The sequence below is a fragment of the Rhinoderma darwinii genome, unplaced genomic scaffold, assembly GCF_050947455.1.
Source record: "Rhinoderma darwinii isolate aRhiDar2 unplaced genomic scaffold, aRhiDar2.hap1 Scaffold_141, whole genome shotgun sequence".
NCBI lineage: Eukaryota > Metazoa > Chordata > Amphibia > Anura > Rhinodermatidae > Rhinoderma > Rhinoderma darwinii.
The window spans coordinates 2,130-74,218 of NW_027461969.1; the positions used below are offsets into that span (position 1 = coordinate 2,130).

General features: G+C 45.0%; 11 pseudogenes; all 11 read left to right on the plus strand.

Annotated features, from left to right (window-relative positions):
• Positions 1-16,920: 16,920 nt before the first annotated feature.
• On the plus strand, positions 16,921-17,039 carry LOC142699203 (5S ribosomal RNA; annotated as a pseudogene).
• Positions 17,040-17,106: 67 nt separating this feature from the next.
• LOC142699206 (5S ribosomal RNA) lies at positions 17,107-17,225 on the plus strand (annotated as a pseudogene).
• Positions 17,226-17,479: 254 nt separating this feature from the next.
• Positions 17,480-17,598, plus strand: LOC142699208 (5S ribosomal RNA; annotated as a pseudogene).
• A 614-nt stretch (positions 17,599-18,212) lies between these two features.
• Positions 18,213-18,331, plus strand: LOC142699199 (5S ribosomal RNA; annotated as a pseudogene).
• A 9,035-nt stretch (positions 18,332-27,366) lies between these two features.
• LOC142699204 (5S ribosomal RNA) lies at positions 27,367-27,485 on the plus strand (annotated as a pseudogene).
• A 9,813-nt stretch (positions 27,486-37,298) lies between these two features.
• Positions 37,299-37,417, plus strand: LOC142699201 (5S ribosomal RNA; annotated as a pseudogene).
• A 5,762-nt stretch (positions 37,418-43,179) lies between these two features.
• LOC142699200 (5S ribosomal RNA) lies at positions 43,180-43,298 on the plus strand (annotated as a pseudogene).
• Positions 43,299-47,258: 3,960 nt separating this feature from the next.
• Positions 47,259-47,377, plus strand: LOC142699205 (5S ribosomal RNA; annotated as a pseudogene).
• A 1,985-nt stretch (positions 47,378-49,362) lies between these two features.
• On the plus strand, positions 49,363-49,481 carry LOC142699197 (5S ribosomal RNA; annotated as a pseudogene).
• A 254-nt stretch (positions 49,482-49,735) lies between these two features.
• Positions 49,736-49,854, plus strand: LOC142699198 (5S ribosomal RNA; annotated as a pseudogene).
• A 67-nt stretch (positions 49,855-49,921) lies between these two features.
• LOC142699207 (5S ribosomal RNA) lies at positions 49,922-50,040 on the plus strand (annotated as a pseudogene).
• Positions 50,041-72,089: the final 22,049 nt, after the last annotated feature.

Consider the following 72,089-nt stretch of genomic DNA (forward strand, 5'->3'; position numbering starts at 1 on the left):
AACAAATAACAATCGAACTTGCAATACAGGCAGCCTTTGTAGTAGACGTAGTACTACAACGCCCAGCATTCCCTGAGTGCACTGCAGCGTGGATGATAGAAATTCTCATTCATTGCCATTTGCCAAGCCAGTGTCAGTGTGAATATGCTTTTAGAAGGGGCTCATCCCCGGCCGTTAACATAACAAACAAATAACAATCCAACTTGCAATACAGGCAGCCTTTGTAGTAGACGTAGTACTACAATGCCCAGCATTCCCTGAGTGCACTGCAGCGTGGCTGATAGAAATTCTCATTCATTGCCATTTGCCAAGCCAGTGTCAGTGTGTGAATACGCTTTTAAAAGGGGCTCATCCCCGGCCGTTAACATAACAAACAAATAACAATCCAACTTGCAATACAGGCAGCCTTAGTAGTAGTAGTACTACAAGGCCCAGCATTCCCTGAGTGCACCGCGGCGTGGCTGATAGAAATTCTCATTCATTGCCATTTGCCAAGCCAGTGTCAGTGTGAATACGCTTTTAGAAGGGGCTCATCCCCGGCCGTTAACATAACAAACAAATAACAATCCAACTTGCAATACAGGCAGCCTTTGTAGTAGACGTAGTACTACAACGCCCAGCATTCCCTGAGTGCACTGCAGCGTAGCTGATAGAAATTCTCATTCATTGCCATTTGCCAAGCCAGTGTCAGTGTGAATACGCTTTTAGAAGGGGCTCATCCCCGGCCGTTAACATAACAAACAAAAAACAATCCAACTTGCAATACAGGCAGCCTTTGTAGTAGACGTAGTACTACAACGCCCAGCATTCCCTGAGTGCACTGCAGTGTGGCTAATAGAAATTCTCATTCATTGCCATTTGCCAAGCCAGTGTCAGTGTGTAAATACGCTTTTAGAAGGGGCTCATCCCCGGCCGTTAACATAACAAACAAATAACAATCCAACTTGCAATACAGGCAGCCTTTGTAGTAGTGGTAGTAGTACTACAACGCCCAGCATTCCCTGAGTGCACCGCGGCGTGGCTGATAGAAATTCTCATTCATTGCCATTTGCCAAGCCAGTGTCAGTGTGTGAATACGCTTTTAGAAGGGGCTCATCCCCGGCCGTTAACATAACAAACAAATAACAATCCAACTTGCAATACAGGCAGCCTTTGTAGTAGACGTAGTACTACAACGCCCAGCATTCCCTGAGTGCACTGCAGCGTGGCTGATAGAAATTCTCATTTATTGCCATTTGCCAAGCCAGTGTCAGTGTGTGAATACGCTTTTAGAAGGCGTTGATCCCCGGCCGTTAACATAACAAACAAATAACAATCCAACTTGCAATACAGGCAGCCTTTGTAGTAGACGTAGTATTACAACGCCCAGCATTCCCTGAGTGCACTGCAGCGTGGCTGATATAAATTCTCATTCATTGCCATTTGCCAAGCCAGTGTTAGTGTGTGAATACGATTTTAGAAGGGGCTCATCCCCGGCCGTTAACATAACAAACAAATAACAATCCAACTTGCAATACAGGCAGCCTTTGTAGTAGACGTAGTACTACAACGCACAGCATTCCCTGAGTGCACTGCAGCGTGGCTGATATAAATTCTCATTCATTGCCATTTGCCAAGCCAGTGTTAGTGTGTAAATACGATTTTAGAAGGGGCTCATCCCCGGCCGTTAACATAACAAACAAATAACAATCCAACTTGCAATACAGGCAGCCTTTGTAGTAGACGTAGTACTACAACGCACAGCATTCCCTGAGTGCACTGCAGCGTGGCTGATAGAAATTCTCATTCATTGCCATTTTCCAAGCCAGTGTCAGTGTGTGAATACGCTTTTAGAAGGGGCTCATTCCCGGCCGTTAACTTAACAAACAAATAACAATCCAACTTGCAATACAGGCAGCCTTTGTAGTAGTAGTACTTCAAGGCCCAGCATTCCATGAGTGCACCGCGGCATGGCTGATAGAAATTCTCATTCATTGCCATTTGCCAAGCCAGTGTCAGTGTGAATACGCTTTTAGAAGGGGCTCATCCCCGGCCGTTAACATAACAAACAAATAACAATCCAACTTGCAATACAGGCAGCCTTTGTAGTAGACGTAGTACTACATCGCCCAGCATTCCCTGAGTGCACTGCAGCGTGGCTGATAGAAATTCTCATTTATTGCCATTTGCCAAGCCAGTGTCAGTGTGTGAATATGCTTTTCGAAGGGGCTGATCCCCGGCCGTAACATAACAAACAAATAACAATAAAACTTGCAATACAGGAAGCCTTTGTAGTAGACGTAGTACTACAACGCCCAGCATTCCCTGAGTGCACTGCAGCGTGGCTGATAGCAATTATCATTCATTGCCATTTGCCAAGCCAGTGTCAGTGTGTGAATACGCTTTTAGAAGGGGCTCATCCCCGGCCGTTAACATAACAAACAAATAACAATCCAACTTGCAATACAGGCAGCCTTTGTAGTAGACGTAGTACTACAACGCCCAGCATTCCCTGAGGGCACTGCAGCGTGGCTGATAGAAATTCTCATTCATTGCCATTTTCCAAGCCAGTGTCAGTGTGTGAATACGCTTTTAGAAGGGGCTCATTCCCGGCCGTTAACTTAACAAACAAATAACAATCCAACTTGCAATACAGGCAGCCTTTGTAGTAGTAGTACTTCAAGGCCCAGCATTCCATGAGTGCACCGCGGCATGGCTGATAGAAATTCTCATTCATTGCCATTTGCCAAGCCAGTGTCAGTGTGAATACGCTTTTAGAAGGGGCTCATCCCCGGCCGTTAACATAACAAACAAATAACAATCCAACTTGCAATACAGGCAGCCTTTGTAGTAGACGTAGTACTACATCGCCCAGCATTCCCTGAGTGCACTGCAGCGTGGCTGATAGAAATTCTCATTTATTGCCATTTGCCAAGCCAGTGTCAGTGTGTGAATATGCTTTTCGAAGGGGCTGATCCCCGGCCGTAACATAACAAACAAATAACAATAAAACTTGCAATACAGGAAGCCTTTGTAGTAGACGTAGTACTACAACGCCCAGCATTCCCTGAGTGCACTGCAGCGTGGCTGATAGCAATTATCATTCATTGCCATTTGCCAAGCCAGTGTCAGTGTGTGAATACGCTTTTAGAAGGGGCTCATCCCCGGTCGTTAACATAACAAACAAATAACAATCCAACTTGCAATACAGGCAGCCTTTGTAGTAGACGTAGTACTACAACACCCAGCATTCCCTGAGTGCACTGCAGCGTGGATGATAGAAATTCTCATTCATTGCCATTTGCCAAGCCAGTGTCAGTGTGAATACGCTTTTAGAAGGGGCTCATCCCCGGCCGTTAACATAACAAACAAATAACAATCCAACTTGCAATACGGGCAGAATTTGTAGTAGACGTAGTACTACAACGCCCAGCATTCCCTGAGTGCACTGCAGCGTGGCTGATAGAAATTCTCATTCATTGCCATTTGCCAAGCCAGTGTCTGTGTGTGAATACGCTTTTAGAAGGGGCTCATCCCCGGCCGTTAACATAACAAACAAATAACAATACAACTTGCAATACAGGCAGCCTTAGTAGTAGTAGTACTACAAGGCCCAGCATTCCCTGAGTGCACAGCGGCGTGGCTGATAGAAATTCACATTCATTGCCATTTGCCAAGCCAGTGTCAGTGTGTGAATACGCTTTTAGAAGGCGCTGATCCCCGGCCGTTAACATAACAAACAAATAACAATCCAACTTGCAATACAGGCAGCCTTTGTAGTAGACGTAGTACTACAACGCCCAGCATTCCCTGAGTGCACTGCAGCGTGGCTGATAGAAATTATCATTCATTGCCATTTGCCAAGCCAGTGTAAGTGTGTGAATACGCTTTTAGAAGGGGCTCATCCCCGGCCGTTAACATAACAAACAAATAATCCAACTTGCAATACAGGCAGCCTTAGTAGTAGTAGTACTACAAGGCCCAGCATTCCCTGAGTGCACCGCGGCGTGGCTGATAGAAATTCTCATTCATTGCCATTTGCCAAGCCAGTATCAGTGTGAATACGCTTTTAGAAGGGGCTCATCCCCGGCCGTTAACATAACAAACAAATAACAATCGAACTTGCAATACAGGCAGCCTTTGTAGTAGACGTAGTACTACAACGCCCAGCATTCCCTGAGTGCACTGCAGCGTGGATGATAGAAATTCTCATTCATTGCCATTTGCCAAGCCAGTGTCAGTGTGAATACGCTTTTAGAAGGGGCTCATCCCCGGCCGTTAACATAACAAACAAATAACAATCCAACTTGCAATACAGGCAGCCTTTGTAGTAGACGTAGTACTACAATGCCCAGCATTCCCTGAGTGCACTGCAGCGTGGCTGATAGAAATTCTCATTCATTGCCATTTGCCAAGCCAGTGTCTGTGTGTGAATACGCTTTTAAAAGGGGCTCATCCCCGGCCGTTAACATAACAAACAAATAACAATCCAACTTGCAATACAGGCAACCTTAGTAGTAGTAGTACTACAAGGCCCAGCATTCCCTGAGTGCACCGCGGCGTGGCTGATAGAAATTCTCATTCATTGCCATTTGCCAAGCCAGTGTCAGTGTGAATACGCTTTTAGAAGGGGCTCATCCCCGGCCGTTAACATAACAAACAAATAACAATCCAACTTGCAATACAGGCAGCCTTTGTAGTAGACGTAGTACTACAACGCCCAGCATTCCCTGAGTGCACTGCAGCGTAGCTGATAGAAATTCTCATTCATTGCCATTTGCCAAGCCAGTGTCAGTGTGAATACGCTTTTAGAAGGGGCTCATCCCCGGCCGTTAACATAACAAACAAAAAACAATCCAACTTGCAATACAGGCAGCCTTTGTAGTAGACGTAGTACTACAACGCCCAGCATTCCCTGAGTGCACTGCAGCGTGGCTAATAGAAATTCTCATTCATTGCCATTTGCCAAGCCAGTGTCAGTGTGTGAATACGCTTTTAGAAGGGGCTCATCCCCGGCCGTTAACATAACAAACAAATAACAACCCAACTTGCAATACAGGCAGCCTTTGTAGTAGTAGTATTACAAGGCCCAGCATTCCCTGAGTGCACCGCGGCGTGGCTGATAGAAATTCTCATTCATTGCCATTTGCCAAGCCAGTGTCAGTGTGAATACGCTTTTAGAAGGGGCTCATCCCCGGCCGTTAACATAACAAACAAATAACAATCCAACTTGCAATACAGGCAGCCTTTGTAGTAGACGTAGTACTACAACGCCCAACATTCCCTGAGTGCACTGCAGCGTGGCTGATAGAAATTCTCATTCATTGCCATTTGCCAAGCCAGTGTTAGGGCGGGTTCACACATGGCGGAATTCCACTTAAATTCCGCTGCGGACACTCCGCAGCGTTAATCCGCAGCGGAGCCGTTTCTCCATTGACTTTCACTTTAATTTAGCAGTGTTCGTTTACACGATGCGTACAATTCCGCTGCGGAGCATAGGCTGCGGAGCGGAATTTGGTGTCCGCAGCATGCTCTGTCTGTTGCGGAGCAGTGGCGGACTCATGGCGGAATTTCTCCATTGACTTCAATGGAGATTCTAAGTTCCGCAATGAAGTCCGCAGCTGTCATGCACATGTCATGTGTGCTGCGGATGCGTCTTGCTTTTTTAACTTGACATTTCTTCATTCTGGCTGGACCTAGGTATTTCTAGGTCTACAGCCAGACTGAGGAAGTCAATGGGGCTCCCGTAATGACGGGAGCGTTGCTAGGAGACGTCTGTAAATAGTCACTGTCCAGGGTGCTGAAAGAGTTAAGCGATCGGCAGTAACTGTTTCTGCACCCGGGACAGTGACTACCGATCCCAATATACATGTATCTGTAAAAAAACATATAAGTTCATACTTACCGAGAACTCCCTGCTTCTGTCTCCAGTCCGGCCTCCCAGGATGACGTTTCAGTGTAAGTGACGGCTGCAGCCAATCACAGGCAAAGCACAGGCTGCAGCGGTCACATGGACTGGCGCGTCATCCAGGGAGGTCGGGCTGGATGCCGAAAGAGGGACGCGTCACCAAGACAACGGCCGGTAAGTATGAAAATCGTTTCCTTTCACTAGGGAAAGTGCTGTCCCTTCTCTCTATCCTGCACTGATAGGGAGAAGGGAAGCACTTTTCCCGCAGTCTGCAGCAGCTAGTCCGCATCAATGTACTGCACATTTTGTGCAGATCCGCTGCAGAATCTGCAACGCAGATTCTGTGCGGCATCGATGCGGACAGTTGCGGAGGAATTCCGCCATGTGTGGTCATGCCCTTAGGGTGTGAATACGATTTTAGAAGGGGCTCATCCCCGGCCGTTAACTTAACAAACAAATAACAATCCAACTTGCAATACAGGCAGCCTTTGTAGTAGACGTATTACAACAAGGCCCATTATTCCCTGAGTGCACTGCAGCGTGGCTGATAGAAATTCTCATTCATTGCCATTTGCTAAGCCAGTGTCAGTGTGAATACGCTTTTAGAAGGGGCTCATCCCCGGCCGTTAACATAACAAACAAATAACAATCCAACTTGCAATACAGGCAGCCTTTGTAGTAGACGTAGTACTACAACGCCCAACATTCCCTGAGTGCACTGCAGCGTGGCTGATAGAAATTCTCATTCATTGCCATTTGCCAAGCCAGTGTTAGGGTGTGAATACGATTTTAGAAGGGGCTCATCCCCGGCCGTTAACATAACAAACAAGTAACAATCCAACTTGCAATACAGGTAGCCTTTGTAGTAGACGTAATACTACAACGCCCAGCATTCCCTGAGGGCACTGCAGCGTGGCTGATAGAAATTCTCATTCATTGCCATTTGCCAAGCCAGTGTCAGTGTGTGAATACGCTTTTAGAAGGGGCTCATCCCCGGCCGTTAACATAACAAACAAATAACAATCCAACTTGCAATACAGGCAGCCTTTGTAGTAGACGTATTACAACAAGGCCCAGCATTCCCTGAGTGCACTGCAGCATGGCTGATAGAAATTCTCATTCATTGCCATTTGCCAAGCCAGTGTCAGTGTGTGAATACGCTTTTAGAAGGGGCTCATCCCCGGCCGTTAACATAACAAACAAATAACAACCCAACTTGCAATACAGGCAGCCTTTGTAGTAGTAGTATTACAAGGCCCAGCATTCCCTGAGTGCACCGCGGCGTGGCTGATAGAAATTCTCATTCATTGCCATTTGCCAAGCCAGTGTCAGTGTGAATACGCTTTTAGAAGGGGCTCATCCCCGGCCGTTAACATAACAAACAAATAACAATCCAACTTGCAATACAGGCAGCCTTTGTAGTAGACATAGTACTACAACGCCCAGCATTCCCTGAGTGCACTGCAGCGTGGCTGATAGAAATTCTCATTTATTGCCATTTGCCAAGCCAGTGTCAGTGTGTGAATACGCTTTTAGAAGGCGCTGATCCCCGGCCGTTAACATAACAAACAAATAACAATCCAACTTGCAATACAGGCAGCCTTTGTAGTAGACGTAGTACTACAACGCCCAGCATTCCCTGAGTGCACTGCAGCGAGGCTGATAGAAATTATCATTCATTGCCATTTGCCAAGCCAGTGTCAGTGTGTGAATACGCTTTTAGAAGGGGCTCATCCCCGGCCGTTAACATAACAAACAAATAACAATCCAACTTGCAATACAGGCAGCCTTTGTAGTAGACGTAGTACTACAACGCCCAGCATTCCCTGAGGGCACTGCAGCGTGGCTGATAGAAATTCTCATTCATTGCCATTTGCCAAGCCAGTGTCTGTGTGTGAATACGCTTTTAGAAGGGGCTCATCCCCGGCCGTTAAAATAACAAACAAATAACAATCCAACTTGCAATACAGGCAGCCTTAGTAGTAGTAGTACTACAAGGCCCAGCATTCCCTGAGTGCACCGCGGCGTGGCTGATAGAAATTCTCATTCATTGCCATTTGCCAAGCCAGTGTCAGTGTGAATACGCTTTTAGAAGGGGCTCATCCCCGGCCGTTAACATAACAAACAAATAACAATCCAACTTGCAATACAGGCAGCCTTTGTAGTAGACGTAGTACTCCAACGCCCAGCATTCCCTGAGTGCACTGCAGCGTGGCTGATAGAAATTCTCATTCATTGCCATTTGCCAAGCCAGTGTCAGTGTGTGAATACGCTTTTAGAAGGGGCTCATCCCCGGCCGTTAACTTAACAAACAAATAACAATCCAACTTGCAATACAGGCAGCCTTTGTAGTAGACGTATTACAACAAGGCCCATTATTCCCTGAGTGCACTGCAGCGTGGCTGATAGAAATTCTCATTCATTGCCATTTGCTAAGCCAGTGTCAGTGTGAATACGCTTTTAGAAGGGGCTCATCCCCGGCCGTTAACATAACAAACAAATAACAATCGAACTTGCAATACAGGCAGCCTTTGTAGTAGACGTAGTACTACAACGCCCAGCATTCCCTGAGTGCACTGCAGCGTGGATGATAGAAATTCTCATTCATTGCCATTTGCCAAGCCAGTGTCAGTGTGAATACGCTTTTAGAAGGGGCTCATCCCCGGCCGTTACCATAACAAACAAATAACAATCCAACTTGCAATACAGGCAGCCTTTGTAGTAGACGTAGTACTACAATGCCCAGCATTCCCTGAGTGCACTGCAGCGTGGCTGATAGAAATTATCATTCATTGCCATTTGCCAAGCCAGTGTCAGTGTGTGAGTACGCTTTTAGAAGGGGCTCATCGCCGGCCGTTAACATAACAAACAAATAACAATCCAACTTGCAATACAGGCAGCCTTAGTAGTAGTAGTACTACAAGGCCCAGCATTCCCTGAGCGCACCGCGGCGTGGCTGATAGAAATTCTCATTCATTGCCATTTGCCAAGCCAGTGTCAGTGTGAATACGCTTTTAGAAGGGGCTCATCCCGGCCGTTAACATAACAAACAAATAACAATCCAACTTGCAATACAGGCAGCCTTTGTAGTAGACGTAGTACTACAACGCCCAGCATTCCCTGAGTGCACTGCAGCGTGGCTGATAGAAATTCTCATTCATTGCCATTTGCCAAGCCAGTGTCAGTGTGTGAATACGCTTTTAGAAGGGGCTCATCCCCGGCCGTTAACATAACAAACAAATAACAATCCAACTTGCAATACAGGCAGCCTTTGTAGTAGTAGTACTACAAGGCCCAGCATTCCCTGAGTGCACAGCGGCATGGCTGATAGACATTCTCATTCATTGCCATTTGCCAAGCCAGTGTCAGTGTGAATACGCTTTTAGAAGGGGCTCATCCCCGGCCGTTAACATAACAAACAAATAACAATCCAACTTGCAATACAGGCAGCCTTTGTAGTAGACGTAGTACTACAACGCCCAGCATTCCCTGAGTGCACTGCAGCGTGGCTGATAGAAATTCTCATTTATTGCCATTTGCCAAGCCTGTGTCAGTGTGTGAATACGCTTTTCGAAGGTGCTGATCCCCGGCCGTTAACATAACAAACAAATAACAATCCAACTTGCAATACAGGCAGCCTTTGTAGTAGACTTAGTACTACAACGCCCAGCATTCGCTGAGTGCACCGCGGCGTGGCTGATAGAAATTCTCATTCATTGCCATTTGCCAAGCCAGTGTCAGTGTGAATACGCTTTTAGAAGGGGCTCATCCCCGGCCGTTAACATAACAAACAAATAACAATCCAACTTGCAATACAGGCAGCCTTTGTAGTAGACGTAGTACTACAACGCCCAGCATTCCCTGAGTGCACTGCAGCGTGGCTGATAGAAATTATCATTCATTGCCATTTGCCAAGCCAGTGTCAGTGTGTGAGTACGCTTTTAGAAGGGGCTCATCGCCGGCCGTTAACATAACAAACAAATAACAATCCAACTTGCAATACAGGCAGCCTTAGTAGTAGTAGTACTACAAGGCCCAGCATTCCCTGAGTGCACCGCGGCGTGGCTGATAGAAATTCTCATTCATTGCCATTTGCCAAGCCAGTGTCAGTGTGAATACGCTTTTAGAAGGGGCTCATCCCGGCCGTTAACATAACAAACAAATAACAATCCAACTTGCAATACAGGCAGCCTTTGTAGTAGACGTAGTACTACAACGCCCAGCATTCCCTGAGTGCACTGCAGCGTGGCTGATAGAAATTCTCATTCATTGCCATTTGCCAAGCCAGTGTCAGTGTGTGAATACGCTTTTAGAAGGGGCTCATCCCCGGCCGTTAACATAACAAACAAATAACAATCCAACTTGCAATACAGGCAGCCTTTGTAGTAGTAGTACTACAAGGCCCAGCATTCCCTGAGTGCACCGCGGCGTGGCTGATAGAAATTCTCATTTATTGCCATTTGCCAAGCCTGTGTCAGTGTGTGAATACGCTTTTCGAAGGGGCTGATCCCCGGCCGTTAACATAACAAACAAATAACAATCCAACTTGCAATACAGGAAGCCTTTGTAGTTGACGTAGTACTACAACGCCCAGCATTCCCTGAGTGCACTGCAGCGTGGCTGATAGAAATTATCATTCATTGCCATTTGCCAAGCCAGTGTCAGTGTGTGACTACGCTTTTAGAAGGGGCTTATCCCCGGCCGTTAACATAACAAACAAATAACAATCCAACTTGCAATACAGACAGCCTTTGTAGTAGTAGTAGTAGTACTACAAGGCCCAGCATTCCCTGAGTGCACCGCGGCGTGGCTGATAGAAATTCTTATTCATTGCCATATGCCAAGCCAGTGTCAGTGTGAATACGCTTTTAGAAGGGGCTCATCCCCGGCCGTTAACATAACAAACAAATAACAATCAAACTTGCAATACAGGCAGCCTTTGTAGTAGACGTAGTACTACAATGCCCAGCATTCCCTGAGTGCACTGCAGCGTGGCTGATAGAAATTCTTATTTATTTCCATTTCCCAAGCCAGTGTCAGTGTGTGAATACGCTTTTAGAAGGGGCTGATCCCCGGCCGTTAACATAACAAACAAATAACAATCCAACTTGCAATACAGGCAGCCTTTGTAGTAGACGTAGTACTACAACGCCCAGCATTCACTGAGTGCACTGCAGCGTGGCTGATAGAAATTATCATTCATTGCCATTTGCCAAGCCAGTGTCAGTGTGTGAATACGCTTTTAGAAGGGGCTCATCCCCGGCCGTTAACATAACAAACAAATAACAATCCAACCAGCAATACAGGCAGCCTTAGTAGTAGTAGTACTACAAGGCCCAGTATTCCCTGAGTGCACCGCGGCGTGGCTGATGGAAATTCTCATTCATTGCCATTTGCCAAGCCAGTGTCAGTGTGAATACGCTTTTAGAAGGGGCTCATCCCCGGCCGTTAACATAACAAACAAATAACAATCCAACTTGCAATACAGGCAGCCTTTGTAGTAGACGTAGTACTACAACGCCCAGCATTCCCTGAGTGCACTGCAGCGTGGCTGATAGAAATTCTCATTCATTGCCATTTGCCAAGCCAGTTTCAGTGTGTGAATACGCTTTTAGAAGGGGCTCATCCCCGGCCGTTAACATAACAAACAAATAACAATCCATCTTGCAATACAGGCAGCCTTTGTAGTAGTAGTACTACAAGGACCAGCATTCCCTGAGTGCACCGCGGCGTGGGTGATAGAAATTCTCATTCATTGCCATTTGCCAAGCCAGTGTCAGTGTGAATACGCTTTTAGAAGGTTTTGTTTCAACTTGCTGCACTCCAGCAGTGAATTGTCTGGTAAAAAAAAGATTGTGAAAGGACGGGGTAGAGGAAGAAACACCCATGCCGTGTCCTCTTCCAGACCAAATGTTGGATCTGTTGGTGCCAGACGCAGTACCAGCATTTGTGGCACAAGACATGTGCCCAGTTCCACTAGTAGCAGCAGCCATGTGCCTGCTGGTAGTAGTAGCAGTATCAGCAAGCCAGACTTGTCCATCTCCTCCGGTGGGCGGGTTACTTTAGACAATACGGCCATTGTGGACTGGTTGGCAGCCTCGTGGTCATCTCAGCAGGAAGACTCTGACGATCTGGCTTCAAGCCAGGTTTCGTTGGATTCCAGATCCTCTACAGTTCCTTGGCACAGTGACAGTAGTAATATAGGTATTTCTAGCGTTTCCATTCCATCATCTATGTCTTCGCTCCCCCTTACTAGCGGGAAGCCATCTTTCCTGAGAGCCCTAAGAGACATCTCCTCGGGTGCGAAGGAAGATACTAAACAACATAGTGATGATGATGATTTGTTTTCCGCGAGTCAGCCAACGGAGTGTGTTGCGGCGGTGGTGGAGGTGGAAGCGGTGTCCGAGACGCATAGCTGCGGTAGTGGGGGTGTTGGTGGTGGTAGCCGTGGTGGCAGACGCAGTAATGAGGGGGGGCATGGAGCCCACCATGATGTCACATCACATTCACAACACAGTGACAGAAGTGGCGGGGATGATGAGGAAGGCTATGATAATGATGTTGTTTTAGACAGGACGTGGGAACCAGGTGACGAGGTGATGACGGCGTCAGAGTAGGAGGGTGGTAGTGGCGGCACTGGCCGTGACAAACAGCCAAGCCGAGGTAGGGGCAGAAGTCAATCTGCCAAACGTTGCAGCGGTAGGGTCAGCTCAGGAGCCGGTGACGGCGACACTGATGCTGGTGTAGGCTGCCGAAAAAAGCCTGCGAGACAAGGGGCAGGCTCGGGTGGTGGTGGTGATAGTGTTGGTGGTGGACGTGGTACTACCTCTTTACGGTACTCTGCCGTGTGGCAATTTTTCTGTACCTTCCCAGAGGACGAAAACATGGCACAGTGCCGTATCTGCAAGCAGAAAGTAAGGCGTGGGCAGGGCAGCAATGTAGGAACTACCGCTCTACGTAAACACATTGAGCGGCATCGCAAGGCCATGTGGGACAATCGACATGCCCCACCATCATCATGTACATCTAATGAAGAACCCTCTGTCGCTGCTGCTGCTCTGAGTACCTGTCATCTAAGTAGTAGCCAGGCCTTATCCACTATGTCAATGTCATCATCAACATCACTGTCATCTAGTGCTCCTCCTACGTCCCGTCAGTTATCCATTACGGAATCGTTGTCCAATAAGCAACAATATATACCCAGTCATCCACTTGTCGTGCGGCTTAATTCACACCTGGTTAAGTTGTTGGTGGTGCAGTCGCTGCCGTACCACCTGGTCGACTCCGCCGGCTTCAAGCAATTGATGGCGTGCGCTCAGCCTAGGTGGCGAATACCTAGCCGACATTACTTCCCCAAAACAGCTGTCCCTGCCTTGCACAAGCATGTGGAGGAAAAGGTGTGCCAGTCCTTGCAATTATCCGTGTGCATCAGGGTACATGCCACCGTCGACACGTGGAGCAGCAACTATGGGCAGGGACAGTACATGTCTTTCACGGCCCACTGGGTCAATATTTTGCGGTCCGATGCAACACCGCAGCAATGCCAGGCATTACCACCTCCACGCTTGTATATTTCTGGTTCAACTCCGGACACCAGGCGCCCACCATCCTCCTCCTCCTACTCCTCCTCCTCCTTGCCTTCCTCCTTGGAGGTCTTCCCATCCCCGACAGGACACAGCGTATCTTCCACTCCTCCTCCCTCCTCTTTTCATTGGTGCAAGGTGAAGCGCCACAACGCTGTCTTACACCTGCTGAGCCTGGGCGAGAAAAGCCACACAGGGCAGGAGCTGCTGCTGTGCATCAAGGAGGAAATCGCACGCTGGCTGTCTCCTCTGAAACTCACACTGGGCAATGTTGTCTTTGATAACGGGAAGAACGTTATGGCTGCACTGCGTCTAGGTCACCTGACACACGCTCCTTGCATGGCACATGTGATCAATCTGGTCATAACACGCTTCTTAAAGTCATATGTTGGTTTGAAGGGTGTGCTGGCCTTGTCCAGGAGGGTTTGCGTTCGCTTTAGACGTTCGTATGCATTTAAGCACGCCCTCCTGGACTTGCAGCGTCAAAACAATCTCCCAGAACACAGCCTGATTTGCGACGTTCCAACACGCTGGAATTCCACCCTGCACATGTTGGACCGTCTGTACGAACAGCGGAAAGCCGTGAATGATTTCCTGATGCAGCAGACGGACAGCGTTTGGAGCCAGTGTAATTTCGAGCTCAGGCACTGGCAGCTGGTTAGAGACGCATGTCGCGTTTTGAGGCCCTTTGAAGAGGCCACACGATTTGTGAGCCGTAGCGCTAGCGGAATGAACGATGTTATGCCGCTGATATTCATTATGGAGCAAACGCTCACAGCGATGATTCAGCAAAGGATGGAGGAAGGATCACATCTGGCTATGGATGTTGAGGAGGAGCAGGAGGATGAGGATGAGGAAACAGGACCTGAAGAGGAGCTGGATTTGGAGATGGAATCACAGGAAGGGATAGGTGACGAGGCAGCTGCACAACATGACAGTGATGGTGGTGATGACGAGTCTGACGACGACCTTGATGATGGACAACCATGGCAGTATGGGGCGGAGATGGAACCAACCGGGCCCTCTGAAACGCTGGCCAGGATGGCGAGCTGTATGCTTCTTTACTTGCGCGCTGACTGTCATAAGCAAAGAGATGAGTACTGGATAGCCACACTTTTAGACCCTCGGTATAAAGCCAGAATGGGGAAGTTTTTTGCGCCTTCCGAGAGGGAGGCAAAATTGGCTTATTATCGAGAGAAGCTATGCAGCCAGCTTGTCACGGCTTTCAAACGGCAAACACCTGCTGCAAGCATGTCTGTCCGGGGGGCCACTCTCCGCTCCCCACTGTCTCATCGTTCCACCGCCTCTGGCAGAGCTACCTCTGCAATAGGCGGCAGCAGCGGCATCGGCAGCATCAGCAGCAGCCAATTCAGTTTGGAAAATATGATGACAACATTTTTACATCCAATACCCCGACCTGACACACATCGTAGTCACCAAAGGGATGTTCACCATCACCAGGTGTAACACCTAAACAACCAGGTTCACTCGTACCTGGACTGTGCCCTTTCTCCGTCATAAATGCTGATCCCAGACCCCATGGACTTCTGCGTCAGCAGATTGGATCATTGGCAAGAACTGGCCCAGTTTGCCATGGGTGTACTGTCTTGTCCACCCTCCAGTGTAGCGTCAGAGAGGGTATTCAGCACGGCAGGGGGCTTCGTCACCCCTAAGCGAACAAGATTGTCCTCCAACAGCTTGGAAGATCTCACGTTTCTGAAAATGAATCAAGCGTGGATCGGTGAGGATTTTAAAACCCCTGTGCCTGTTGCCACTGATTAGATCTGACATTGCGGCTGCAGCTGCCGCCTGCTACTGCCGCCTGCTACTACGGGATTCTGTCCTGTCCACTCTTTTTTTAATGTGCCGCTGTTGGTGCTGCTACTACTTCTATCACCAATCCACCCCCAGTGCCGTCTGCTACAAGCAGGCCTGCCCCACCACAGGGCTTTGTCCTTTGACTGTCGTCCAGTCTCTTTTTTTAATGTGCTGCTACTACTACTACCACCCTTGCTGTCTGTGTTGGCTACCTCTACTACCACCAAAAGGGCTCAGCACTGGATTCAATTTTTGCCTTTCTTCTATGTTCATACGTGTGCCAACACGAGGACCCGTGCGCGATTGATACTACACATCTGTGATAAGGTGAGCTGGAGGAACCCTCCCATTGTTTCTACTACTACCACCCTTGCTGTCTGTGTTGGCTACCTCTACTACCACCAATACACCTCCACTGCCGTCTGCTACAAGCAGGACTGGAGGGCTTGTGAAAATCCATTGCTTGTTGCATTTACATCCATGTATGTATGAACCCCGGCAGGCATCTGCCAATAAAAAGGGTAAATTTTTGGAGGGCTTGTCAAAAGCCATTGCTTTTTGATTTTACATTACATCCATGTATGGATGAACCCCGGCAGGTATCTGCCAATAAAAAGGGTACATTTTTGGAGGGCTTGTCAAAAGAAATTGCTTGTTTCTTTTACATTACATCCATGTATGGATGAACCCCGGAAGGCATCTGCCAATAAAAAGGGTAAATTTTTGGAGGGCTTGTCAAAAGCCATTGCTTGTTGCTTTTACATTACATTCATGTATGGATGAACCCCGGCAGGCATCTGCCAATAAAAAGGGTAAATTTTTGGAAGGCTTGTGAAAAGCCATTGCTTGTTGATTTTACATCCATGTATGGATAAACCCCGGCAGGCATCTGCCAATAAAAAGGGTCAATTTTTGGAGGGCTTGTCAAAAGCCATTGCTTGTTGTGATCCATGTATGGATGAACCCCGGCAGGCATCTGCCAATAAAAAGGGTACATTTCTGGAGGGCTTGTGGAAAGCCATTGCTTGTTGCTTTTACATCCATATTTGGATGAACCCCGGCAGGCATCTGCCAATAAAAAGGGTACATTTTTGGAGGGCTTGTGAAAAGCCATTGCTTGTTGCTTTTACATCCATGTATGGATGAACCCCGGCAGGCATCTGCCACCTTAAAGGGTCAATTTTTTGAGGGCTTGTCAAAAGCCATTGCTTCTTCTTTTACCACCTTATATGTATGAACCCTGGCAGGCATCAGCCGCCTAAAATGGTTAATTTGTGTACCTTTTTTAACAATGCATTAAGCATGCAACATGCACAAGTGCAGTGGTTTCTGTTAGTTATCACCGTGTCCCATAGCCATACATGTTGGCGGAACTTTGACACGAACTTTGCCTTAAAGACAGCTCAAAAGTACTTGGATACACTCATGGGTGACCTAAGAGTGTTATACAGGGCTTCTAGGGCTTTTAAACAGTGTTATACACGATTTTTAGGGGCTTTCTTGTAATACAGGTTAGGTCAGAACTAGTTCGGTCCGAATCAAACTTTTTCATGAAATTTGGCGAACCTGCCGAACCGAACTTTTCATAAGTTCGCTCATTCCTAAAAAGGACTATGGATTAATGCAGTTAATGTCAATGGCCATTCTAAGCTGAATGTGCCTGCTCTCATCAGATCGCAGATGAATAACAGTTTTAGGCCTCATTAGTACCAGTGTGGGAGACTGTATGGGAATCCGTGGTGCGGTTGACTTTTTATTATGTCGTTTAGATTTTGTTTTACAATCGATTAAAAAGGACTATGGATTAGAGCATTTAAAGTCAATGGCCATTCTAAGCTGAATATCCCTGCTCTCGTCAGATCGCAGAAGTTACACAGCTTAAGGCCTTGCTAGTACCAGTGTGGGAGACTGTCTGGGAATCCGTGGTGCGGTTGACTTTTTATTATGTCGTTTAGATTTTGTTTCACAATCGATTAAAAAGGACTATGGATTAAAGCTTTAAATGTCAATGGACATTCTAAGCTGAATGTTCCTGCTCTCGTCAGATCGCCGAAGTTACACAGCTTAAGGCCTCGCTAACACCAGTGTGGGAGACTGTCTGGGAATCCGTGGTGCGGGTGAATTTTTTATTATGTCGTTTAGATTTTGTTTCACAATCGATTAAAAAGGACTATGGATTAAAGCATTTAATGTCAATGGCCATTCTAAGCTGAATGTGCCTGCTCTCGTCAGATCGCAGAAATTACAAAGCTTAAGGCCTCGTTAGTACCAGTGTGGGAGACTGTCTGGGAATCTGTGGTGCGGTTGACTTTTTATTATGTCGTTTAGATTTTGTTTTACAATCGATTAAAAAGGACTATGGATTAGAGCATTTAAAGTCAATGGCCATTCTAAGCTGAATATCCCTGCTCTCGTCAGATCGCAGAAGTTACACAGCTTAAGGCCTCGCTAACACCAGTGTGGGAGACTGTCTGTGAGTCCGTGGTGCGGTAGCCTTTTTATTATGTCGTTTAGATTTTGTTTCGCAATCGATTAAAAAGTACTATGGATTAAAGCATTTAATGTTAATGGCCATTCTAAGCTGAATGTGCATGCTCTCGTCAGATCGCAGAAGTTACACAACTTAAGGCCTCGCTAGTACCAGTGTGGGAGACTGTCATTGTATCTGCGGTGCGGTTGGCTTTTTATTATGTCGTTTAGATTTTGTTTCACAATCGATTAAAAATAAAAATAGACCAAAGCTTTAAAAGTTAATGGCCATTCTAAGCTGAAATGTGCCCTTTCTTGTCAAATCGCAGATGAATAACACTTTAAGACCTCGCTAGTACCAGTGTGGGAATCCGTAGTGCGGTTCACTTTTTATTATGAGGTTTACATTTTGTTTCACAATCGATTAAAAAGGTCTATGGATTAAAGCATTTAATGTCAATGGCCATTCTAAGCTGAATGTGCCTGCTCTCATCAGATTGCAGAAATTACACAGCTTAAGTCCTCGTTAGTACCAGTGTGGGAGACTGTCTCGGAATCCGTGGTGCGGTTGACTTTTTATTATGTCGTTTAGATTTTGTTTCACAATCGATTAAAAAGAACTATGGATTAAAGCATTTAATGTCAATGGCCATTCTAAGCTGAATATCCCTGATCTCGTCAGATCGCAAAAGTTACACAGCTTAAGGCCTTGCTAATACCAGTGTGGGAGACTGTCTGGGAATCTGTGGTGCAGTTGACTTTTTATTATGTCGTTTAGATTTTGTTTCACAATCGATTAAAAAGGATTATGGATTAAAGCATTTAATAACAATGGTCATTCTAAGCTGAATGTTCCTGCTCTCGTCACTTCATAGATGAATAACAGTTTAAGGCTATGCTAGTACCAGCGTGGGAGACTGTCTGGGAATCCGTGGTGCAGTTGACTTTTATTATGTCGTTTAGATTTTGTTTCACAATCGATTAAAAAGGACTATGGATTAAAGCATTTAATGTCAATGGCCATTCTAAGCTGAATGTGCCTACTCTCATCAGATCGCAGAAATTACACAGCTAAGGCCTCGCTAGTACTAGTGTGGGAGACTGTCAGGGAATCCGTGGTGCGGTTGGCTTTGTATTATGTCATTTAGATTTTGTTTCACAATCGATTAAAAAGGACTATAGATTAAAGCATTTGATGTCAATAGCTAGAGATGAGCGAACCGGGACACCCGATCCCGGTTTTGGTCCGAACACCGTGAATAGTTCGGTTCGCTGCGGGTTCGGCCGAACCCGGCTACATTTTGGCACCTGCCACATGTTAGATGTAAAATGGAGGATTTCACAATATAACCTGACATCAGGCTACCCCATAATGCCTTGCAAACGGCTCTCCCAGCCAATCGGCATGCAGCATAGGGGCGGGCTCAAGCCTGCAATAAAAGTCTATGCACGGAGCTCAGCAGCCATTTTACAGACAGGAGCTGTAGGGATAGCATCTCTGTGCAGTAAGGGAAAGCTTTAGTAATCTTAGAGGCAGGAATCCAGCAATCCAAGGGACTCATCCACTACTCACTACTCAGCCAGTGTGTTAATACGCTTTTATATGGGGCTCATCCCCGTTGCATCCAACTTGCAATACAGGCAGCCTTTGTAGTAGTACTACAACGCCCAGCATTCCCTGAGTGCACCGCGGCGTGCCTGATAGAAATGCTCATTCATTGCCATTTGCCAAGCCAGTGTGTGAATACGCTTTTAGAAGGGGCTCATCCCGGCCGTTAACATAACGAAATAACAATCCAACTTGCAATACAGGCAGCCTTTGTAGTAGTACTACAACGCCCAGCATTCCCTGAGTGCACCACGGCGAGGCTGATAGAAATTCTCATTCATTGCCATTTGCCAAGCCAGTGTGTGAATACGCTTTTAGAAGGGGCTCATCCCCGGCCGTTAACATAACGAAATAACAATCCAACTTGCAATACAGGCAGCTTAGTAGTACTACAACTCCCAGCATTCCCTGAGTGCACCGCGGCGTGCCTGATAGAAATTCTCATTCATTGCCATTTGCCAAGCCATTGTGTGAATACGCTTTTAGAAGGGGCTCATCCCCGGCCGTTAACATAACGAAATAACAATCCAACTTGCAATACAGGCAGCCTAGTAGTACTACAACACTCAGCATTCCCTGAGTGCACCGCGGCGTGCCTGATAGAAATTCTCATTCATTGCCATTTGCCAAGCCAGTGTGTGAATACGCTTTTAGAAGGGGCTCATCCCCGGCCGTTAACATAACGAAATAACAATCCAACTTGCAATACAGGCAGCCTTTGTAGTAGTACTACAACGCCCAGCATTCCCTGAGTGCACCGTGGAGTGCCTGATAGAAATTCTCATTCATTGCCCTTTGCCAAGCCAGTGTGTGAATACGCTTTTAGAAGGGGCTCATTCCCGGCCGTTAACATAACGAAATAACAATCCAACTTGCAATACAGGCAGCCTAGTAGTACTACAAGGCCCAGCATTCCCTGAGTGCACCGCGGCGTGCCTGATAGAAATTCTCATTCATTGCCATTTGCCAAGCCAGTGTGTGTGTTAAGAATCTGCCAGGCACAGCGTCTGTATCCACGCCCATAGGTTATTCAGCCTGCACCTGCTTCTATGTCTGTGAGACTGACTCCATCTTCCACCACTCAGGATGGCAGGCTTAGGAGAGGGAGAGCCTATCACAGCCTGGCCAGACGGAGCTAGCTCCCACCCTCTGTCTATTTATACCTGCCTTTCCTGTTCCTCCTTGCTTGTGAATCTTGTTTTGTTTCCTGGCCCTGCTGCAGCTTCTTTAACCATTTGACCCTGCTTCATATCGACCCTGGCTTACTGACTACTCTCCTGCTCTGCGTTTGGTACCTCGTACACTCCTGGTTTGACTCGGCTTGTTCACTACTCTCCTGCTCTGCGTTTGGTACCTCGTACACTCCTGGTTTGACTCGGCTCGTTCACCACTCTTGTTGCTCGCGGTGTTGCCGTGGGCAACTGCCCCTTTTCTCTTGCTTCTGTGTACCCTTGTCTGTTTGTCTGTCGGGCACTTATTGAGCGCAGGGACAGTCGCCCAGTTGTACCCCGTCGCCTAGGGCGGGTCGTTGCAAGTAGGCAGGGACTGAGTGGCGGGTAGATTAGGGCTCACTTGTCTGTTTCCTTACCCCGTCATTACAGTGTGAATACACTTTTAGAAGGGGCTCATCCCCGGCCGTTAACATAATGAAATAACAATCCAACTTGCAATACATGCAGCCTTTGTAGTAGTACTACAACGCCCAGCATTCCCTGAGTGCACCGCGGCGTGCCTGATAGAAATTCTCATTCATTGCCATTTGCCAAGCCAGTGTGTGAATACGCTTTTAGAAGGGGCTCATCCCCCGGGTTTTGATTCAACTTGCTGCACTCCAGCAGTGAAAAGTCTGGTAAAAAAAAAGTTGTGAAAAGACGGGGTAGAGGAAGAAACACCCATGCCGTGTCCTCTTCCAGTCCAAATGTTGGATCTGTTGGTGCCAGAACCAGTACCAGCATTTGTGGCACAAGACATGTTCCCAGTTCCACTAGTAGCAGCAGCCATGTGCCTGCTGGTAGTAGTAGCAGTATCAGCAAGCCAGACTTGTCCATCTCCTCCGGTGGGCGGGTTACTTTAGACAATACGGCCATTGTGGACTGGTTGGCTGGCTCGCGGTCATCTCAGCAGGAAGACTCTGACAATCTGGCTTCAAGCCAGGTTTCGTTGGATTCCAGATCCTCTACAGTTCCTTGGCACAGTGACAGTAGTAATATAGGTATTTCTAGCGTTTCCATTCCATCATCTATGTCTTCACTCCCCATTCCTAGCGGGAAGCCATCTTTCCTGAGAGTCCTAAGAGACATTTCCTCGGGTGCGAAGGAAGATACTGAACAACATAGTGATGATGATTTGTTTTCCGCGAGTCAGCCAACGGAGTTTGTTGCGGCGGTGGTGGAGGTGGAAGCGGTGTCCAAGAAGCATAGCTGTGGTAGTGGGGGTGTTGGTGGTGGTAGCCATGGTGGCAGACGCAGTAATGAGGGGGGGCATGAAGCCCGCCATGATGTCGCATTCACAACACAGTGACAGAAGTGGCGGGGATGATGAGGAGGGCTATGATGATGATGTTGTTTTAGACACGACGTGGGAACCAGGTGACGAGGTGATGACGGCGTCAGAGGAGGAGGGTAGTAGTGGCGGCACTGGCAGTGATAAACAGCCAAGTCGAGATAGGGGGAGAAGTCAATCTGCAAAACGTTGCAGCGGTAGGGTCAGCTCAGGAGCCGGTGACGGCGACACTGATGCTGGTGTAGGCTACCGAAAAAAGCCTGCCAGACAAGGGGCAATCTCGGGTGGTGGTGGTGGTGTTGGTGGACGTGGTACTACCTCTTTACGGTACTCTGCCGTGTGGCAATTTTTCTGTACCTTCCCGGAGGACGAAAACATGGCACAGTGCCGTATCTGCAAGCAGAAAGTAAGGTGTGGGCAGGGCAGCAATGTAGGAACTACCGCTCTACGTAAACACATGGAGCGGCATCACAAGGCCATGTGGGACAATCGACATGCCCCACCATCATCATTTACGCTGCTGCTGCTCCTAGTCCCTGTCATCTAAGTAGTAGCCAGGCCTATTCTACCATGTCGTTGTCATCATCATCATCACTGTCATCTAGTGCTCCTCCTACGTCCCGTCAGTTATCCATTACGGAATCGTTGTCCAATAAGCAACAATAATACCCAGTCATCCACTTGTCGTGCGGCTTAATTCACACCTGGCTAAGTTGTTGGTGGTGCAGTCGCCTCCGTACCACCTGGTCGACTCCGCCGGCTTCAAGCAATTGATGGCGTGCGCTCAGCCTAGGTGGCGAATACCTAGCCGACATTACTTCTCCAAAACAGCAGTCCCTGCCTTGCACAAGCACGTGGAGGAAAAGGTGTGCCAGTCCTTGCAATTATCCATGTGCAGCAGGGTACATGCCACCGTCGACACGTGGAGCAGCAACTATGGCCAGGGACAGTACATGTCTTTCACGGCCCACTGGGTCAATATTTTGCAGTCTGATGCACCACCGCAGCAATGCCAGGCATTACCACCTCCACGCTTGTATCTTTCTGGTTCAACTCCGGACACCAGGCGCCTACCATCCTCCTCCTCCTACTCCTCCCCCTCCTCCTTGCCCTCCTCAATGGAGGTCTTCCCGTCCCCGACAGGACACAGCGTATCTTCCACTCCTCCTCCCTCCTCTTTTCATAGGTGCAAGGTGAAGCGCCACAACGCTGTCTTACACCTGCTGAGCCTGGGCGAGAAAAGCCACACAGGGCAGGAGCTGCTGCTGTGCATCAAGGAGGAAATCGCACGCTGGCTGTCTCCTCTGAAACTCACACTGGGCAATGTTGTCTTTGATAACGGGAAGAACGTTGTGGCTGCACTGCGTCTAGGTCACCTGACATATGCTCATTGCATGGCACATGTGATCAATCTGGTCATAACACGCTTCTTAAAGTCATATGTTGGTTTGAAGGGTGTGCTGGCCATGTCCAGGAGGGTTTGCGTTCGCTTTAGACGTTCGTATGCATTTAAGCACGCCCTCCTGGACTTGCAGCGTCAAAACAATCTCCCAGAACACAGCCTGATTTGCGACGTTCCAACACGCTGGAATTCCACACTGCACATGTTGGACCGTCTGTACGAACAGCGAAAAGCCGTGAATGATTTCCTGATGCAGCAGATGGGCAGCGTTTGGAGCCAGTGTAATTTCGAGCTCAGGCACTGGCAGCTGGTTAGAGACGCATGTCGCGTTTTGAGGCCGTTTGAAGAGGCCACACGATTTGTGAGCCGTGACGCTAGCGGAATGAACGATGTTATGCAGCTGATATTCATTATGGAGCAAACGCTCACAGCGATGATTTAGCAAAGGATGGAGGAAGGATCACATCTGGCTATGGATGTTGAGGAGGAGGAGGAGGAGGATGAGGATGAGGAAACAGGACCTGAAGAGGAGCTGGATTTGGAGATGGAATCACAGGAAGGGATAGGGGACGAGGCAGCCGCACAACATGACAGTGATGGTGATGACGAGTCTGACGACGACCTTGATGATGGACAACCATGGCAGTATGGGGCGGAGATGGAACCAACCAGGCCCTCTGAAACGCTGGCCAAGATGGCGAGCTGTATGCTTCGTTACTTGCGCGCTGACTGTCGTATTGTTAGGATGAAGCAAAGAGATGAATACTGGATAGCCACACTTTTAGACCCTCGGTATAAAGCCAGAATGGGGGAGTTTTTTGCGCCTTCCGAGAGGGAGGCAAAATTGGCTTATTATCGAGAGAAGCTATGCAGCCAACTTGTCACGGCTTTCAAACGGCAAACACCTGCTGCAAGCATGTCTGACCGGGGGGCCACTCTCCGCTCCCCACTGTCTCATCGTTCCACCGCCTCTGGCAGAGCTACCTCTGCAATAGGCGGCAGCAGCGGCATCGGCAGCAGCAGCAGCCAATTCAGTTTGGAAAATATGATGACAACATTTTTACATCCAATACCCCGACCTGACACACATCGTAGTCACCAAAGGGATATTCACCATCACCAGGTGCAGCACCTAAACAACCAGGTTCACTCGTACCTGTACTGTGCCCTTTCTCCGTCAGAAATGCTGACCCAGACCACATCGACTTCTGGGTGAGCAGATTGGATCATTGGCAAGAACTGGCCCAGTTTGCCATGGGTGTACTGTCTTGTCCACCCTCCAGTGTAGCGTCAGAGAGGGTATTCAGCGCGGCAGGGGGCTTCGTCACCCCTAAGCGAACAAGATTGTCCGCCAACAGCTTGGAAAATCTCACGTTTCTGAAAATGAATCAAGCGTGGATCGGTGAGGATTTTAAAACCCCTGTGCCTGATGCCACTGATTAGATCTGACATTGCTAATGCTGCTGCCGCTGCCGCCTGCTACTACGGGATTCTGTCCTGTCCACTCTTTTTTTAATGTGCCGCTGTTGGTGCTGCTACTACTTCTACCACCAATCCACCCCCAGTGCCGTCTGCTACAAGCAGGCCTGCCCCACCACAGGGCTTTGTTCTGTGACTGTCCAGTCTCTTTTAATGTGCTGCTACTACTACTACCACCCTTGCTGTCTGTGTTGGCTACCTCTACTACCACCAATACACCTCCACTGCCGTCTGCTACAAGCAGGCCTGAGGCCTGCCCACCACAGGGCTTTGTCCTCCTGTGACTGCCCAGTCTCTTTTAATGTGCTGCTGCTACTACTACTACCACCCTTGCTATCCGTTGGCTACCTCTACTACCACCAATACACCTCCACTGCCGTCTGCTACAAGCAGGCCTGCCCCACCACAGGGCTTTGTCCTGTGACTGTCCAGTCTCTTTTAATGTGCTGCTGCTACTACTACTACCACCCTTGCTGTCTGTTGGCTACCTCTACTACCCCCAATACACCTCCACTGCCGTCTACTACAAGCAGGCCTGAGGCCTGCCCACCACAGGGCTTTGTCCTCCTGTGACTGTCCAGTCTCTTTTAATGTGCTGCTACTACTACTACCACCCTTGCTGTCTGTTGGCTACCTCTACTACCACCAATACACCTCCACTGCCGTCTGCTACAAGCAGGCCTGAGGCCTGCCCACCACAGGGCTTTGTCCTCCTGTGACTGTCCAGTCTGTTTTAATGTGCTGTTACTACTACTACTACCACCCTTGCTGTCTGTTGGCTACCTCTACTACCACCAATACACCTCCACTGCCGCCTGCTACAAGCAGGCCTAAGGCCTGCCCCACCACAGGGCTTTGTGCTGTGACTGTCCAGTCTCTTTTAATGTGCTGCTGCTACTACTACCACCCTTGCTGTCCGTTGGCTACCTCTACTTCCACCAATACACCTCCACTGCCGTCTGCTACAAGCAGGCCTGCCCCACCACAGGGCTTTGTCCTGTGACTGTCCAGTCTCTTTTAATGTGCTGCTACTACTACTACTACCACCCTTGCTGTCCGTTGGCTACCTCTACTACCACCAATAGACCTCCACTGCCGTCTGTTACAAGCAGGCTTGAGGCCTGCCCCACCACATGGCTTTGTCCTGTGACTGTCCAGTCTCTTTTAATGTGCTGCTACTACTACTACCACCCATGCTGTCTGTTGGCTACCTCTACTACCACCAATACACCTCCACTGCCGTCTGCTACAAGCAGGCCTGGAGGGCTTGTCAAACGCCATTGCTTGTTGCTTTTACATCCATGTATGGAAGAACCCCGGCAGGCATCTGCCAATAAAAAGGGTAAATTTTTTGAGGGCTTGTCAAAAGCCATTGCTTGTTGCTTTTACATCCATGTATGGATGAACCCCGGCAGGCATCTGCCAATAAAAAGGGTAAATTTTAGGAGGGCTTGTGAAAAGCCATTGCTTGTTGCTTTTACATCCATGTATGGATAAACCCCGGCAGGCATCTGCCAATAAAAAGGGTACATTTTTGGAGGGCTTGTGAAAAGCCATTGCTTGTTGCTTTTACATCCATGTATGGATGAACCCCGGCAGGCTTCTGCCACCATAAAGGGTAAATTTTTTGAGGGCTTGTCAATAGCCATTGCTTCTTCTTTTACCACCTTATATGTATGAACCCTGGCAGGCATCTGCCGCCAAAAATTGTACATTTTTGTACCTTTTTTAACAATGCATTAAGCATACAACATGCACAAGTGCAGTGGTTTTTGTTAGTTATCAACGTGTCCCATCCGTTTTCATATAGCCATATATGTTGGCGTAACTTTGACACTAACTTTGCCTTAAAGACAGCTCAAAAGTACTTGGATGCACTCATGGGTGACCTAAGAGTGTTATACAGGGCTTCTAGGGCTTTTAAACAGTGTTATACATGATTTTTAGGGGCTTTCTTGTATTACAGGTTCGGTCAGAACTAGTTCGGTCCGAATCGAACTTTTTCATGAAATTCGGCGAACCAGCAGAACCGAACTTTTCATAAGTTCGCTCATCTCTGTCAATAGCCGTTCTAAGCTGAATGTGCCTGCTCTCGTCAGATCGCAGAAGTTGCACAGCTTAAGCCCTCGCTATTATTAGTGTGGGAGACTGTCTGTGAATCCGTGGTGCGGTTGACTTTTTATTATGTCGTTTAGATTTTGTTTCATAATCGATTAAAAAAGGCATATGGATTAAAGCATTTAATGTCAATGGCCATTCTAAGTTGAATGTGCCTGCTCTCGTCAGATTGCGGAAGTTACACAGCTTAAGGCCTCACTAGTACCAGTGTGGGAGACTGTCTTGGAATCCGTGGTGTGGTTAACTTTTTATTATGTCGTTTATATTTTGTTACACAATCGATTAAGAAGGACTATGGATTAAAGCATTTAATGTCAATGGCCATTCAAAGCTGAATGTTCCTGCTCTTGTCAGATCGCAGAAGTTACACTGCTTAAGTCCTCGCTAGTACCAGTGTGGGAGACTGTCTGGGAATCCCTGGTGTGGTTAACTTTTTATTATGTCGTTTATATTTTGTTACACAATCGATTAAGAAGGACTATGGATTAAAGCATTTAATGTCAATGGCCAGTCTAAGCTGAATGTGCCTGCTCTCATCAGATCGTAGAAGTTACACAGCTTAAGGCCTCGCTAGTACCAATGTGGGAGACTGTATGGGAATCTGTGGTGCGGTTGCCTTTTTATTATATCATTTCGATTTTGTTTCACAATGGATTCAAAAGGACTATGGATTACAGCATTTAATGTCAGTGGCCATTCTAAGCTGAATGTGCTTGCTTTCGTCAGATCGCAGAAGTTACTCAGCTTAAAGGGGTTTTCCGGAAGTAAAAATTTACATTCATTTAAATTAAACAATGAAAAATATACAACTTTACAATGTACTTACGTTTCATCAGATGGCTGTAGCGTCGTATATACTCTTCCGTCACCGCCCCCTTAGTAAAGCAAAATCTGCACTTCCTGTGCAGACCCGTCCATTTGGTCTGCTACCTTACTTCCGTTTTCCGGCGTTCACACTGATTAGAGCATGCGTGGTTAACACACTCCACCGCGCATGCTCTGTGACATTAGCAATGGACTATGAAGTTGCGGAAATAACGGCCGTTTCGGCCGTCTTCCCGACAGATGCAGGAGCTGTGACAGCTGCTGTCTCGTACAGCAGCTGCCGCAGCTCCTACAGCGGGGACCGATCGCTGTGTCCCCGCTGTTTAACCCCTTAAAAGCCGTGTTCAATAGAGATCGCGGCTTTTTAGGGGTTAAGTTACCATCGCCGGCCTGCTACACGATAGCGGCCGGCGATGGTTACTTTGGCAACCGGACACCAAACAATGGCGTCCGGCTATGCCATAGACGGAAGCCTAGTGGGTCCTGACAACGTCAGGACCCACTATGCTTGCTGTCAGTGAGTAGCTGACAGTTCTAATACAATGTAGTGCAGTGTATTAGAATAGCGATCAGGGCCTCCTGCCCTCAAGTCCCCTACATAATTGGTATCGCCGTGTCCGTAACGGCCTGAACTACAAAATTGTTTCGTTTTTTATCCCGCGCGGTGAACGCCGTAAAAGAAAATAATAATAAACCGTACCAAAATCACAATTGTTTGGTCACTTCACGGCCCCAAAAATTTATTAAAAATAGATCAAAAAGTCGCATCTACCTAAAAATGGTAATGATGGAAACTACAGTTCGTTACGCAAAAAATAAGTCCTCGCACGGCTTTATTGATGGAAAAATAATAAAGTTCTGGCTCTTAGAATAAGGTAAAACAAAAAGTAAATTATTTTTTACAAAACGTATTTTATTGTGCAAACGCCATAAGACATAAAAAAAAACTATAAACATCTGGTGTCACCGTAAGGCCGGGTTTACACGAGCGTGTGCGTTTTGCGCAAGCAAAAAACGCGGCGTTTTGCGTGCGCAAAAGGCACTTAACAGCTCCGTGTGTCAGCCCTTTATGATTCATCATTATTAGAGATGAGCGAACTTATCAAAAGTTCGGTTCGGCTAGTTCGCCGAATTTCACAAAAAAGTTTGGTTCGGACCGAACTAGTTCTGACCGAACCTGTCACTTACGTGCGCCGAGCATGCTACTGGTCCGGGGTGCTGATAGAGTTAATGGGCTGCACTAACTCTTTCAGCAACCTTCACAGTACATGCTCGGCCCGCGGAAAATACAATTTAAATGTAATAAAAAAATAAAAATTATACGTTCGTACTTACTTTCCTCCTGTCCGGCCTCCAGCGATGATGTTTCATCCCTTTCGCCGCTGCAGCCAATCACAGGCTGTAGTGGCGGTCACGCACGTCAGGATGACGCTTCATCCCACGTGACCGCCTCTGCAGCCAATCACAGGCTGCAGCGGCGACATGGATGAAACGTCATCGCTGGAGGCCGGACAGGAGGAAAGTAAGTATGAACGTATTATTATTTTTTTTTGGCATGTATGTATGTTGGCATGTATGTATGTATGTATGTTGGCATGTATGTATGTGGTCATGTATGTATGTATGTATATATGTGCATGTTTGTATGTATATTTGCATGTATATATTTGCATGTATGTATGTATGTTTGCATGTGTGTATGTTTGCATGTATGTATTTTTGCATGTATGTTGTCATATATGTATGTATGTTGTCATGTATGTATGTATGTATGTATGTGCATGTGTGTATGTATATTTGTATGTATGTATGTTTGCATGAATGTATGTATGTTTGCATGTATGTGTGTTTGCATGTATGTATGTATGCATGTTTGTATGTATATTTGCATGTGTGTATATATATATGTATGTATGTATGTTGTCATGTATGTATGTTGTCATGTATGTATATATGTGCATGTGTGTATGTATGTATATTTGCATGTATATATTTGCATGTATGTATGTTGTCATGTATGTATGTATATATGTGCATGTATGTTTGCATGTATGTTGGCATGTATGTATACATGTGCATGTTTGTATGTATATTTGCATGTATATATGTTTGCATGTGTGTATGTATGTTTGCATGTATGTATGTATGTTTGCATGTATGTATATATGTGCATGTATGTATGTTTTTATTTTTGCATGTATGTTTGCATGTATGTTTATATATATATGTGCATGTATGTAATTATGTTTGCATGTATTTATGTTTGCATGTATATTTGTGCATGCTTGTATATATGTATGTATGTATCTTTGCATGTTTGTATGTATGTATGTTTTCATGTGTGTGTGTATGCATGTATGTATGATAGTTTGCATGTATATATGTGTGTATGTTTGCATGCATGTATATATGTGCATGCTTGTATGTATGTTTGTATATATGTATGTATGGCCATGTATGATACTGTCTGCTGGCGCCCTGTATCTAAGTCAACTTCACGGCAGGCTTCTATACATGGTATAACAGTCAGTATCACACATTAAACTGAATCTAAGCCTACGACATGTTTTATTTCATTTTTTTTTTTTTACAGGTTTGGTGTTTGGACTACGTCGGTTTCGAGGACTACTTAGATGACGTTTTTTTTTCTACAATAAAATTGTTAATGAGGGTTGTGTTGGGGGTGCTTTATTTCAATAAAATATTTTATCTATATCTTTGTCTTTTTCTTTTCAAATTTTATTACTACCACTTTAGTAATGGCCGCTGTCTGAGTGACAACATCCATTACTAAGGCGAGGCTTAGTGTTAGCCGGTGCAGAGGCTAACACTAACCACCATTATTACCCCGGTACCCACCACCACCAGGGGTGCCGGGAAGAGCCAGGTACGATCCAGTACCCGACCATCTGTTGTGATGGTCGGGCTCTGGGGCGGCCGCAGGCTGGTATTATGAGGCTGGGAAGGGCCAAAAACAGTGGACCTTCCCACCCTTGTAATGCTAGGCTGCTGCTGCTGTGTTGTATCTGGCTGGTTATAAAAGTGGGGGGGACCCCACGTCATTTTTTTAAATTATTTATTTATTTTTTTATTTTTTTTTAAAAAAAGACATGGGGTTCCACCCAATTTATCATAACCAGCCACCTACAACACAGTGTTATTAGCCTGGGAATGGACAAAACCAGTGGCCCTTCCCACCAATGTAATGCCAGACTGCTGCGGCCTTGTATATGGCTGGTTATTAAAAATTTGGGGGACCCGTCTATTGCTAAATTTGTTAAATTAAAAAAAAAAAACGACGTGGGGGTCCCCCCATTTTTATAACCAGCCCGATACAACACAGCAGCAGCAGCCTAGCATTACAAGGGTGGGAAAGTCCACTGATTTTGGCCCTTCCCAGCCTCATAATACCAGCCTACGGCCGCCCCAGTACCCGACCATCACAACAGATGGTCGGGTACTGGATCGTACCAAGCTCTTCCCGGCACCCCTGGTGGTGGTGGGTACCGGGGTAATAATGGGTGGTTAGTGCTAGCCTCTGCACCGGCTAACACTAAGTACCGCCTTAATAATGGACGCTGTCAATCAGCCAACTGCCATTATCTAGGCACTAATAAAGTTTTAAAAAAAACACAAAGACAATTCTTTTTTATTGAAATAAGAAATCCCCAACAAAACCCTCGTTAACCATTTTATTAAAATTTGAAAAAACGTAGATCTACGCAGTAGTCCAACGAATCGAAGATGTAGTCCAATCGGTACATCAAAATCTGCAACAACATAAAAAAACAGTTATCAATGTGAACAATACCAATACTTCTACTCACCTACACACATATATACACGCACACACAAACAAACAACCATACACAGACACACACATATATACACAAACACAACAAGATATACACACACACACACAGACAAACACACACACATATACACAAACTCACACATATACAAACAAAAACACACATATCCAAACACACACACACACAGTTATACACACACACATACACGAACACATATACACAAACACATATACAAACAAAAACACACATATACACAAATACATATACACAAACACACCCATATATATACACACAAACACACACCCATATACACACATATACACAAACACACACATATACAAAAACACACACAAACATCTACACACAAACATATACACAAATACACCCATATATACACAAACATATACACAAACACATATACACAAACACACCCATATATACACACACACACACACACACACACACATATACACAAACACACATATAAAAACAAAAACAGACAAAGTCACATACCCAAACACACATATATACACAAACACACACATACACAAACACGGTTTCTTTTAAATGCTGCTGGGGAACCCGCTCGATCCACTATATAAGGCTGCGCTACAGTGCAGCATTTAAAAGAAACAGGATCCTGACCTGTCCATAGAGTTTAAGGCAGCACAGAGTATTTCAGGAGATGAGCGTGCAGATTCAGTGCTGCTGTGAACTCTGCTCTTACCATTACGTAGCTCTCAGTCTGTTACCTCTCCTCCACTCCTGTCCTCCAGAACACCTTCACATGATTGGCAAGTCACCACGTAATGGTAAGAGCAGAGTTCACAGCAGCACAGAGTATTTCAGGAGATGAGCGTGCAGATCTTGTGCGGGGTGGTGACTTGCCAATCATGTGAAGGTGTTATTGAGGACAGGAGTGGAGGAGAGGTAACAGACTGAGCTACGTAATGGTAAGAGCAGAGTTCACAGCAGCACAGAATCTGCACGCTCCTCTCCTGAAATACTCTGTGCTGCTGTGAACTCTGTTCTTACCATTACGTAGCTCAGTCTGTTACATCTCCTCCACTCCTGTCCTCTATAACACGTTCACATGATTGGCAAGTCACCACCACGCACAGGATCCGCACGCTCATCTCCTGAAATACTCTGTGCTGTTGTGAACTCTGCTCTTACCATTACGTGGTGACTTGCCAATCATGTGAAGGTGTTCTTGAGGACAGTAGTGGAGGAGAGGTAACAGACTGAGAGCTACGTAATGGTAAGAGCAGAGTTCACAGCAGCACTGAATCTGCACGCTCATCTCCTGAAATACTGCTGCCTTAAACTCTGTGGACAGGTCAGGATCCTGTTTCTTTTAAATGCTGCACTGTAGCGTAGCCTTATATAGTGGATCGAGCGGGTTCCCTAGCAGCATTTAAAAGAAACAGGATCCTGACCTGTCCACAGAGTTTAAGGCAGCACAGAGTATTTCAGGAGATGAGCACGGGCAGCCGTTCGTTTTTCCGAGCCGTGCTCCCATTATGCACACGACCGTAAAAACACCCGTTATTGCGGGTCGTAATTACGACCCGCAATAACGGGCTCATAGACTTCTGTTACCCACGGGTACCGTTCCGTTTTCTCACGGGAAGGTGCCCGTGCCGTTAAAAAGATAGAAAATGTTCTATTTTTCTATTTTACGGGCCGTGCTGCTATAATTATAATGACAGCACGGTTCGCAAAAGCGGCCGGCTGCCCGTGGCCGGCCGTGCTCGTAATTACGAGTCGTAATTACGAGCACGGCCCGTAAAATAAAAAAATAGAACATTTTCTATCTTTTTAACGGCACGGGCACCTTCCCGTGAGAAAACGGGAAGGTACCCGTGGCTAACAGAAGTCTATGGGCCCGCTATTTCGGGTCGTAATTACGACCCGTGATAACGGGTGTTTTTATGGTCGTGTGCATGAGGCCCCGTAATGACGGGTGGCTACATGTGTGCACCCGTCATTACGGCAGCGTTGCTAGGCGACGTCAGTAAGGGTATGTGCACACACACTAATTACGTCCGTAATTGACGGACGTATTTCGGCCGCAAGTACCGGACCGAACACAGTGCAGGGAGCCGGGCTCCTAGCATCATATTTATGTATGATGCTAGGAGTCCCTGCCTCTCCGTGGAACTACTGTCCCTTACTGAAAACATGATTACAGTACGGGACAGTTGTCCTGCAGAGAGGCAGGGACTCCTAGCATCGTACATAACTATGATGCTAGGAGCCCGGCTCCTTGCACTGTGTTCGGTCCGGCACTTGCGGCCGAAATACGTCCGTCAATTACGGACGTAATTAGTGTGTGTGCACATACCCTAAATAGTCACTGTCCAGGGTGCTGAAAGAGTTAACTGATCGGCAGTAACTGTTTCAGTACCCTGGACAGTGACTACCGATCACAGTACCTGTAAAAAAAAAGACGTTCATACTTACCGGGAACTCCCTGCTTCCTCCAGTCCGGTCTCCTGGCCGTTGCCTTGGTGACGCGTCCCTCTCGACATCCGGCCCGACATTCCTTGATGACGATGCAGCCCATGTGAGCGCTGCAGCCAATCACAGGCTGCCGCGGCCTCTGCAGCCAATCACAGGCTGCCGCGTCAGAAAAGGTCGGACTGGAGGAAGAAGAGGGACTCGTCACCAAGACAACGACCGGGTACGTATGAAATGCTTTTTATTTTATTTTTAATCAGCAGCCTCTTTTCTCTATCAGTGATTGATAGAGACAAGTGGCTGCCGATTTGTATAATGTTTTTGACCGGGTTCGGTCAAAACGGGTTCGGCCGAACCCGGTGAAGTTCGGATTCGCTGCGAACCGAACTTTTCCAGAAGTTCGGACCGAAACTGGGTTCGGTTGTCCCGGTTCGCTCATCTCTAATCATTATGAAACTCTGTTTGGATGTTTGTAAACAGAAAAGAACGTGGTGCTTTTCTGTTTTCATTCATCCTTTACAGTGCTGTTGCGCGAATCACGCTTGTCCCATGGAATTGCTTCCGTGCGACATGCGTGGTTTTCACACACCCATTGACTTTAATGGTGCGTGATGCGCGAACAGCGCACAAATATAGGACGTCGTGCGTTTCACGGAGCGGACATACGCTGCGTGAAAATCACGCACCTGTCTGCACGGCCCCATAGACTAACATAGGTCCCTGCGACGTGCGTTGCACGGACGTATAACACGCTCGTGTAAATGAGCCCTAATCGTATCGCCCCATAGAATAAAGTGAATATGTCATTTATAGCGCACGGTGAACGCTGTAACAAAAATAGAATAAAAAAACAATAGTAGAATTGCTGTTTTTTAGTCACCACGCCACTTAAAAATAGAATAAAAACTGATCAAAAAGCCGCATGCAAACTACAATGGATTCCTCAAGGGGTCTAGTTTCCAAAATGGGGTCACCTTTTGGGGGTTTCCACTGTTTTGGTACCACAAGACCTCTTCAAACCGTTTAACCCCTTAATGACCAGGCCATTTGCGCGTTAATGACCTTTGGATTATTTTTTGTTTCTTCACGGTCGCATTCCAAGAGTCGTAACTTTTTTTTTATTCCGTCGACATAGCCGTATAAGGGCTTGTTTTTTGCGGGACGAGTTGTATTTTGTAATTGTACCATTTTTAGATGCTTATAATATATTGATTAACTTTTATTAACTTTATTTTCGGAGAGTATTGAAAATAAGCAGCTATTCCAGCATTGATTTTCACTTTATAAGTTTACGCCGTTTACTATGCAGCGTAAATAACATGTTAACTTTATTCTATGGGTCAGCACGATTACGGGGATACCAAATATGTAAAGGTTTTATGTTTTCCTACGTTTGCACAATAAAAAGCCATTTAGAAAAAAAATTACTTGTTTTTGCATCGCCACAATTCAAGAGCCGTAACGTTTTTATTTTTCCGTCGATGTGGCCGTATGTGAGCTTGATTTTTGCGGGACAATGTGTAGTTTTCATTAGTACTATTTTGGGGGACATAGGACTTATAGATTAATTTTTATTTAATTTTTTATGGGGGGAATGGGAGAAAAGAGCGAATTTTGCCGTTGTTTTTTTGCGTTTTTTTTTGGCGCCGTTCATTCGGCGGTTTAATTAATGTGTTAATTTTATTGTCCAAGTTGTTACGATCGCGGGGATACCATATATGTGTATGTGTGATTTGTTTTGACACTTTTACTAAATAAAACCACTTTTTATTTGATTTTCACTGTAATTTTTATTTATTTTTTTCACCAACTTTATTTAACGGATTGACATTTTTTTTTTTAGTCCCACCAGGGGACTTCACTATGCGATGTGCTGATCGCATATATAATGCTTTTGTATACTTAGTATACCAAAGCATTATTGCCTGTCAGTGTAAAACTGACAGGCAATCTGTTAGGTCATGCCTCCGGCATCGCCTAACAGGCAGATGCTGAAGACAGACCTGGGGGTCTTTGTTAGACCCCCGCTGCCATGGAAACCCTCTGTCAAACACATTAGATGCCGCTGTCACTATTGACAGCGGCATTTAATGGGTTAAACTGCCGGAATCGGAGCGCGCTTCGATTCCGGCAGTTGCAGCAGGAGCCAGGCTGTGTATAACAGCCGTGCTCCTGCCGCTGATCGCGTGGGTACAGTGACAGTACCCACACGATTACAGGACGGATATATCCGTCCTCCTGCGTGAACTAGCAGCTGCTGAGGACGGATATATATGCCCTTCGGCGTTAAGAGGTTAAAAACGCAGATATCCAGTGATTTCAGCTTGTGCTATCAGTAATAGAATGAGAGCACCAAAATGAAGACTGAGATTGCAGAATTTAGTAGAGCTGGGTGTAGTAGGCGGAGCAAGTGCACTGCTGCATGCACATTGCATGCTGGGACTAGAGCAGTGCATGCAGGGAGGAGAAACACAGGAAGAGAAGAGGAATGAACTTACTGAGCAAAACAAACCTCTCAAGGTAAACAATAGGGAGTAGTGTTACTAAAACCATTTATTATCAAGAAAAAGATAGTCAGAGTGCACTAATATATTAATAGAGGAACATTGCATTGATTTAAAAAAAAAAAAGGATTGGAAAACCCCTTTAAGGCCTCGCTAGTACCAGTGTGGGAGACTGTCTGGGAATCCGTGGTGCGGTTGACCTACAGTTATGCTGTTTAGAATTTGTTTCACAATCGATTAAATATAAAAATAGACTAAAGCTTTAAAAGTTAATGGCCATTTAAAGCTGAATGTGCCTGCTCTCGTCAGATTGCAGAAGTTACACAGCTTAAGTTCTTGCTAGTACCAGTGTGGGAGACTGTCTGGGTATCCGTGGTGCGGTTGACTTTTTATTATGTCGTTTAGATTTTGTTTCACAATCGATTAAAAAGGACTATGGATTAAAGCATTTAATGTCAATGGCCATTCTACGCTGAATGTGCCCTCTCTCGTCAGATTGCAGAAGTTACACAGCTTAAGCCCTCGCTAGTACCAGTGAGGGAGACTGTCTGGGAATCCGTGGTGCGGCTGACTTTTTATTATGTCGTTTAGATATTGTTTTACAATCGATTAAAAAGTACTATGGATTAAAGCATAAAATGTGAATGGCCATTCAAAGCTGAATGTGCCTGCTCTCATCGGATCGCAGAAGTTACACAGCTTAAGGCCTTAGCTAGTGACGGTGTGGGAGACTGTCTGGGAATCCGTGATGTCGTTGACTTTGTATTATGTTGTTTAGGTTTTGTTTCACAATCGATTAAAAAGGACTATGGATTAAATCATTTAATGTCAATTGCCATTCTAAGCTTAATGTGGCTGCTCTCGTCAGATCGCAGAAGTTACACAGCTTAAGGCCTCGCTAGTACTAGTGTTGGAGACTGTCTGGGAGTCCGTGGTGCGGTTGACATTTTATTATGTTGTTTAGATTTTGTTTCACAATCGATTAAAAAGGACTATGGATTAAAGAATTTATTGTCAATGGGCATTCTAAGCTGAATGTGCCTGTTCTCGTCAGATTGCAGAAGTTACACAGCTCAAGGCCTCGCTAGTACCAGTGTGGGAGACTTTCTGCGAATCCGTGGTGCGGTTGACTTTTTATTATGTCGTTTAGATTTTGTTTCACAATCGATTAAAAAGGACTATGGATTAAAGCATTTAATGTCAATGGCCATGAATTAAACCTTTTAATGGCAATGGCCATTCTAAGCTGAATGTGCCCTCTCTGGTCAGATCGAAGAAGTTACACAGCTTAAGGCCTCGGTAGTACCAGTGTGGGGCACTGTCTGGGAATCCGTGGTGCGGATGACTTTTTATTATGTCGTTTCGATTTTGTTTCACAATCGATTAAAAAGGACTATGGATTAAAGCATTTAATGTCAATGGCCATTCTAAGCTGAATGTGCCTGCTCTCGTCAGATCGCAGAAGTTACCCAGCTTAAGGCCTCAGCTAGTACCAGTGTGGGAGACTGTCTTGGAATCCGTGGTGTTGTAGCCTTTTTATTATGTCGTTTAGATTTTGTTTCACAATCGATTAAATATAAAAATAGACTAAAGCTTTAAACATTAACCCCTTCCCGACATCCGCCCTATATGTACGGCGCTGTCGGGAGGTGCTTCCCGCAAAGCGCCGTATATGTACGGCGCAGTGATGGTGCGGGCTCAGAAGCAGCTGGCACCCTCCTGTAACTGCCAGGACCGGAGCTATTCTCCGATCCGGCAGATTAACCCCTCAGATGCTGCGCTCAATAGCGACCGGCAACCCAGTGATGCAATCGCTGGGCTGCTGTGGCAATCGGACGCCAGAAAATGGCGTCCGAGTCTGCCTTGTACGGGAGCCGATGAGGACCCGCCTGCGGCGTGTCCTCATAGGCTTGCTGTCAGTGAATAACTGACAGCGCTAATACACTGCACTACGTATGTAGTGCAGTGTATTAGAGTAGCGATCGGGGCATCAGGCCCTCATGTCCCCTAGTGGGACAAGTAAAAAAAGTAAAAAAAAGTTAATAAAAATGTGATAAAACAATAAAAACACACACATTTCAAATAAAAATAAAGCTAAACTGACTTTTTTCCCATAGTAAGTCTTTTATTATGGGAAAAAACGTAAAAATAAAAACGATACATAATTGGTATCGCCGCGTCCATAACGACCCAAACTACAAAATTATTATGTAATTTATCCCGCACGGTGAACGCGGTAAAAAAAAAACATGAAAAACAGCGCCAGAATCTTTGTTTTTAGGTCACATCTCCTTCCAAAAAATGCTATAAAAAGTGATCAAAAAGTCACATTTACTCCAAAATAGTACTAATAAAAACGGCATTCCGTTCCGCAAAAAATAATCCCTGACACAGTTTCGTGCACGCAAAAATAAAAAAGTTATGGGTCTTAGAACATGGCGACACAGAAAACAAATGATTTTATAAAAAAAAAGTGATTTTATTGTGCAATAGCCGCAATACATAAAAAAACTATACATAATTGGTATCGCCGCGTACGTAACGACCCAAACTACAAAACAATTATGTAATTTATCCCGCACAGTGAACGCCGTAAAAAAAAAACATGAGAAACAACGGCAGAATCTTTTTTTTTAGGTCATATCTCCTTCCAAAAAATGCTATAAAAAGTGATCAAAAAGTCACATTTACTCCAAAATAGTACTAATAAAAAACGACAATCCGTTGCGCAAAAAATAATCCCTGACACCGCTTTGTGTACGCAAAAATAATAAAGTTATGGGTCTTAGAATATGGCGACACAGAAAACAAATGATTTTATAAAAAAAGTGATTTTATTGTGCAAAAGCTGCAATACATAAAAAAAACTATATAAATTTGGTATCGCCGTAATCGTATGGACCCGCAGAATAAAGCTAACATGTAATATAGGGCGCACTGTGGATGCCGATAAAAAACCCAATAAAAAACTATTCCAGAATTGCTTGTTTTTGGTAATTTCCTTTACCAAAAAATGAAATAAAAAGCGATCAAAAAGTCGTATGTGTTCTAAAATGGTACCAATAAAATCTACAGCCCATCTTGCAAAAAACAAGCCCGCACACCGCTCAATCAACTGAAAAACAAAAAAGTTACGGCACTAGTAATGCGGTGATGAAATAACATCTCAATGCGCAGGCCGGCGGGGAACATTCCTTCAGTTTCAGGGCCCTAGTAGGAACTAGGAAAGGGAATGGACATAGCACATCCGTTGGAAGCGAGGGCGCCCGTATTATACCAGCGCAAAACTTTCCCAGTAATATTTCCCAAACTACGAAGGAGAAAAAGTCCCCAAAAGGTGCAGAGTGTTACAAAAGGGGGATAAGAAAGAAAACCGTTTATCAGTGTGACACCGGCCTGCGCATAACGGATCGCTTCACAGCGTACAACACTTCTATGGATAATTGTATTATTTACCCCATTATTATACCCTCTTATTATGCCCTGATGTACTCCGCACAGATTACATATACTCTGATGTACTCCGCACAGATTACATTTGCCACCACATTATAAACGGAAATACCAGCAAAACCCCAAACAGAACTATTACCAAGCAAAATCCATGCTCAAAATGGCGGTCTTTCCCTTCTTAGCCCTACAGTGTGCCCAAACAGCAATTTATGGCCACAAGTAAGGTATTACCATACCCGGGAGAACCCGCTTAACAATTTATGGGGTAAGATTCTCTAGGGGCACAACATCTTGTGTGGAGAATGGGCAGATCAGTGGAGAAATTGCAATTTTCACTTTGCACAATCCACTGCGTATTCATTTCTGAAAAACACCTGTGGAGTCTAAATTCTCACTGCACCCCTTGATAAATGCCTTTAGGGGTGTAGTTTCTAAAACGGGGTCACTTTTGTTTGGTACATCAGGGGTTTTGCAAATGCAGCATGGCGTCCGCACACCATTCCAGCAAAATCTACGCTCCAAAAGATAAATACCGCTCCTATTCTTCTGAATGCTCCCATATACGTAAACAGCTGATTATAACCACATATGGGGTGTTACCGTACTCGGGAGAAATTACTTTACAAATGTTGGGGTGCTTTTTCTTCTCTATTCCTTGTAAAAATGAAAAATGTGTATCTAAAACTACATCTTGTTGGAAAAAAAAATTATTATTCATTTTCATGGCTTAATTCTAATTAATTCAGCAAAAAAACGTTTGGGATCAAAATTTTCACTATAACCCTAGATGATTCCTTAGGGGGTGCAGTTTCCCAAATGGAGTCACTTTTGGGGTGTTTCCACTGTACTAGTACTACAGGGGCTCAGCAAATGTGATATGGCGCCCAGAAACCATTCCAAAATCCAAATTGTGATAGTTCCATTCTGAGCCCTACCGTGTGTCCAAACAGATGTTTGTGACCACATGTGGGGTATTGTTTTACTCGGGAGAAGATGCCTTACAAATTTTACGTGCTTTTTCTCCTTCAGTCCTTGTGGAAATTAAAAGAAAATACCTAAACCTACATTTTCTTTGAAAAAATGTAGATTTTCATTTTTACGGCATACTTACAATAAGTTCTGTAAAACACCTGTGGGGTCAAACTGCTCACTGTACCCCTAGATAATTTCATCATGGGGTGTAGTTTCCAAAATGGGGTCACTTGTTGGGGGTTTCCACTGTTTTGTCACCTCAGGGGCTTTGCAAATGTGACATGGCCTCCGCAAACCATTCCTGCTAAATTTGAGCTCCAAGAGCCAAATGGCGCTCTTTCCATTCTAAGCCCTGCCGTGTGTCCAAACAACCGTTTATTACCACATGTGGGGTATTGTTTTACTCAGGAAAAATTGCTCTACAAATGTTGTGGTGCTTTTTCTACTTTAGTTCTTTTGGAAATGAAAAAAAATTAGCTAAACCTACATTTTATTTGAAAAAAATGTAGATTTTCATTTTCATGGCCTAAATCCAAAACTTTTTGCAAAAAAACTGGCTGGTCAAAATGCTTGCTACACCCCTAGATAAATTCCTCGAGGGGTATAGTTTCCAAAATGGGGTCACTTGTTGGGGGTTTGCACTGTTTTGTCACCTCAGGGGCTTTTGCAAATGTGACATGGCCTCCGCAAACCATTCCTGCTAAATTTGAGCTCCAAGAGCCAAATGGCGCTCTTTCCCTTCTAAGCCCTGCCGTGTGTCCAAACAACCGTTTATTACCACATGTGGGGTATTGTTTTACTCGGGAGAAATTGCTCTACAAATGTTGTGGTGCTTTTTTTACTTTACTTCTTTTGGAAATGAAAAAAAATTAGCTAAACCTACATTTTATTTGAAAAAATTTAGATTTTCATTTTCATGGCCTAGTTCCAAAAATTTTTGCAAAGAAACTGGCCCGTCAAAATGCTTGCAATACCCCTAGATAAATTCCTCGAGGGGTGTAGTTTCCCAAATGGGGCCACTTTTGGGGGGTTTCCACTGTTTTAGTTCCACTAGACCTGTTCAAAGCTGACATGGTGCCTAAAATATATTCTAATAAAAAGGAGGCCCAAAATCCACCAGGTGCTCCTTTGCTTCTGAGGCCGGTGCTTCAGTCCAGTAGCACAATAAAGCCACATGTGGGATATTTCCTAAAACTGCACAACCTGGGCAATAAATATTGAGTTGCATTTCTTGGGTAAAACATTCGGTGGTACAAAAAAAACTGGATTCAAAATGAATTTCTGGAAAAAAATAATGAACTTTGTAAATTTCACCTATACTTTTCCTTAATTCCTGCGCAATGTCTAAAGGGTTAAGAAACTTTCTAAATGCTGTCTTGAATACTTTGAGGGATGCAGTTTTTAAAATGGGGTGACTTATTGGGGGTTTCTAATATCTAAGGACCTCAAAGCCACTTCACAACTGAACTGGCCCCTGTAAAAATAGCATTTTGAAATTTTCTTGAAAATGTGAGAAATTGCTGCTAAAGTTCTAAGCCTTGTAACGCCCTAGAAAAATAAAATGATGTTCAAAAAACGATGCCAATCTAAAGTAGACATATGGGGGATGTTAGTTAGCAATATTTTTGTGTGGTATAACTGCCTGTCTTACAAGCAGATACATTTAAATTGAGAAAAATGCTAATTTTTGCAATTTTTCGCTAAATTTTGGTGTTTTTCACAATTAAATACTGAATGTATCGGGCAAATTTTGCCAGTAACATAAAGTCCAATGTGTCACGAGAAAACAATCTCAGAATCGTTTGGATAGGTAAAAGCATTCCGGAGTTATTACCACATAAAGTGAAACATGTCAGATTTGAAAATTGAAGCTCTGTCAGGAAGGTCAAAAGTGGCCAAAGAGGGAAGGGGTTAAAGGCCATTCTAAGCTGAAATGTGCCTTTTCTCTTCAAATCGCAGATGAATAACATTTTAAGACCTCGCTAGTACCAGTGTGGGAGACTGTCTGGGAATCCGTGGTGCGGTAGACTTTTTATTATGTCGTTTCGATTTTGTTTCACATTCGATTAAAAAGGACTATGGATTAAAGCATTTAATGTAAATGGCCATTCTAAACTGAATATGCCTTCTCTCGTCAGATCGCTGAAGTTTCACAGCTTAAGGCCTCGCTAGTACCAGTGTGGGAGACTGTATGGGAAGCCGTTGTGCGGTTGGCTTTTTATTATGTCGTTTAGATTTTGTTTCATAATCGATTAAAAAGGACTATGGATAAAAGCATTTAATGTCAATGGCCATTCTAAGCTGAATGTGCCTGCTCTCATCAGATCTCAGAAGTTACACAGCTTAAGGCCTCGCTAGTACCAGTGTGGGAGACTGTATGGGAAGCCGTTGTGCGGTTGGCTTTTTATTATGTCGTTTAGATTTTGTTTCACAATCGATTAAAAAGGACTATCGATTAAAGCATTTAATGTCAATGGCCATTCTAAGCTGAATGTGCCTTCTCTCGTCAGATCGCAGAAATTACACAGCTTAAAGGGGTTTTCCAATCCTTTTTTTTTTTTTTAAATCAATGCAATGTTCCTCTATTAATATATTAGTGCATTCTGACTAGCTTTTTCTTGATAATAAATGGTTTTAGTAACACTACTCCCTATTGTTTACCTTGAGAGATCTGTTTTGCTCAGTAAGTTCATTCCTCTTCTCTTCCTGTGTTTCTCCTCCCTGCATGCACTGCTCTAGTCCCAGCATGCAATGTGCATGCAGCAGTGCACTTGCTCCGCCTACTACACCCAGCTCTACTAACTTCTGCAATCTCAGTCTTCATTTTGGTGCTCTCATTCATTTACTGATAGCACAAGCTGAAATCACTGGATATCTGCGTTTTTAACCTCTTAACGCCGAAGGACGGATATATCCGTCCTCAGCAGCAGCTAGTTTGCGCAGGAGGATGGATATATCCGTCCTGTAATCGTGCGGGTACTGTCACTGTACCCACGCGATCAGCGGCAGGAGCACGGCTGTTATACACAGCCTGGCTCCTGCTGCAACTGCCGGAATCGAAGCGCGCTCCGATTCCGGCAGTTTAACCCGTTAAATGCCGCTGTCAATAGTGACAGCGGCATCTAATGTGTTTGACAGAGGAAGGGAGCTCCCTCTGTCCCCCCATCGGCGCCCCCGCAAAGAAATCGCGCGTCGCCGTCGGGTTTCCATGGCAGCGGGGGTCTAACAAAGACCCCCAGGTCTGTCTTCAGCATCTGCCTGTTAGGCGATGCCGGAGGCATGATCTAACATATTGCCTGTCAGTTTTACACTGACAGGCAATAATGCTTCGGTATACTAAGTATACCAAAGCATTGTATATGCGATCAGCAGAACGCATAGTGAAGTCCCCTGGTGGGACAAAAAAAATAAATGTCAATCAGTTAAATAAAGTTGGTGAAAAAAAAATAAAAAATTACAGTGAAAATCAAATAAAACTACTTTTTTTGCCAAAAAAGTGGTTTTATTTAGTAAAAGTGTCAAAACAAATCACACATACACATATATGGTATCCCCGCCATCGTAACAACTTGAACAATAAAATGAACACATTAATTAAACCGCCGGATGAACGACGTCCAAAAAAAACGCAAAAGAACAACGGCAAAATTCGCTCTTTTCTCCCATTCCCCCCATAAAAAATTAAATAAAAATTAATCTATAAGTCCTATGTACCCCAAAATAGTACTAATGCACACTACACATTGTCCCGCAAAAATCAAGCCCACGTACGGCCACATCGACGGAAAAATAAAAACTTTACGGCTCTTGGAATGCGGCGATGCAAAAACAAGTAATTTTTTTCTAAAAGGCTTTTTATTGTGCAAACGTAGAAAAAACATATAAAACCTTTACATATTTGGTGTCCCCGTAATCGTGCCGACCCATAGAATAAAGTTAACATGTTATAAACGCTGCATAGTAAACGGCGTAAATTTATAACGTGAAAATCAATGCTGGAATAGCTGCTTATTTTCAATACTCTCCTAAAATAAAGTTAATAAAAGTTAATCAATATATTCTAAGCATCTAAAAATTGTACAATTACAAAATACAACTCGTCCCGCAAAAAAAAAGCCCTTATACGGCTATGTCGACGGAATAAAAAAAAAGTTACGACTCTTGGAATGCGACCGTGAAAAAACAAAAAATAATCCTTGGTCATTAACGTGCAAAATGGCCTGGTCATTAAGGGGTTAAACGGTTTGAAGAGGTCTTCTGGTACCAAAACAGTGGAAACCCCCAAAAGGTGACCCCATTTTGGAAACTAGACCCCTTGAGGAATTCATTGTAGTTTTCATGGGGTGAATGCGGCTTTTTGATCAGTTTTTATTCTATTTTTAAGTGGCGTGGTGACTAAAAAACAGCAATTCTACTATTGTTTTTTTATTCTATTTTTGTTACAACGTTCACCGTGCGCTATAAATGACATATTCACTTTATTCTATGGGGCGATAAGATTAGGGCTCATTTACACGAGCGTGTTATACGTCCGTGCAACGCGCGTCGCAGGGACCTATGTTAGTCTATGGGGCCGTGCAGACAGGTGCGTGATTTTCACGCAGCGTATGTCCGCTGCGTGAAACGCACGACGTCCTATATTTGTGCGCTGTTCGCACATCACGCACCCATTGAAGTCAATGGGTTTGTGAAAACCACGCATGTCGCACGGAAGCAATTCCGTGGGACGCGCGTGATTCGCGCAACAGCACTGTAAAGGACGAATGAAAACAGAAAAGCACCACGTGCTTTTCTGTTTACAAACATCCAAACGGAGTGTCATAATGATGGCGGCTGCGCGAAAACCACGCAGCCGCGCATCATAAAGGGCTGACACACGGAGCTGTTAAGTGCCTTTTGCGCACGCAAAACGCAGCGTTTTTTGCTTGCGCAAAACGCACACGCTCGTGTAAACCCGGCCTTACGGTGACACCAGATGTTTATAGTTCTTTTATGTCTTATGGCATTTGCACAATAAAATACGTTTTGTAAAAAATCATTCACTTTTTGTGTTACCATATTCTAAGAGCCAGAACTTTATTATTTTTCCATCAATAAAGCCGTGCGAGGACTTATTTTTTGCGTAACGAACTGTAGTTTTGATCAGGACCATTTTTAGGTACATGCGACTTTTTGATCTATATTTAATACATTTTTTGGGAGGTGAAGTGACCAAACAATTGTGATTTTGGTACGGTTTATTATTATTTTCTTTTAGGGCGTTCACCGCGCGGGATAAATAACGAAATAATTTTGTAGTTCATGCCGTTACGGACGCGGCAAAACCAAATATGTATAGTTTATTTATTTATATATTTTTATTAATAATAAAGGACTGATAAGGGAAAAAAAGGGGATTTTTTCACTTTTAAAACTTATTTTTACACATCTTTTTTTAACTTTATTACTTTGTCCCACTAGGGGACTTGAGGGCAGGAGGCCCTGATCGCTATTCTAATACACTGCACTACATGAGTAGTGCAGTGTATTAGAGCTGTCAGCTACTCACTGACAGCAAGCATAGTGGGTCCTGGACCCACTAGGCTTCCGTCGATGGCATAGCCGGACGCCATTGTTTGGTGTCTGGTTGCCATAGTAACCATCGCCGGCCGCTATCGTGTAGCAGGCCGACGATGGTAACTTAACCCCTAAAAAGCTGCGATCTCTATTGAACGCGGCTTTTAAGGGGTTAAACAGCGGGGACACAGCGATCGGTCCCCGCTGTAGGAGCTGCGGCAGCTGCTGTACAAGACAGCAGCTGTCACAGCTCCTGCATCTGTCGGGAAGACGGCCGAAACGGGAGTCTCTAGGACACTAACGCTACACACCGACTTCAAACCTGCGCATGCGCAGTGTAATATACATGGCCGCTGAAGACGCAGCCACATAATTTCACAGAGCATGCGCAGTGGAGTGTGTTAACCACGCATGCTCTAATCAGATAAAGAAGCACGTGGTACGGTTACGTCATTTGTGACGTAACCGTACAGTGTGAAAGCCGGATACCGGAAGTAAGGTAGCAGACCAAATGGACGGGTGTGCACAGGAAGTGCAGATTTTGCTTTACTAAGGGGGCGGTGACGGAAGAGGATATACGACGCTACAGCCATCTGATGAAACGTAAGTACATTGTAAAGTTATATATTTTTCATTGTTTAATTTAAATGAATGTAATTTTTTACTTCCGGAAAACCCCTTTAAGTCATCGCTAGTACCAGTGTGGGAGACTGTTTGGGAATCCGTGGTGCGGTTGACTTTTTATTATGTCGTTTAGATTTTGTTTCACAATCGATTAAAAAGGACTATGGATGAAAGCATTTAATGTCAATGGCCATTCTAAGCTGAATGTGCCTGCTCTCGTCAGATCGCAGACGTTACGCAGCTTAAGGCCCCGCTAGTACCAGTGTGGGAGACTGTCTGGGAATCCGTGGTGCGGTTGGCTTTTTATTATGTCGTTTATTTTTTGTTTTACAATAGATTAAAAAGGACTATGGATTAAAACCTTTAATGTCAATGGCCATTCTAAGCTCAATGCGCCTGCACTCGTCAGATCGCAGAAGTTAAACGTCTAAAGGCCTCGTTAGTACCAGTGTGGGAGACTGTCTGGCAATCTGTGGTGTGGTTGACCTTTTATTATGTCGTTTAGATTTTGTTTCACAATCGATTAAAAAGGACTATGGATTAAAGCATTTAAAGTCAATGGCCATTCTAAGCTGAATGTGCCTGCTCTCGTCAGAGTGCTGGAGTTATGCAGCTTAAGGCCTTGCTAGTATCAGTGTTGGAGACTGTCTGGGAATGCGTGGTGCTGTTGACCAATTGTTATGCTGTTCAAAATCGATTAAAAATAGACTAAGGCTGGATTCACACGAGCGTGGCGTTTTTGCGGATGTAAAAAGGCAGCGCTTTGCGCGCGCAAAAACCACTTGACAGTTCCGTGTGTCATCCGTGTATGATGCGCGGCTGCGTGATTTTCGCGCAGCCGCCATCATAGAGATGAGGCTAGTCGACGTCAGTCACTATCCAGGGTGCTGAAAGAGTTAACTGATCGGCAGTAACTCTTTCAGCACCCTCGACAGTGAATTCCGATTACCATATCGAGCAACCTGTTAACAAAAAAAAAAAAAGAGGTTCGTACTTACCAAGAACTTCCCGGCCGTTGCCTTGGTGACTCGTCCTTGGTGACGCGCCTCTCTTGACATCTGGCCCCACCTCCCTGGATGACGCGGCAGTCCATGTGACCGCTGCAGCTGTCACTTGGACTGAATTGTCATCCCGGGAGGTCAGACTGGAGGAAGAAGCCGGGAGTTATCGGTAAGTCAGAACTTTTTTTACACGTTCATGTATATTGGGATCGGAAGTCACTGTCCAGGGTACTGAAACAGTTTAACTCTTTCAGCACCCTGGACGGTGACTATCTCCTGACGTCGCGTACCGGCAATTTTTTTGCCGGGTTTGGCCAAAACGAGTTCGGCCGAACCCGGTGAAGTTCGGTTCGGTTGTCCGGGTTCGCTCTTCTCAAAGACACTACGTTTGGATGTTTGTAAACAGAAAAGCACGTGGTGCTTTTCTGTTTACATTCATCCTTTTGACAGCTCTTGCGCGAATCACACAGTTCGCACGTAAGTGCTTCCGTGCGGCATGCGTGGTTTTCACGCACCCATTGACTTCAATGGGTGCGTGATGCGTGCAAAACGCCGAAAGAACGGACATGTCGTGACTTTTTTTCAGCGGACTCACGCTGAGGAAAAATCACGGACATGTCTGCACGGCCCCATAGACACATATAGGTCCGTGCAACGCGCGTGCAAATCACGCGCGTTGCACGGACGTTTTTCCTGTTCGTCTGAATAAAGCCTAAAGCTTTAAAAGTTAATGGCCATTCTAAGCTGAAATGTGCCTTTTCTCGTCAAATTGCAGATGAATAACATTTTAGGACCTCGCTAGTACCAGTGTGGGAGACTGTCTGGGAATCCGTGGTGCGGGTGACTTTTTATTATGTCGTTTAGATTTTGCTTCACAATCGATTAAAAAGGACTATGGATTAAATCATTTAATGTCAATGGCCATTCTGAGCTGAATGTGCCTGATCTCATCAGATCGCAGAAGTTACACAGCTTAAGGCCTCTCTAGTAACAGTGTGGGAGACTGTCTGGGAATCCTTGGTGCGGTTGCCTTTGTATTATGTTGTTTAGATTTTGTTTCACAATCGATATAAAAGGACTATGGATTAAAGCATTTAATGTCAATGGCCATTCTAAGCTGAATGTGCCTGTTTTCGTCAGATCGCAGAAGTTACACAGCTTACGGCCTCGCTAGTACCAGTGTGGGAGACTGTCTGGGAATCCGTGGTGCGGGTGACTTTTTATTATGTCGTTTAGATTTTGTTTCACAATCGATTAAAAAGGACTATGGATTAAATCATTTAATGTCAATCGCCATTCTAAGCTGAATGTGCCTGATCTCATCAGATCGCAGAAGTTACACAGCTTAAGGCCTCGCTAGTACCAGTGTGGGAGACTGTCTGGGAATCCGTGGTGCGGTTGCCTTTTTCATTATGTTGTTTAGATTTTGTTTCACAATCGATAAAAAAGGACTATGGATTAAAGCATTTAATGTCAATGGCCATTCTAAGCTGAATGTGCCTGCTCTCGTCAGATCGCAGAAGTTACACAGCTTACGGCCTCGCTAGTACCAGTGAGGGAGACTGTCTGGGAATCCGTGGTGCGGGTGACTTTTTATTATGTCGTTTAGATTTTGTTTCACAATCGATTAAAAAGGACTATGGATTAAATCATTTAATGTCAATGGCCATTCTAAGCTGAATGTGCCTGATCTCATCAGATCGCAGAAGTTACACAGCTTAAGGCCTCGCTAGTACCAGTGTGGGAGACTGTCTGGGAATCCGTGGTGCGATTGCCTTTTTATTATGTCGTTTAGATTTTGTTTCACAATCGATTAAAAAGGACTATGGATCAAAGCATTTAATGTCAATGGCCATTCTAAGCTGTATGTGCCTGCTCTCATCAGATCGCAGAAGTTACACAGCTTAAGGCCTCGCTAGTACCAGTGTGGGAGACTGGCTGGGAATCCGTGGTGCGGTTGCCTTTTTATTATGTCGTTTAGATTTTGTTTCACAATCGATTAAAAAGGACTATGGACTAAAGCTAAAGATGTGAATAGCCATTCTAAGCTGATTGTGCCTTCTCTCATCAGATTGCAGTAGTTACACAGCTTAAACCCTCGCTAGTACCAATGTTGGAGACTGTCTGAGAATCCATGGTGCTGTTGACCTATTGTTATGCTGTTTAGATTTTGTTTCACAATCGATTAAAAAGAAAAATAGACTAAAGCTTTAAACGATAACGGCCATTCTAAGCTGAAATGTGCCTTTTCTCGTCAAATGGCAGATGAATAACACGTTAAGACCTCGCTAGGACTTCCAAAAGTGAAGGCTTGTCTCAAACCTGGTGAAGAATCCAAATACTCCTCCCCAGACAAAGAGGTCAGATCTAGGAATGATGATACCTGGGGGTTATAATTTTTGGATTGGTGGGAGGAAGGTATGATCCAAGTAAGATATGGGATCCCGCAGATAACTTTAATTCTGGAACTACAGGTCACTGGAAATGGAGCGTAGTTAGCCTTAACTTTAGTATAGGACGAACAGCTATGTTTTAAGTTTTAAGTTGATTTTTGTGACCCGATCAAAACAAAGTGTAATCAAAATAAAGAAGAAGCATCCAAATTAACATGGTCAGACAAATACATCTGAGCCATACATATAAACACATATGGAGCTAGGATGTGCAGTTCATGGGCCCAAGCTATATGAACCACACGAATGGCTAGAATGGCTTAGATATACTGCCAAAAGTCTAAAAAAATGGGAGTTGTATAGCCTGCGCTACAGCTAGGCCGCAAGTAGGAACAGTCCCCTTTCCCTTAAGTAACGAGGAAGATCCGGAAGGACTTCAATGTATCATAAAACCGTACAATAAAGCATACAAACCAACCACGAAAGAGGGAAAATGTAAAACGTTGACCCTCCTGTTCTCGCCAATCCAGAAGCCAGACATCCCACCTCAGGTTATTTGCTTATCCTGGTAACTATACTTGTTTTGCACTCCCAGGGAAAGGCCATAACAAATATTTCTATATGACAGGAAACCGACAAACTGTCTTCAGCCAGTCTGAGCCACAATACGCTCTAATATGTGTATATAAACCAGGGCTTGTGTGATGAAACTCAGACAACTGCTTGACAACTATATGTTGTGTGTTTTGTTGTCTCCTTACCGGCAAGAAATAAAGGAACCTACTTCTAATTCAGATGACTTCGTGCCTCGCTTGATAGATCTAGAAAATTCTCCTGTCACAAAGAGAACCGGGTGTGTATCGATATAAAGATGCAAAAATTGGCAGGTACTGTATGTAGGTATAGGTTCATCTGCTGCACACTTGTGCTTTGAGGGTCAGTTGACACATTGCTAAATACTGAGTTTTTTCCACAATGGAATTGGTTGTGCAGCAAATACAGTAGCAGCAAAGTGGATGAGATCAAACAAATTTCATCCACACTCTATGTAAATACTGAGCGGAAAAAACACTCAGGAATTGACCTGCGATGCAGAGTTTATTCTGCAGCATGTCAATTGTATTTGCGTAAATGCGGCTTATTTGTTGTGGGTTTTACCCCATTGAACTCAAAGGGGAGGTAATACCCGCAACAAATAACAGTTGTTGCATTTTTGGCGACCGCTATGCTGCGATTCTGATGCAAAAAACGCAATTCTGGAAATACCAAAAAAATTGTATACTTACCCAGAAGTCTGTGTTCCTCCCTGCAGCACAGCCTCCTGGGATGACGTTTCATCCCATGTGACTGCTGCAACCAAACAGAGCCTGTAGAAGGTGATCACATGAGATAAAACAGTTTGGTGCGGCTTTTCGGACAGAATTTCCAGCGGCACACAGGGTGGATACACTGCGTGCTTTTGCGCTGAGTATCCGTCCCATGTGAGCTCAGCCTGAATATTATTGGTCAAATTGAAAAACAAACTCACCGCATGGTGATGAGCAGCCTTTCCTCTGCAGAGATCGCCTTCCTCATCACTGTATTTGAATAGGTCAGATAAGGACGGAGGATCGACAGCAAACGATCAAAGCAATGAATGGGTAACCAACAAAACAAAATGAATTTGCCTGGATACCTGAAATGTAAAAATTATATTGTTTGTTTTTTAAAATTGGAAAACATTTTCTAAAATAGATACACAAACAAAATTTTACTCCGTAAATCACAATATAAGTTAGTGAAGAGTCCCTTCTGTGGCCGCTCCAATAATAGGGGGTGTACCCACATTCGGCGTCTTCTTCTAGCTTGCTCCTGGGGAATTTTTTTTTTTTTAAAAAGCTAAGATTAACCAAACTTGACTTGCTCTATAATGATAATCCTAAACTACATTCTCTATGTGGAGCTATTTCATTAAACGAAACGGAAAAGTAACATACATTACATATCACATTACATATTGAATTTGACTGACGTGTCTTAAACAACAATGCTGATGATTATTAGTAGTAATAACTTCATGTAAGGCCTTCTTAGTTTCAATGGCCGATTAGCACGTTCCATGGTAGCAGAAAACACGCTTGTATGTAAAATGATGAACATGAATGCTGTAACAGGATACATGTCATAGAAGGTGACCTAAATTTATTTATTTATTTATTTTATTTATTGTATTGTCACTATTTAAAAAAACGCACCGATAACCGCAACTAATTCTGCAGCAAAAACGCATATAAAGATGAGAATTTTACGCAACGGATTGTCTGCTAGTTTGTGTGTGTGTATATATATATATGTGTGTATGTGTATATACAGTAATATAGCTCTCTATCTATCTATCTATCTATCTATCTACAAATTGGAAAATGAGCAGCAACTCCAAGGTTCAAGTGAAATAATGGGTACTTTATTGCCCGTGCGACGTTTCAGCTCCGTCCACTGGAGCCTTTCTCAAGCCTTGTTGCACCCACACGCTGCCAGTGCTGCCTGACTTTGTATGTATCTATCTATCTATCTATCTATCTATCTATCTATCTATCTATCTATCTATCTATCTATCTATCTATCTATCTATCTATCGTGTTGCTTGGGTTTTAAAAGTTCAGGGGTACAAGCCCCAAGATGTGTGTTTATCCCCTACTACCTGAATTTTAAATATTAGTATATATGTGTATATATGTATGTTTGTATGTATGTATATACAGTGTATATATATATATATATATATATATATATATATATTTATTTATGTTTGTATATATGTATATATATGTGTATATATACGTACGTATTTATGTATATATACATATATATATATATATATATATATATATATATATATATATATATGTGTGTGTGTGTGTATGTATATACATATGCATATATATATATATATCCAAGAACGAGACTGGAAGCAGCACTCAGCAAAAAATGTGAATTTATTCACCCAACACAGCAACGTTTCACTTCCTCCATGGAAGCATTTTCAAGCAAGAAAATGCTTGAAAATGCTTCCATGGAGGAAGTGAAACGTTGCTGTGTTGGGTGAATAAATTCACATTTTTTGCTGAGTGCTGCTTCCAGTCTCGTTTTTGGATATATGCATGAGGAGCACGTCACTCCTTATTTTTGAAGCTAGCACCAACCGTTTTCTTGGCTATTTACACAGTGCTGCTCCTATCCCCTGTTCTACTGTGCATATATATATATATATATATATATATATATACATATATATATTTACAAAAATTAAAATCAAGAGCAGCACAATGCAGGAATGAATAATAAATGTGGGTGCCAGCCTCAGGGTAAAGGCTATATCTAGAGATGAGCGAACCGGGACAACCGAACCCGGTTTCGGTCCGAACATCGGGAAAAGTTTGGTTCGCAGCGAACCCGTTTTGACCGAACCCGGCTACATTTTGGCGCCTCCGGCATGTTAGATGTAAAATGGAGGATTTCACAATATCACCTGACATCAGGCTACCCCATAATGCCTTGCAAACGGCTCTCCCAGTCAATCGGGAGGCAGCATAGGGGCGGGCTCAAGCCTGCAATAAAAGTCTATGCACGGAGCTCAGCGGCAATTTTAGAGACAGGAGCTGTAGGGATAGTATCTCTGTACAGTAAGGGAAAGCTTTAGGAATCTAAAAGCCAGGAATCCAGCAATCGAAGGGGCTCATCCACTACTCACTACTCAGCCTGTGTGTGAATACGCTTTTATAAGGGGCTCATCCCCGTTGCATCCAACTTGCAATACAGGCAGCCTTTGTAGTAGTACTAGAAGGCCCAGCATTCCCTGAGTGCACCGCGGCGTGGCTGATAGAAATTCTCATTCATTGCCATTTGCCAAGCCAGTGTCAGTGTGTGAATACGCTTTTAGAAGGGGCTCATCCCCCGGGTTTTGATTCAACTTGCTGCACTCCAGCAGTGAAATGTCTGGTAAAAAAAAGGTTGTGAAAGGACGGGGTAGAGGAAAAAACACCCATGCCGTGTCCTCTTCCAGTCCAAATGTTGGATCTGTTGGTGCCAGACCCAGTACCAGCATTTGTGGCACAAGACATGTGCCCAGTTCCACTAGTAGCAGCAGCCATGTGCCTGCTGGTAGTAGTAGCAGTATCAGCAAGCCAGACTTGTCCATCTCCTCCGGTGGGCGGGCTACTTTAGACAATACGGCCATTGTGGACTTGTTGGCTGGCTCGCGGTCATCTCAGCAGGAAGACGCTGATGATCTGGCTTCAAGCCAGGTTTCGTTGGATTCCAGATCCTCTACAGTTCCTTGGCACAGTGACAGTAGTAATATAAGTATTTCTAGCGTTTCCATTCCATCATCTATGTCTTCACTCCCCCTTCCTAGCGGGAAGCCATCTTTCCTGAGAGTCCTAAGAGACATCTCCTCGGGTGCGAAGGAAGATACTGAACAACACAGTGATGATTTGTTTTCCGCGAGTCAGCCAACGGAGTGTGTTGCGGCGGTGGTGGAGGTGGAAGCGGTGTCCGAGACGCATAGCTGTGGTAGTGGGGGTGTTGGTGGTGGTAGCCGTGGTGGCAGACGCAGTAATGAGGGGGGGCATGGAGCCCGCCATGATGTCACATCACATTCACAACACAGTGACAGAAGTGGCGGGCATGATGAGGAGGGCTATGATGGTGATGTTGTTTTAGACAGGACGTGGGAACCAGGTGACGAGGTGATGACGGCGTCAGAGGAGGAGGGTAGTAGTGGCGGCACTGGCCGTGATAAACAGCCAAGCCGAGGTAGGGGCAGAAGTCAATCTGCAAAACGTTGCAGCGGTAGGGTCAGCTCAGGAGCCGGTGACGGCGACACTGATGCTTGTGTAGGCTCCCAAAAAAAGCCTGCCAGACAAGGGGCAAGCTCGGGTGGTGGTGGTGGTAGTGTTGGTTGTGGACGTGGTACTACCTCTTTACGGTACTGTGCCGTGTGGCAATTTTTCTGTACCTTCCCGGAGGACGAAAACATGGCACAGTGCCGTATCTGCAAGCAGAAAGTAAGGCGTGGGCAGGGCAGCAATGTAGGAACTACCGCTCTACGTAAACACATGGAGCGGCATCACAAGGCCATGTGGGACAATCGACATGCCCCACCATCATCATGTACATCTAATGAAGACCCCTATGCCGCTGCTGCTCCGAGTCCCTGTCATCTAAGTAGTAGCCAGGCCTTATCCACCATGTCGTTGTCATCATCATCATCACTGTCATCTAGTGCTCCTCCTACGTCTCGTCAGTTATCCATTACGGAATCGTTGTCCAATAAGCAACAATATATACCCAGTCATCAACTTGTCGTGCGGTTTAATTCACACCTGGCTAAGTTGTTGGTGGTGCAGTCGCTGCCGTACCACCTGGTCGACTCCGCCGGCTTCAAGCAATTGATGGTGTGCGCTCAGCCTAGGTGGCGAATACCTAGCCGACATTACTTCTCCAAAACAGCTGTCCCTGCCTTGCACAAGCACGTGGAGGAAAAAGTGTGCTAGTCCTTGCAATTATCCGTGTGCAGCAGGGTACATGCCACCGTCGACACGTGGAGCAGCAACTATGGGCAGGGACAGTACATGTCTTTCACGGCCCACTGGGTCAATAGTTTGCAGTCCGATGCACCACCGCAGCAATGCCAGGCATTACCACCTCCACACTTGTATCTTTCTGGTTCAACTCCGGACACCAGGCGCCTACCTTCCTCCTCCTCCTACTCCTCCCCCTCCTCCTTGCCCTCCTCAATGGAGGTCTTCCCGTCCCCGACAGGACACAGCGTATCTTCCACTCCTCCTCCCTCCTCTTTTCATAGGTGCAAGGTGAAGCGCCACAACGCTGTCTTACACCTGCTGAGCCTGGGCGAGAAAAGCCACACAGGGCAGGAGCTGCTGCTGTGCATCAAGGAGGAAATCGCACGCTGGCTGTCTCCTCTGAAACTCACACTGGGTAATGTTGTCTCTGATAACGGCAAGAACGTTGTGGCTGCACTGCGTCTAGGTCACCTGACACACGCTCCTTGCATGGCACATGTGATCAATCTGGTCATAACACGCTTCTTAAAGTCATATGTTGGTTTGAAGGGTGTGCTGGCCATGTCCAGGAGGGTTTGCGTTCGCTTTAGACGTTCGTATGCATTTAAGCACGCCCTCCTGGACTTACAGTGTCAAAACAATCTCCCAGAACACAGCCTGATTTGCGACGTTCCAACACGCTGGAATTCCACCCTGCACATGTTGGACCGTCTGTACGAACAGCGGAAAGCCGTGAATGATTTCCTGATGCAGCAGACGGGCAGCGTTTGGAGCCAGTGTAATTTCGAGCTCAGGCACTGGCAGCTGGTTAGAGACGCATGTCGCTTTTTGAGACCCTTTGAAGAGGCCACACGATTTGTGAGCCGTGACGCTAGCGGAATGAACGATGTTATGCCGCTGATATTCATTATGGAGCAAACGCTCACAGCGATGATTCAGCAAAGGATGGAGGAAGGATCACATCTGGCTATGGATGTTGAGGAGGAGGAGGAGGATGAGGATGAGGAAACAGGACCTGAAGAGGAGCTGGATTTGGAGATGGAATCACAGGAAGGGATAGGGGACGAGGCAGCCGCACAACATGACAGTGATGGTGATGACGAGTCTGACGACGACCTTGATGATGGACAACCATGGCAGTATGGGGCGGAGATGGAACAAACCGGGCCCTCTGAAACGCTGGCCAGGATGGCGAGCTGTATGCTTCGTTACTTGCGCTGTTGACTGTCGCATGAAGCAAAGAGATGAGTACTGGATAGTCACACTTTTAGACCCTCGGTATAAAGCCAGAATGGGGGAGTTTTTTGCGCCTTCCGAGAGGGAGGCAAAATTGGCTTATTATCGAGAGAAGCTATGCAGCCAGCTTGTCACGGCTTTCAAACGGCAAACACCTGCTGCAAGCATGTCTGACCGGGGGGCCACTCTCCGCTCCCCACTGTCTCATCGTTCCACCGCCACTGGCAGAGCTACCTCTGCAATAGGCGTCAACAGCGGCAGCAGCAGCCAATTCAGTTTGGAAAATATGATGACAACATTTTTACATCCAATACCCCGACCTGACACACATCGTAGTCACCAAAGGGATGTTCACCATCACCAGGTGCAGCACCTAAACAACCAGGTTCACTCGTACCTGGACTGTGCCCTTTCTCCGTCAGAAATGCTGATCCCAGACCCCATGGACTTCTGGGTCAACAGCTTGGAAAATCTCACGTTTCTGAAAATGAATCAAGTGTGGATCGGTGTGGATTTTAAAACCCCTGTGCCTTATGCCACTGATTAGATCTGACATTGCTGCTGCCGCTGCCACCTGCTACTGCCGGATTTTGTCCTGTCCACTCTTTTTTAATGTGCCGCTGTTGGTGCTGCTACTACTTCTACCACCAATCCACCCCCAGTGCCGTCTGCTACAAGCAGGCCTGCCCCACCACAGGGCTTTGTCCTGTGACTGTCCAGTCTCTTTTAATGTGCTGCTACTACTACTACTACTACCACCACCACCCTTGCTGTCCGTTGGCTACCTCTGCTACCACCAATACACCTCCACTGCCGTCTGCTACAAGCAGGCCTGCCCCACCACAGGGCTTTGTCCTGTGACTGTCCAGTCTCTTTTAATGTGCTGCTACTACTACTACCACCCTTGCTGTCCGTTGGCTACCTCTACTACCACCAATACACCTCCACTGCCGTCTGCTACAAGCAGGCCTGGAGGACTTGTGAAAAGCCATTGCTTGTTGCTTTTACATCCATGGATGGATGAACCTCGGCAAGCATCTGCCAATAAAAAGAGTAAATTTTTGGAGGGCTTGTGAAAAGCCATTGCTTGTTGCTTTTACATCCATGTATAGATGAACTGCGGCAGGCATCTGCCAATAAAAAGGGTACATTTTTGGAGGGCTTGTGAAAAGCCATTGCTTATTGCTTTTACATCCATGTATGGATAAACCCCGGCAGGCATCTGCCCATAAAAAGGGTACATTTTTGGAGGGCTTGTGAAAAGCCATTGCTTGTTGCTTTTACATCCATGTATGGATGAACCCCGGCAGGCATCTGCTAATAAAAAGGGTAAATTTTTGGAGGGCTTGTGAAAAGCCATTGCTTGTTGCTTTTACATCCATGTATGGATGAACCCCGGCAGGCATCTGCCCATAAAAAGGGTTCATTTTTGGAGGGCTTGTCAAAAGCCATTGCTTGTTGCTTTTACATCCATGTATGGATGAACCCCGGCAGGCATCTGCCAATAAAAAGGGTCAATTTTTGGAGGGCTAGTGAAAAGCCATTGCTGTTGCTTTTACATCCATGTATGGATGATTCCCGGCAGGCATCTGCCACCATAAAGGGTAAATTTTTTGAGGGCTTGTCAAAAGCCATTGCTTCTTCTTTTACCACCTTATATGAATGAACCCTGGCAGGCATCTGCCGCCAAAAATTGTTAATTTTTGTACCTTTTTTAACAATGCATTAAGCATACAACATGCACAAGTGCAGTGGTTTCTGTTAGTTATCACCGTGTCCCATCCGTTGTTCTATAGCCATACATGTTGGCGTAACTTTGACACTAACTTTGCCTTAAGGACAGCTCAAAAGTACTTGGATACACTCATGGGTGACCTAAGAGTGTTATACAGGGGTTCTAGGGCTTTTAAACAGTGTTATACACGATTTTTAGGGGCTTTCTTGTATTACAGGCTCGGTCAGAACTAGTTCGGTCCGAATCGAACTTTTTCATGAAATTCGGCGAACCAGCCGAACCGAACTTTTCATAAGTTCGCTCATCTCTAGCTATATCCTTCGTAATAGTCTACAAAAAAATAGGCAGCACTCCTGGATCTCCAAGTGAAAAAATCAAGTGATGAACTTTATTCCATAAGCAACATTTCGGCAGATGCAGCTGCTTTTCTCAAGCATACAAAAATTGTGTCAGACCCAATTTTATATGGGTTGTAACAACCAGAGTAATTACAATATAATCAAAGCAAAATATAGCAAAAAAACCAGTGGATTACAAATGTGGAGGAATCATATAATAAACATCAATAAATGTGCTATGTCATACAAAATGTAACATATCATATTGCACCAAAAAATCCCAGCATGTACAATGGGTTTTCAAGCTTATACATTAATGTGTTAGTTGAGTGTTTAAAACAAAGCACAGGTGACTCACCAATTAGAAAGATCACAGGAGAGTTTCCATAGAATAATATACGCTGCAGCATGAACTTGGCGTCCTATACGCCTTACTGCACAAATGCAGCAGTGTAGGGCGGGCCTACCTGTGTTCGGTCAATCCACAGCACTGCACATGCGCGCGCATGCGCATGCGCACAACATGATGTATTATTACAATCACCATTGCAAATAAGGGCAAGCTCCAGGTTCAAAGTATAAAAAATACAGAGTACAATACAAAGTATTGGCAAACAGCCCAAAAGAGCCATGTCTCAAAAAGGCAGCCAGTAAGTAGAACAAGGGTATTAAGCTGTCATCCAATTCGGGACACTGTGACACTGTCATCCAATTCGAGACGCAGTGCCCACAGCCAGGTGGCGGTTCGGAGGTGATATCCTGTGAGTGAGCCCAGGCAATCACCAAAATGAACTGTTCAAAGTCCCGAAAGTTTTAAAAAAACAGCAATGGCATGCCAGAGAAACTGCATGCAGAGTGAACGCAGCCCAAAGCAAAATGATGTATCATGACTGATTGTAGGGACCTGGGACAAATATACAATACATTTTATAGTTATATATTAATAGGGAATAAAGACAACAGAATAACGAATATATATAAATATTTACTGGAACTTTATAAGATAATTCTACTAAGGTTAAGGAAACATATTCTCCATCGTTCACTGGTGAGCCAAGAATTTTGTGGTGACTTCAAATGCGTGTATCTAAAAACAATTAAAAAAATAATTTGTAAATATTATAAATTGGGTATATATTTATATACATCAAAAAATATACATGGAGGCAAAAGGACACGTAAAGACAAGATAATATAAAGAGCAAACGGCATTAGAAGACCAACATAGTTAGAATACACCGCTGATTTTGTTATCCACATGCATGCCATTGGGTTTGAGTGTCCCCAGCCTGTGGATCCATTGTAACTCTTTCCTTTTCAATAGTTGTGACCTATTACCGCCACGTCTCTGTGAAGGGACATGGTCTATGACCCTAAACCTCAATTACCATTCTGTATGCTTAAACTCAGAAAAATGCTTTGAAACTTGTAGATCTTGTCTGTGAATGTGGATTGTGTACCTACGTTGGTTTAATCGTGTTTTCAGATCTAACGTTGTTTCACCAACTTACCACATGTTGCAAGGGCACTGAAGTAAATGCACAACATGCTCACTATTGCACGTCAAAAAATGTCTAATATTATAGGTTTTATCCTTGGACACATCTGTAAATGTATCTCCTTTCAATATAGCTACGGTACGGTACAGTTCACAAGGGGAGTTTTCCGTGTTTAAGCTGTGGCTGGCTCAGGAACGAAAAACAGCACGGGATACAGGAGATAGGAAGCAGGGCACGGGAACACTGGGAGCAATAAAACTCTAAGGGACCATTTGCAATACAGACATGGGAAAACTACAACAATGCTCCGGCAAGGAGTGGAAGGGCAGAACCTTTTTATAGTCCTAGGTGCACTGGGAATAGGATGGGGAAGTTTTAAGGAGTGCGTGCTCTGGCCCATTTGTGCTGGGGGCAAGCACGCGCACCATGTCACACAATCCAGGAAGGGGAGGCCGTGCCAGATGACATCTCCGGTGAGGAAGACGCTGGCAGACAGACAGGAAGTTGCGGCCATTCACCGAGGGTGAGCAGCAGCGGTCCGCGACCGCAGTGATAACAGTACCCCCCTTACGCCCCTCTTCTTGGGTCGGGTGTGTAAGAGAAATTGTTAATGAGGGTAGGTTCACTAGGGTTCTCTTCTGGCTCCCAACACCTCTCCTCAGGGCCAAACCCTCTCCAGTCCACCAGATAGAAAGTCCTCCCTCCTACTCTCTTGCAGTCCAGAATCTCCCTCACCTCAAATACATCAGAAGAACCACTGGGAGAAACTGCAGAACGGCTTTACTGTAGAGGTTCAGGACCACAGTTTTAAGGAGGGACACGTGGTACGAGTTGCGAATCTTGAGAGCAGGAGGCGACTGAAGTTTATAGGATACAGGGTTAATCCGTTGTAGAACTTCGAAAGGGCCAAAGAACCCGGGAGCGTATTTGTGGGAAGGCATCTTGAGTCGAATGTTTCTAGAGGACAGCCAGACTTTAACTCCAGGAGAGAATTGAGGAGGGACTTTCTTCTTTTATCGGCATGCCTTTTCATGTGGTCCACTGCTTGGAGAATCGCAGCCTTAGTTTGCTGCCAGTGGTGAATAAAAGAGGCAAAGGAAGAGTTAGCTCCCAGCACTTGAGTCATGGCTGGCACAGGAAAAGGAACTCGAGGATGCTGTCTGTACACAATGTAGAAAGGAGGCAGAAGACTCACTTGTGCGATTGTTGTACGAGAATTCCGCCCAAGGCAGGAGTTGTTCCCAATTGTTGTGTTGGGTGGAAACAAAATGATGAAGGTAATTCTCAAAAATTTGGTTGATCCCCTCCACCTGACCATTGGACGGAGGGTGATAGGCAGTAGAGAAGTCCAGTTTAACGTCTAGCAGGTTGCACAGGGCTCTCCAAAACTTAGATGTAAACTTTACAAACCCCGTCTGAGACAATATGTAGAGGAAGTCCGTGTAGCCGGAAGATGTGCGAAATAAACAGGCTTGCCAGGCGAGGAGCAGACGGGAGGCCAATCAGTGGAATAAGATGTGCCAATATAGAGAAACGATCCACTACTACCCTGATCGTAGTACACCCAGCTGAACGAGGAAGGTTAGCGATAAAGTCCATAGCGATATGCTGCCAAGGGGCATCAGGAACGGGCAGGGGTCGGAGCAGACCAGTTGGTTTGGAGCGGGAAGACTTTGAGTGTTCGAGGCACAATTCGTACATGAAGAGACATAGTCTGCAATATCTTGAGCTTAGAAAATGCCAATTCTGCCTCTGGAGACCAAACCTTGGAGTTCACCCCATTATTGGTGAGGGCCGAGATTGGAGCAGTCAGAGATGAGAAGTTCGGGATGAGTTGCTGATAGAAGTTCCGGAATCCCAGAAATCTTTGTATGGACCGAAGGCCCTGTGGGAGTGGCCACTCTAAGACGATCTCACCTTCTCTGGATCCATCTTGAGACCACGGTCAGATACAATGTCGCCCAGGAAGGGCAGGGAAGTTTTTTCGTACACTTTTCTCAATTTTAGTATATAGGCGATTCTCCCGTAACCGCGACAGAACTTGGCGAACGTGCTTCCGATGTGTCATCAAATTCGGTGAGTAAATCAAGATGTCGTTTAGATAGACCACCACACAGACATACAGCAGATCCCGGAAAATGTCCTTTACAAGTTCCTTGAACATAGAGTTACACAGTCCAAAGGGCATCACAAGGTATTTGTAATGGCCGTCACTGGTGTTAAATGCGGTTTTCCATTCATCTCCTCTGCAGTTACGGATTAGGTCATATGCTCCGCGAAGATCCAGCTTTGTGAATTCCTTGGCCCCGCGAATTCTATCAAAAAGTTCTGAGATGAACGGCAGGGGATACTTATTTTTAACCGTAATTTGGTTCAGACCCCGGTAGTCGATACATGGACGAAGAGATCTGTCCTTCTTTTTCACGAAGAAGCATCTGGCTCCGGCCGGGGAGGAAGATTTCCGGATGAAACCTCTCTCGAGGTTCTCCTTGACATAGGCGGACATGGCTAGGGTTTCTGGCAGGGAAAGAGGATAAACGCGCCCTTGAGGTGGTGAAGCATTAGGTGGTAAGTCAACAGGGCAGTTGTAGATGCGCCGAGAAGGAAGAGCCTCTGCTTCCCTCTTACTGAAGATGTCCGTAAAACTAGTATAATGAGACAGTAGGTCGGAGAGTGACTGCGGCAGTGGAGGCAAAACAGGATGAACCTATGGCAGGCAGCGGCTAAGGCATCTGGGCCCCCATTGGAGGATCTCTCCAGAATTTAAGTCAAGGACCACGGTGTGTAGACGAAGCCAAGGCAGGCCCAACAGGACAGGGTTGATGGCTTTAGGCAGGACGAGGAAGGTGATCTGTTCCGAGTGAAGGACTCCGATTTGTAACGTTAGTGGTTTAGTGATAGACACAATAGGATAGAGCAATGGTAGTCCATTTACAGAAACAACAGCCAGGGGTCTCTCTAGAAGAACTGTGGGTAGACGTAGGCGATTCACTAAATACTGCTGGATGAAATTTGCAGCTGCTCCCGAATCCAGATAGGCAGACGAGGAGTGTGATGTCCCTCCAGAGATGATGGTCACAGGAATAGATAATTTGGGAGAGATTTTGACGTTTGGCATCGACCCATCTAGAGTTTCCTCTCCAACCATCCCTAGGTGCTGGAGTTTCCTTGCTTTTGGGGACTTTGGCGCACAAAATGGCCTTTAAGGCCGCAATACAGACACAGACCTAAAGAGTGTCTGCGCTGTTTCTCCTGCTCGGACAACTTGACTTTGTCTACCTGCATCGGTTCCTCGCGTAGAGCAACAGGAGGAGGCAATAGTGGTCCCTGGAACGAGGGTGCCAATCTGTGAAAACGTCCCTCCCGCCGAACCTCCTGAGCGCGTTCCTGGATCCTCAAGAGCACCCAATGTAGAAGGGAGGTCGCGGGCTGCTAGCCCATCCTTGAAGTGCGAGGAGAGTCCCTGCCAAAAGGTTGCCACCAAAGTCTCATTGTTCCATGCCAACTCTGCTACCAGGGTACGAAAGGAGATGGCATACTCTCCTACCATGGTCCCTCCTTGCTCGAGGGTTAGCAGAGTGGCTGCTGCAGAGGATGTTTGGCCTGGCTCCTTGAACACGGCATGAAAAGTCTGTAAGAACAAGGCTAGGTCTGAGAATTCAGGTCCCTGTCGTTGTAGGGTGGGGTTCGCCCATGCAAGGGCCTTTCCAGCGAGGAGTGAGATAATGAACACTACCTTGGCCTCATCAGAGGGGAAGAGATGAGCTCGTAGTCTAAAATTAGTCTCAAATTAATAATACATTGATTGATGAACCCTCTACAGGCTCTAGGTTCACAGTCATAGCGAGGAAGAAGGGGCAGCAAAACTATGGATCCGGAACAGACAGGAGGAGTAACGGGCAGTAGAATTGCAGCAGCATCCGGAAGAGGAGCAGGGAGTTGATCAAGTCGGGTGATGACGGAATTTACAGCCATGAGGAGTTGATCCTGGCATGCACATAGGTCACGCTTATCCGTTGGTATGACCTGAACTGCGGTCTTGGATTGGCCAGGGGGTTCCATGGCCTGAGCATACTGTCATGGTCCAGGAGTATGTGGACCCACTAGGCCGCTCTGCTGTAGCGAAGAGGCAGCTGGCCAACTTCCAGTCTATGCAAAGTCTTATGGAAGAGGTTTGTAGCACAAGGGTACCTGAGATAGTCCAGACAGCGGCAGGGCTCTGGCACAGATGGGGCTAGATGTGGCAGGTTGCACCAGACGAGGCGGATGGCACCAAGAGTAGTAGATAACACCAGACGTGGTGTATTCCAGCAGGTGTAGCGGGTTGCACCAGATGTGGCGGATGGTACCAGGGATGGCAGATGACAACACCAAACATGGTGTATCCAGCAGGCGACACAACACGACTCCAATACTAGGCAGGCTCAGGAACTAAACACAGCACAGGATACAGCAGATAGGAAGCAGGGCACGAGACCACTGGGAGCAGGAAAACACTAATGGACCATTTGCAATACAGACGTGGGAAAGCTACAACAACCCTCAGGCAAGGAGTGGAAGGGCGGAGCCATTTTTATAGTCCAGGATGCACTGGGGATAGGATGGGGTACAGTCCAGAAAGGGGAGGCCGCGCCAGCCGGTATTTCCGGGGAGGAAGACACTGGCAGATGGCCAGGAAGTTGCAGTTGCGGCCGTTCGCTGAGGGTGAGCGGCATCAGTCCTCGACCGCAGTCATAACACTCAGTATATAAATACAGCAGCTGAACCAAGCTCAGTACATAAATACTAAACCAGAATCAAGCTCAGTACATATTTACAGTACCATAACAAACTATGTACATATGTACAACACCAAATCCAAGCTCAGTACATAACTACAGCACCAGAACAAAGCTCAGTACATAACTACAGCACCAGAACAAAGCTCAGTACATAAATACAAAACCAGAATCAAGCTCAGTACATATATACAGCACCATAACCAAGCTTAGTACATAAATACAGCACCACAATCAAGCTCAGTACATAAATACCTAGCTCATAATATAAATACATCACCAGAACAAAGCATAGTACGTAAACACAGCAAATTATCAGTCAAGATAAACTTGGCTACATCTGTACATATATGCAGTACCAAAAACACACACACACACACACACACATATATATACATATATATATATATATATATATATATATATATATATATATATATATATATATTTAGTAGCAAAACCAAGCTCAGTACATAAATGCATGACCAGAACCAAGCTCAGTACATAAATGGAGCACCACCCCAAATACAGTTCAGTACAGAGATCATTTGCAAAGATGAATAGCTCCTGCTATATAAATTTGTATGGAGCACTCCTATAATGGCCTGACCAGTGGTAAGAATATGCTGAGAGTAGCTTTTTCACAAAAATAGTATGTATTACCCAACATCTTACGACCATACAGTGAACACAGTACTAATCTGTCAAATGCAGAATTAACATTTACATTTAGTGACCTCTTAACAGATTGGAATAGTTCTCTTTTCTTTTTCATTTGGTCCAGACATCTATGATGACATTTCCTGGACACGACTCCTCTGTGCAAAGTTTACCACCCAGATGAATTTGGCTCCACACTTTCCCACATATCCGCACCTATAAGCTAGAACAAAATCATCATGGTGCCACAAACTACACCCCTGAATATTATAGTACCATACACTGTGAAATCACTGAAAAATGCCATACTTACTCATACGAGGGCAGGTTATACACCAGGTCTGTCTCTCACAGTGCCTTTTGCAGAGAGTGTCACAGACAGTGCCCCTTTTAGAGTGCCACATACATTATCCCCTGTAGATAATGCCACAGACAGTACCTCCTGTAGCGTGCCACATACAGTGCCCACTGTAACTCACAGTGCCCATCTAAACTAAATAAACATACTTCCCTTTCCCCATTCCTAAGCTGTTCAGCCACAAAAGGCAGTCTTTCTCCTGAGAAATTATGCAGTCAGTGCGATGATGTGAGCCCGCAGTCTGCATCATAAAAAAGCGCTCTATGGCAGGCAGGGAACTGAACACTATTCAATTGCATATGGGTTCTATAGATGCAGATACAATTGGAGCACAGGGGGGACCATCAGCGGTGGCTGTTAGATGAGCTTGTCTGTGCCGCCAGTCCCTCTTACACCCTGTAGGCTGCATTTTGAGGCGAGATGATGATCTCGCCTCATGGCAAAGGCAGCACTGTGCACAATACATGATTATAAATTGTAATCTCCATATTCTGATACATATTTAGTTGTCAAAGGGAACTTGTCACTAGATTTTATTATGCTGGGGAATAATGTCCTAAACATGCCCCTCCCAAAACTGTCAGTTTTAGCATTTTGTCCAAGAAGAAGTACACTGTTTATAAGTTACTAGAGAAGAATCCTGAGATGAGTCCAACAACATCCTGCGCATGTTCAGACGAAGCCGAGGCCAGTACACATAGATTTATCTTAGGACTCTTCTTTTGCAATATACATACAGCGCTCACTGTACTGTATTGTAACTTATTTTTGAACAAAATGAGAGGGGCATGTATCGGACACAAGACTCCAGCAGTACAACAACATGCCTGTGAAGGGGTGACACAGGCCCCTACAAGTCGTGGACTAGCTCTTTAATTGAAATTAACATGTTTTTTTCCCCTGTATGAAGTGAGAATGAGTGTCTTCTGTGATCCCCAGTCCCTTTTGACTAGTGTGAGAGGACTTTCCTTGTTGTCTTACAGTTCTTGTTGGTGTTTCCTGCCATCTTCAATGGCAGCTGAGGAGGGTCGCGGTGCTGGGAAAGTAGGAAGCAGGAACTCCCGAGTTGGCAGGGCCACTGGTTGCTATGTAGAGGAGGAATCACGTAGAGGAGGAAGAGACCTTTTCCCTGTGACATATAGGGGAGGAAGGAGACACACAAAGCGGTGTGTGCCTGCTCTGCAACGCGGGGAGGACAGTGAGAAAACAAATAAATAGAGGTGTAGAGGAGCGTGTGTCACACATGTTGGATAGGTTCCTACCATCTGTCAGTGACTAGGACTATGCTTTTGATCGGTGCCTTCATTTGGCACACTTAACCAGTGCTAAAGGAAAGGGACTAGCAAACCAAGGGATCCTTGGCTGTCCAGCTGGTTTATAATGAAGTCCAGAAAGCCACCTATGGCCCTAGCTCTGTGTACTGCACCCAGGGCCGCCATCAGGAATTTCTGGGCCCCATACAGCCATGATGTCTGGGCCCCCCCCTCCATTACCGGGGTTGGGCAACGGAAAGTGTGGCGCTCACGTTTGTACGTTATACGCATTAAATGATTTTGGTGCTGATGTCAATTACAGTGAAGGAAACCATGGAGCCGGAGGTGACCGGTTCATGCTCCGGATTTTGATCTATTTAGCTAAAACGTATCCGACTGTATGGCATACAGTGGGATACGTCGCCTGGGGAATGGTCCAGGGGAAACTGCTGAAGTCACTGTCCATGAACAGGGCTGGAGCCTTCTACTAGCGCTCTGCCCAGGGACTATGGCGCTTTTCCTGATGTCCATATACATAAAGTGACGTCCGAAGCTGCACAACGCCTGAGTACACGGCCGGAGCGTCGGCAACATTCTGGCCAGGGATTCCGGCCCTGGAGAATCCCCTGATGTCAATTTACATATATGGACAGTGATGTCAGGAGCTCCCAGGGACAAAATCCACGGGTAGAGCACTTGTGATGCTGCCTGGGGACTCCGGAATAACAAAGTTTACTACACCATTTCATCCTTCAAAAAGAAGGTAAACCGACGTCCACCAGCCCGACGGAGGTTAAAAGAACATAATGGAGCCCTGTGAATTATCGTCTACGTTGTTTATACTGTAAGGTAGGAGATTTCCTGACTACACGATAAACTTAGGGCAACAATACGATGTGAAGGGGCCTTAAGGGAGGGGGAAGCGCTTGTGAGGATGTAAGGAGCACTAATGCTCCGCACTTATGTTGCCATTAAAGTTCAATGTGTTTTTCCACAGCAAAAATCGGAGGCTTTCCCTTTGATTCCTGGCGCAGATGCTACAAGCGTGTAGCAGATCCGCGCGAGAATAAGGCCCTGTTCACACAGAGTTTTTTTGCCACATCTTTTTCAGCGGAAACCGCGGCAAAAAACGTCCGAAATCGCCTCCTATTGATTTCAATGGGAGGCAAAGGCGTTTTTTTCCCGCGAGATAGAAGCGACATGCGACATGCCCAGGTATTTCCGTCTCTGACCTCCCATTGACATCAATGGGAGGCAGAGAAAACCTGAAGGAATTTCAAGGCAGATTTTTCTGCCTGCAAAAAGCTGTGTGAACAAGGCCTAAGTCCCAGTGTCATTCAAAGTTGCTCATCCTCGGCTTTTCCATGTAATATAAGTCGCATGCTACTTATTGCTGTGGTGGATTTCTTTTCATGGTGCGGACAAAAATACAAGTGTAAAATTTTTCACAGCATGGGATACAGAATCATCGGCATATCATCGGAATCCGTATCAAATCCAACATGTGTGAACGGGGCCTTAGGGGGAGTTAAAAAAGACTCTGTTAGGCCAAATGCACACGATACTTATTACGTGCAAATTTGTCGCAAGTATTTTCGTGCGGCAAATCCGGTGTAATACAGGACCAGCAAAGTAAATGAGATCAAGAAATCTCATGTACATGTCGCATTTTCTGCACAAAAATTTACCTGCGGTGCGTATTTGAAAATATCCTACATGTCACTTTATCTTGCGTTTCCGCTTGCGAATTGTTTGACTAGTTTAAAAAATAATAAAAAAATCTGCAGCATAAAACCTGCAAATATTTCCGCATCAAAAAGTAAAAACCGCACCTAAAAACTTATCAAAAAACTCACTATTAGGTGCAGATTTTACCTGCGGAATTACCTGTGGTTTTGATGCGTATTTTGTGCACCAAATTCCTCAATGTGGCGTTACAGAATTTGCTGGGGATTTACAGCAAATTAAGACACGGCTGTGTCTGCACTGCCAGAAGCTGGGCGTTCTGAAGAGAAGTGGATGATACTTCTCGTCAGAACGCCCAGCTAGTAAAAGTAGTAAAAATGCCCTGATGTACGCACATAATACACGCCCACTTGGACTTTGACTTTAAACACGCCCACTTGGACTTTTGCAAGCCTCATTTGCATAAATACAAAAATGGTCATAACTTGGCCAAAAATGCTCGTTTTTTTTAAATAAAAACGTTACTGTAATCTACATTGCAGCGCCTATCTGCTGCAATAGCAGATAGGGGTTGCAAAATCTGGTGACAGAGCCTCTTTAACACGGCTTAGAACTTTAGCAGCAATTTCTCACATTTTCAAGAAAATTTCAAAAGGCTATTTTTTTCAGAGAAAAGTTCAGTTGTGAAGTGGCTTTGAGTGCCTTATATATTAGAAAGTCCCCATTTTAAAAACTGCACCCCTCAAAGTATTCAAAACAGCATTCAGAAAGTATTTTAACCCTTTAGGTCTTTCAAAGGAATTAAAGCTAAGTAGAGGTGAAATTTACAAATTAAAATTACATTTTGCCCTTTTGTGCTAATGGACTGAAACACAGGCCTCAGATACAAAGGAGCAGCTAGTGGATTTTGGTTTCTCCTTTTTTTAGGAATATGTTTTAGGCACCATGTTAGGTTTGAAGAGGTCTTGCGGTGCCTAAACAGTTGTAACCCCCAAAAAGTGTTCCCATTTTGGAAACTAAACCCCTCAAGGCATTTTTCTAGGGGTATAGTTAGCATTTTAACCACACAGTGTTTTTGCAGAATTTAGTGGAATCAATCTGTGAAGATGAAAATCTACTTTTTTTTTTCTGCTAAAACATAGAATTTTTCCATTCAATTTCTCCCGATTACGGCAATACCCCACATGTGGTCATAAACTGATGTTTGGACCCACAACAGTGCTCAGAAGGGAAGGAGCGCCTTTTAAGTTTTGAAGCACAGATTTTGCAGGAATGGTTTTCGGTGCTATGTCGCGTTTGCAACGCACTGAATGGACAAAAACAGTGGAAACCCCTCAAAAGTGACCCCATTTTGTAAACTACACCCGTCAAGGAATTTTTCTAGGGCTATAGTTAGCATTTTGACCCCACAGTTTTTTGTAGAATTTAGTGGAATTAGGCCATGAAAATTGTGTCCACTAAAATGTTAATTGTTTTTAATTTTAACAAGAGATAAAAGAGAAAAAGCACCCCAAAATTTGAAAAGCAATTTCTCCCAAGTACGGCAATATCCCATATGTGGTCATAAATGTTTTTTAATTGGAAATGAATTAACCCTTTCTGGACTGATTCTTTTTTGCTTTTTTATTTTTGTTTTTCACTCACCTACTTCCAAGAGCCATAACTTTTTTATTTTTCTGTCAATAGAGTAGTGTGTGGGCTTATTTTTTGCGGGATGAGTTGTAGTGTGTATTGACATCATTTAAAGTACGATATAATGTACTGGGAAATTTTTTTTTTTTTATTTGCGGTGCTAAAATTTGAAATACGGTGATTCCTCCATTATTTTTTGGGTTTTGCTTTTACATCATCTGCATTAAAAACGACAACTTAACCTTATTCTGCGTCTCAATACAATTACGGTGATACCAAATAAACATTCTCACATTCTGAGAGCTATAGCTTTTTTTATTTTTTGCTTGATTGAGCGGTGTGAGGGCTTATTTTTGGCAGGACGAGCTGTAGCTTTTATTGGTACCATTGTATGAAAACTTCTTGATCACTTTTTATTAAAAATTTTTTACAGCTAAGGTGACCAAAAAACGTTCTAAATTCTTTATTTCTTACAGCGTTCACCGTGCGCAATAAATAGCATTTTACTTTATTCTGCAAGTTGGTACGATTGCGGCAATATCATATGTATATAGGTTTTTATGTTTTGCAGCGTTTGTACCATAAAATAACATTATTATAAAATTATTTATTTTTTTGTGTCACCATATTCTGAGAGCCATAACTTTTTTATTTTTCAGTCAAAAAAGCTGTTTAAGGGCTTGTTTTTTTTTCAGGACGGGTGTTAGGTTTTATTGGTACTATTTTGGGGTACATGGGCTATTTCTTGTGGTGTTTTGGATTTCATCAGTTTTTTTTACCTGCTCCGGCCTGACAAAACATTTAATTATGTTGTGAGCTATAGAGCCAGGGTTCTTTCTATTCTTGTGTGTATGAATTGTGCTTTAAAGGTATGGGCATT